Raw genomic sequence first — 72,089 nt, forward strand, 5'->3', positions numbered from 1 at the left:
CAACATGAGATTTTCACTTTTCTCCACATCAAGGTCCACTTCCCTTGTCTTTTGATTTTCCTCTTCTTGAACATAGGTGATTTTCTGTTCCCCATAAGAAGATGATTCCTTTTTTGGACATCTATAAGTAGGATGTCCCAACTTACCATAGTTGTAGAACTTCATGTTGTTAAAGTGTGATCCTCTACTGGTGTTACCAAATCTGCCTTTGCCACCATTGTTGGATCCTCTACCTCTGCTAGAACCTCCTCTCTGACTGGTCTAATTGGATTGCTCACTCCACTTAGAGTCTCTGTAGATTCTTTGTTCAATACTCTTACCACTAGAGCCTCCCCTTGAACCACCTTTGAAGTCATTGCCTCTACCTATGTTCTTAGAACTACAGTCCCCTTTCTTCCTTAGTTCTTCCTCCACCTTCCTAGCCATTTGAAAACAACTATAAAGAGTGGTGAGGCTAAACAAATTCAACTCATCTTATATGGACCATTTAAGGCCATTCAATTACATTGCAACCTTGATACTCTTTGCTTCTTATACTCTTGATCTTAGTGCCAACTTATGAAATTCCTCAGTATAGGTAGCCACATCAAGTTCTTTCTGCTTGAGATTCTACCTTTTCTTATGGATATGAAGCTCATAATCTTTTGGTAGGTATGTTTCTTTGATCTTTGCCACCATTTCCTTCCAATTAGCTATAGGCTTCATCCCCCCACTTTCTCTCTTCATCCCCCCACTTTCTCTTTCTTCCTACACAAACTTCCACCATGTTAGAGCTTGACCTTTCAATCTAGACTTTGCAAACCTCAGCTTTTGGGCCTCTATTGCCCTTTCTCATTCAAAGTAGTTCTCAATGCTTTTAAGCCACTCTAAGACTACCTCTACATCCATCTTACCATGAAATAAAGACACATTCTCTAGAGTCTTCCCTCCAAATTCTTTGAGAGCCTTTAGGAATGGTTCCTACTGACCAATTGGGGGATCTAGTTCAAGGATTTCATCCTCCAAACTCACCTTCTCTTGAAGTCTTTGTCTTCCTTAGCTTGGGTTGCATCCTCTATTTTTTTCAACTTGTCTTTGACCTCCCCTAGGGCCTCATCTAGAGCCCTAGTCTTTTCTTCTAAGAGCTTATTCTACTCATCCACTTCCTTGACCAACTTTGCATTGGTCACTATCTCGAAAGATCCACTTGATTTAGTGGAGTACAACATACCACCACAAGCCAAATCTTATGGCTCTGATACCACTTTGATGGGGGAGCTTCTTCAACTAAGAGATTTCTAGCTCTTCTCAAGCTACCCTTAGCCCACTGTAGGGTTTTCTCTCCCAACCTAACCTAGAGGATCCTTCTAATATCCCCCTTACTCAAGAAACTCTAACAACAATTCAACACTCAATGTCATTCTCCCAATTCTCCCCAAATGCCTTCTTTGGCTTAGAAATACAAAAACTTCCCAAGAATACCAAGACCCTCAAAAACAAGGTGGACCACTCCTAATGAGGTTTTGAAGGCATTCACCGTCATTATGCACCATTCTTTTAAGGTTCTTGCACCCAAATCACAAAATTGGCTAGTTAGGCCTTATAGCCCTAACAACCCCTTTTAGTCCTCCTAGAAACAAGGAAAGCACTATAGCTCACAAAATACCTTAAAAAGGCACCTTTTATATACTAGAATTTTTTTTCACATGACCAACGCTTGAAGATTTTGTAGGTCTTGGCCTCTAGTAATGTCTGTACAGTACGGATTCACAAAAGCCTACTTTTAAGGGTTTTAAGGGAAATGGTAGTGTTTCTTTCTCCATAGGTGTCAAACTCCTTTTCCAAACTCCTCCTTTGAGTTTTGAAACCTTCATATGCCACTCCTACATTTCCAAATCAAGACTGATCCATGTCAATCTGTTGTTATTCACAAATTTCTTTACAAGCTTCTCCTTTGCACCTTGCCAAGCTTGTCTGCTTGACTAGGGCTTGCTTGTAAAATAGAAAGAGGCCTTCCAAAAACTCCATCAGCCATATTTATAATATATACAAAGGATATTTCTTGGTCTCCAAGAGACATGGTGATTAGACCAAGGACACTCAAGCTATAGCCCTTCTCATGTCTACTACTCAAAACTAGACAATAAGTTCACAAGAAACAAACAATTTTCTAAACCTTACTTGAAACCAAAAAAGTTGTACACAGAATTAAATCAAGGAAACAATATCCTTATTCATTAGAAAATTTCTCTATTCAATCCAAAATCCAAACAAAAACTCCAAAACTATGCTCTGAATGCTTAAAAACTATCTTGTACTGATGTTGTTCGTACAACCAATTGTCCAACCCTTGAAACTGAGTTGGAAAAGTCTTAAATAGACTTCCTCTATCCTCCTATCCTACAATTCAATCCATAACTTCCCCAAGTCATTGTTTTCCAAAACTGCCTAAATAGTTGTCATGCAAATTTTCAAAATTGCAAAGTTGTCAATGCAACTTTTTGACAACTTTTGCAATTTTGCTCCTAGACTCTCCAAAATTGCAAAGGATGTTACCAATCCTCCTAAGATGACCTTATAACTTCTAAGGACTGCCTTTACATACTCCTTGCCTCCTTTTAAGGCATTTTACCTTATTTTGCCTCTTAGAGCAATTTTTGCAATTTCTAACTATTAGGATCTATTTGACCAAACTAGACTCCTAAACCAAAACCCACTAACTCAAACCTCCTAAGCACACCTTGGGACTTTATTTTTAGTCCTTATTAAGCCCATGGTTGGTTAGTCGATCCAAAACCAAAAACTAAAGTTAGGGTTTGACCTTACCCTAGGAGCTCATTCACCAATATCCTTCATAAACAAGGAAGCAAATGAATAGTATGATCCACAAAGTTCAAAAAAAATTGATGAATAGCTTGTACAATCCACTGCATATGTTAAACCTTTCATTTCCAAATGCCTATGCATGTTTGTCAACCTATTTTTTGGACACAATTACTCACATGCTTTGTTGGTGTCTTCTACTTGTATCTCTTCAATTTCTCAATGAATATAGGATCAAACATCTTCTATGAATAATAGACCTAGTGGTATCAAATATAAGGCACTTGTCGTGTCGATTTCACTTGCCTTAATTGGATGTAACTCAATTTTTTGTTGAAACTTCTCAATGACATCAATTTTAATAGGTGTATCAACTTTGTGATTTATTTTTCAGTTTGATTTCAACCTTATAGGCCTTTTACTATTTACAACAATATTTATGACTTCATTGGTTCACATCTCTACAACTGAATCTTTCTTGCACTTTTCAAATTTATACCAAATAGAGTAATAATCATGATATTCACAATAGATAGATTCTTAAGAGTGTTCCTACAGGCTAGTGTGAGAAATGAATTCCTTTGGCCTTTATTTATGCTTGAAAATAATCATTAGAACTCTTCTAATGGTTAGCAATACTTTCCATCAATTAAACTTGGTAGTTGTTACAACCTTTATTTTACACCAATTAAAGTGTCTACCTTTTATTGCTACTATTTCACAATTTCTCATTAAACTTTCATCATAACTTATCAATGCATAGTCATCACATCACATATTTATTTACAAATTTTGAATGACTATTCATACATTTCTTGTATTAGTTGATGCTATTATGTTAAGTATGCCCCTAAGTCAATAGTAGACTTAGTTTGATGAAGAGTCCACCACACCTAAGGTTGGTGGATCCTAAACTTATTTCATAACCCATTCCTTTCTATCTTCTTTCTTTTTCTACATTTTTTCATCTCAATTGTCATTGATTCCATATCAACAACTTTCTTCCCTTTGCTTTCCTCTGATTGATTTGATGACCAATTGTTCATTTATAGTCTTTTGCCAAATGACCAATCTTGTGACACACAAAACATGTCATACTAGTTGACCTCAAAGGTCCTACATTACCTTTCATTGTTATCATTCTATAATTGATTTTCATATATTCATAATGTCCACATGTTGAACATGTGACATCAAATTGTTTCTCTCTAGCTAGTGTGATCACTATTTTAACCAAGGATTAGGGAACCTTTGTTCTTAACTTGTAATCTTCATCTTTATGACCATATTTATTGTATAATCATTTTGACGTCCACTTGTCTTGATTCTTATGGTAGATCTAAATTCATTAGCTATATAACCATACTTCCTACAATTATAGAAATTACCATTAAAAACTTGTGGTTATCACTGATTTTCTTCTATAGACATTAGCAGTATGACTAACTTTTCCACAACTAAGACAAGTAAGTTTAGTGGGTCTCTTAATAATTATGGTAGATTTTACCTTTAGGTCATATGAAGTCTCCTTTGGCTATTCAACTTATCATCAAGATTCTTTGTACTTCCATTATACCTTTTCTGTCTTTCATTATTTTTCTTCTTAGTTTTAAGTTCATTCTTTAGCTTTTCAACTTCATTCCTCAACTTTTCATTCTCATTCACAACTTGTTGATTTTCATCAATATTGTCCTACTTTTTCCTTTGCACCAATGCTATCTATTGCTTGAGCCAGTTGAGTTCTTTTTCCTTCACCTTCAATGAAACTTTAGCTACTCTCTTTGCATCTCAACATGCTTTATTGCATCCTCTGAAACTCTCTTTTCTTTGAAATTTTCACATATACTAACAACTTGACGTTCAAGTTCTATTTTTAGGTTCTAAACTTTTTCCTTGAGCTTTCCATTTTCCCCATCAATTCTTCTATAACTTTCTTAAATTTTTCAAACATGGCACCTTTAGACAATTGTTTAGTTTTCTCAGTGTAGTCCCGACTTTGATTTAACCTTTCTGTCAACTCTCTTCTTATTGGTATTGATTTTCTCAACTTCCCTTATAGTTCATTAATCATGTCAACTTCTTCCTTAAGCTCTTTCTCATACCTTTGTCTATCCATCTTCAAGAATCTTTTCCTCCAATTGTTAGGCTATTTTTCCTCAAGGACATAGGAGTTGATACCAATTATTGGTATGAAATGGTACCGAGATGGGGGTGAATTAGTACAATAGATAAACTACTAATTCAAACCACTCATTAAACTATTCTACTAAGCATAAACCAAATAACTATTGTAATGAAATAAACTCAGTTCACTGATCATTCACAACACATAACACATAGCTCTAGTAGTTTGGTTATGCAGAAAACCCCTATTAGAAGGTTAAAAATCACAGTGGCGATGATATCCACAAGCCTTTCACTTCAGTTAAAAGGTTTCCCTATTAGGAGCTTACAAATACCCTTTATGTGGGTTCACCCTGTTAGGAGTGTTTTGTGTGATGTTAGGAGTACAAGAAGATTTTTTAGGATCTACCTCAATTAGAGGATTTAGAACCCCTTCTTAGAGTGTTAGAATTTTAGGTGACTCTACAACACCCCAAGATCAATTGAAAGACCAAGATAACTTCCACAAGAGATTGACAAGACAATTGCATTAAGATGCAAGAATGATATTATTGATTATGGACTTCATTAAACATCCAATAGACTACATGGACATTCGTGGACATGATTGAAATGTACGTAATAGGCCTCCTTATATATGAAAGGTGATAAGAGACAATGATAATCATAAGATAACCTATTACATACACGAGGGGGAATCACATGTCCATCAAAGATGTATCATCCTCCATTATGCAATGAAGTATGTGTAGTGATGAGGATGATGATGTGATATGTGCACTAAAGGTGGAATGAGATAACAACTATCACCACCTAGAGTGGAATTCTCCTACACCATGTACTTAATTGAGGTTCAAACTCTTAGATGTCTCAACAAAAAACAACTATGCAATGCATTGTCCTAAGTGAGATTAAGTGTAATTAGTGTATATTTAATTACACCAACACTCCCCCTTAATTATAACTTAGGTCAATATGCTTAAACTCATAATGAAAGATGGGTCTTGGCTAGTAGGCCATTTTAGGTACCCATGTACAATATGAAAAGCAATACATGAAACACAATCTATCATAAAGAGGAGAAATAAAGAAAACCTCATGGGAAAAACCCTCCTTGAAAAAGAGATATGAAAACACACAATGCATTGATGGATGAAGTAATCAAGACCCCCCAAGAACTACATACAACACGTATATACAAATAATGATCCCCCCTAGGAAGGATGATAGGAGACATGATATCCCCCCATAATGAAGAAGATATAATGTTAATGAACTGTCTTTTCAAACAAAAGGGGATCCAATGCATATAAGAAACATGTCTCCCATTGGTAAGAAATAAATACATCAACTAATGAAGAAGACAATCCATGTGATGGAAGAATGATGAAGGAAGTCTCTGTGTATGAACCTTTGAAGATTGAATAAGTGTCTCCAAACTGAAAGATTTCATCATGCCATAAAGTTGACCTATGAGATTTTTCAACCCAATTGAAGTTGAAGAGTTGGGAAATCTAATCTCTAAAGAAAGTGAAGAAGTATCTCCAACTAGGATGCTATCAATAAAGAGAAGAGAAACCCCCTCAAATATGCCTACCAAATCTGAAATGTGAGACTCCATAAATAATGAACCAATATCTGGCAAGTAGGAATCCCAATCAATAAGACAAATAGATATCTCTTGTAATGAATCTTTGGAATCACAAATAAGATAGGAATATGTGATCTTAACTGGAGAAGTAGAAGCTACAAGAAGATTTTTTGATTCATCCTTTCTCTCAATCTATGCAAATTCTTCAATCTCATCCAATGTATAATCATCTTAGGGAACATTGTCTACATCATCAAGAGGAATGAGGCAATTTCAAGTAGGATCATCTAGGAAAGGAGGAACACGTGAATCCCCAAAAATCTCCCAAATAATTATCCAAATTGTGTGTGCACACTTAATACCTCTCAATTTGGGGTAAATTTCCTTGAAGAGACACCAATCGATGTTGCTATTAATCAAATTTATAATACGAGCATCAAATGAAAGACCAAGATAACTTCCACAAGAGATTGGCAAGACAATTGCATTAAGGTCCAAGAATGATATTATTGATTATGGACTTGATTGAACATCCAATAGATTACATGGACATTCTTGGACATGATGGGAATGTACCTAATAGGCCCCCTTATATAGGAAAGGTGATAAGAGAAAATGATAAGGAGAAGATAACTTATTACCGGCACAAGGTGGAATCACATGTCCACCAAAGGTGGATCATCCTCCATTATGAAATGAAGTATGTGAAATGATGAGGATAATAATGTGATATGAGCACTAAAGGTAGAATGAGATAACAACTATCACCACCTAGAGTGAAATTCTCCTATACCATGTGCTTAATTGAGGTGCAAACTCCTAGGTGTCTCAATGACAAACTACTATGCAATGCATTATCCTAAGAAAGATTAAGTAATTGTAATTAGTGAATATTTAATTGCACCAATAGAGAGTCCACACTATTAAATGATTTATAATAATGGGACTAGTTAAGATCCACCCACTTAAGGGATTTCCCTCATTGAAAATGTTAGGCAACAACATGTTGAGTGGCATGTTTGTAGCACTTTTTGCCTTTCATATCCATTATTCTCTACTCAATATAATTTCTTCTCGATAACTCTATCTCTATATTTTCCTATGACTCTATATTCACCACTCATTTTCTCGTTGTCTTTTTGTTCTCATTGCTTTCCTCCTTTTCCTATTTCTCACTATTCCTTTCTTCTCTATAGTTTATGTGTGTTTTCTTCTTATCGCACTCTTTTCTCTATTTTCTCCCATCATTCTCTTTCTCTCCTTTTTTTCTTTTACATGTATTCATCCCTTTTGACACTTAATATCATCCCTTCATTCAAGTTACATACTTTTCACACTTGTATCTTGCTCTCTTATCATATATCTATGTCCTTGATTCAATATTTTCTTTGATCATTATTAGATCTTCTTGTGTAGTTCCAAAGATTAGTCAAAACATCTTTGATCTATTGAAATTCCTTCTTGAATCCTCTTTACCTACTATGCTTCCATCTTGTTAGGATTATGTTGCTATCACACCTTTCAGGAAAAATCATCATTATTTCTTTGTCTTTGACCTTAATGATTGTATTAGCCATTTATTCATTCGTCCTTTCATAAGTAACATATGAACTTGTCATCTTCCTTTTGACCTATCACTTTTCCTTACTTTACTATTTATAACTTAGTGTCACAGATCATGTCGATTGCTTCTATGACTAAGTTACCTCTATCACTTTGCTTCTATTACTAAGTGAGTTGCTATTAATGAAAACCTAATAAAAACATGTCACATATTTGGCTTTGATTGGTGAATCCAATCATTCTTCTCTTGTTTATGCCAAATGCCAACACTATACTTCCATAAATGACATCTTGAGATATACTCTTGTAGATGATACCTCATATCATAGTGGATATGATGCTTACTAATGATAAAATTACACATATAAACTAATGTCTTATGTGACATGTATTGTTTAACCTTGTAATGCAAGCATTGTAACTCACAAGACATCTACAAGAAAATATATAAACTAAAGAATTAGAAATTTGCAAGAGATGTTAAACTAAAAGAAGACAAATAGGGCAATATTTGTCTCCAATTATGGATTGTTACTAAAAAGGATAAAATAGACAGAGATTCATTCATTCCTTTATTTCTTCACTATTTTTTTGTATTAAATATAACTTTTGTATAATTTATAAGAGCAAAAAAAATTTAAAAATGAAGTTATTATTATTCACCAATTAAGATTCAATGGTTATGATGATTTGACTCCATGACACTCTACGATAGGCCTATGGATGAAATCACTTAGATTTGAGAAGTAATGTAAAAGAAAATTTTATGCCATGCTAGGAATTAGCCAAAATTAAAATGCACAACATGCTTCTACAAGTGAAACCAAATTAGTAAAAATGGCACTATTTATCATTTACAATGAGAGTGTAATTGATGCACATATAATTCATTGCATATGTAGGCATTTATAATGAGGTAGAAAGTAGAAGACAATGATTGAATATTTCTTGAGATATGAGATGCCTGTAAGTGTCTCACTAACTAAGGGCACATATCTCAATTAGGTGAGGTGAGATAAAAGTGTAAGAGTACTAAGTAGAGACTTATGTAATATGAATATGAATATCTCTAGATATGTTACTAGCTAGTTTCAAAAAGACACTATGTATACCAACAAAAATTACATACAATACAAAATAAAATTAACATTTGAGTGAAAAAATTAAAAAATATGTTTATCACACCTAATATCTCCCGAAATACTCTATTTGGACATGGTTTTCTTCCTAAATATGTTTCAACCTCACATGCAAAATGTTTCTTAAACTATACAACGATGTCATGTGCTTCATTTATACAATCTCCCTCATAATTCATTTGATGTTTTATTAGAGAATGTTTGATCCAAGATATTGCACCATCATGTTCACCCTTTTCATTCCTACTCTCAACGAAATTCCAAACATGTGGTATAATGTATTGAACTAAGGATATATAGTACATAAATAGGCTTCATGATTTGACTGTAAAGCACAACCACTAGACCGTACCACAATGGTTCTTGATTTTCACATACCTTCTTCTAGTTCTTCAAAAATATTCTTGTAGAAATGATCTACAACATGTGAGTCATAATATTTATTATTGCACTAATGCAAAATTTCTTGTATAGATCATTCTTCATATGTATAATCAATGTCATCCAAATCCAATTGTGTTTGTTGATAACACATGTGCACCATTGAAGACCTATATTTAATAGTAATATTGTGCTTGAATCTTCATTAATGGGCACAAGAGTAGTTTTCTACAAATATGACTATTTATAAAACCATTTCAAGCATCTCTTTACAATTAAAATTGTTTTTCTTTCCTCTTATAAAAGAAATTATTATTGTATCATTTTATGAAAAAAAAATCATAAATGTTCTAATAAACACCTCCTCTTATACATAATTTGACCTTTTGCATTATTGCTTAAATTTTGTTTCAAACTCTATGCACATGCAACTCTTTCATTTGATCATTTTTATCATGTTAGTTTATTTCTTAAAGGCATTTTAGTCAACTTTCCACATGTTTCATAAAATAATTTTTATGCATTTTACTAGATCATATGCATCATCATTAGGTTCATGAAATAAGATGGATTCTATGAAATGACTTACTCATTTTTGGGGAACATTTTAACAAATGTCACTTTCTTTCCTAATCTTTCAACACAACTTATAGTAAAGATCAAATTCAATACGATAACATAAAATAAGTTTTAGAAACATTATTTTCCTTCATACAATGTTTCATCAACATTTCAACATTTTTTATCTAATTTTTATATGCAAATTTGCATTAATGGACATCATATAAAACTCGTTCTATATTATGTCTAACCAATGTTTTGTATGTAGTTCATTATTGTTTGGTGCACCTTGTGTTTGAGACAATCTCCTATGTTAAATGAAGGATGAGTTTGATCATGGAAAAACTTAAGATCAACTTCCTAACACCTTATTTAACATCATCAAAGTGATGAGCCATAAACATCATTGTCCAATTATCTTCTACATTACTATTGTCTAAAACTTCTTACTTTTATCATATCTCATTGGTTTCTTTCTATTCAAAATATTTTCAATTTAAAGTCAAGATATTTTAAGATTTCCTAGAAAATTTGGGCATACAATATATGTAAATGTTACTCTTCACGAAATGCTTGTATTCACTAATTTTTTTTTTTCAATTGAAACCAAACGTTTTTTTAACATTTTCAACAATACTTTTTCTATGATATCTTTTTCAGGGTGTATTTTCTCTTTTGTTTTGTTAAGTTTGCACCAAACAACTGTAATGGCTCTTTTAGTTGATCAAAAATAAATATATATTTGATAACAATTGAGCCTTACCAAGTTGAAATAAGCCTCAAGTATTTACTTTGTATTTCTACTCAATGACCTTGTAGTAGCTTAACTGGGTTGTCAACATAAAATCTCAATTTCTCTATAAATTTTTTAAGTAATTTTTTTATATTATTGTAATAAATTTCTCTTTGTTGGTGTAATTAAATATTCATTAATTACACTTTACTTAATCTTACTTAGGATAATACATTACATAGTAGTTTGTCATTGAGACGCTTCAGAGTTTGTACCTAAAAAAACACATAGTGTTGGAGAATTCCACTCTAGGTGGTGCTAGTTGTTATCTCAATCCACCTTAGTGCAATATCACATTATTATCCTCATCATTGCACATACTTAATTGTATAATAGAGGACGATCCACCTTTGGTGGACGTGATTCCACATTGTGTAGGTGATAAGTTATATTCTCCTTATCACTATCTCTTATTGCCTTTCCTATATAAGGAGGCCTATTATTTACTCTTTAATTCATGTCCAATGTGATTGATTGGTGTTCATTATCCATAATATCATTCTTACATCTTAATGAATTTGTCTTGCCAATCTCTTCTAGAAGTTATATTGGTTTTTCATTTGATCATGGGGATATTGTAGAGTCACCTAGTACTCTAACATAGTATCAGAGCTCTCAAGATGTGAAGACCTCTTCTCAAGAATATCAATCTTGGCTTGATTTAGTTGTGGGTGCAGAATTTGATAATTTGGTCATTATCATTGCATAATTTGTTTAGAGAAAATTTAGGGTTTTGTATTTTGTAGCCTTCTATTGTAGGTCAAAATTAGAGTTTCTTGGGGCAAAGTAGAGGTTGACATCATACTAAGAAGGTATAAAACCTCTAGATTATTTTTTGTTTCATCTAAATTGAACATCTAAGGCCAAATCTAGAGCCATTTGAATTTTGAAAGTGTGGGTGCAGTGATTTAGAGAATAATAATTAAGAGACAATTTTTAACCAGTGATTTCTCACTCATCTAGACTCCTTTTTTGGAGCTATTTTTTTGTTTGTGGGTATAATTTCATAATCTACATAGTGGTGCGGGTGATTTTGGGTCTTTGTTCTTGATTTTTTCTAAGAATCATGAATCTCACTTTTTGCAACTTTCAAGGTCTTGATTGGGTTCAGATGAACTCCTTTTCAAGTGTAATGTTTTTGAAAGTGCAAAATTTTCCTTGTATTTTCCAAACCTAATATCTATTTTTACTGATTGTGACTATAAATTATTCTTTCAAAAATTGGCTTAGTTTTACAATTGTAATGCATAGGCTTTAGTTCGGTCCTTTCCATAGTGATTTAAGTCTACTATAGCTTGATTGTGGAGTATAATCATTTTGTGATGTGAGAAGTTTTGATTAAGTAAAAGCAAGTTTTAAAGGACCCGAAACCTATACAACAACAGAGTTCTGGAAACAAGCAAGTGAAAAGAAATATAGAGAAGAGAAACCAAGACCAAGCATGAAACAGACCTCAGACAACAAAAAAGAGGTCATAGAGGATAGTGCTGGAAAAAAAAACAAAAGTCCAGCAAAGGAATAACAACTAACCAGCTAAGAAGTGTTGATCAAATTCACCGCCTAGTCCATCAGAGAATGCATGGTTTTAGCAGTAGCTTTGACCTTGTCTTTCCTATTGGTTTCCTCAATCTTCTTTGAATGGGCCCGTGTACACATACTTGGTCCTTGAGAATCAGCCCCCAAGGGAGAGTCTTGGTCTTTACTTGCCACATTCTTCTTCAGGAAGATAGAAAAAAATTCCACCATTGTGATGTGAGAAGTTTATCATTGATGTAACTATGGGTTATGAAATACATCCAATGGTAATAATTTTGACTAGGGATAGATATGAGTCAAAAAGGAATAATAACACATTGTAGATGGCTTAACCTCTTGCCTCATCTTTATGGATTCATTCCCGAGCCAAATTCACAATGGAAGCAATATGTTTGGGGAGAAAATAATGCTCATATTATAAATTTGATTAGTAGCAGCATCAGTTGGAGGCTCTTCAATGACATCTACCCAAAATTGAGAGGTATCCAATGCTTGCACATAATTTGGAAACTTATTTGGGAGATTTTTGGTGATCCACATATTCTTCCTTTCCTAGATACTTCAAATTACCTCATTTCACTTGACGATTAAGATAATATTCCTTATGATGATTATACATTAGATTAAATTAAATAATTTTCATATATTGAGAGAAAGGATGATCAATTGAATCCTCTTGCAACTCCTACTTCTCTAGTTGATATTAAACATTCATCTCTTATTGGTGAGAGAAAAGATTCATTGAAAGAGATACCTATTTTTCTTCCTAGTTGGGATTCTTATTTGCTGGATATTGGTTCATTATTTGTAGAGTGTCACATTTTAGATTTGGGAGACATACTTGAGGGGGATTATCTTCTCTTTGATGATAGAATCATAGTTGGAGATGCTTCTTCACCTTCTTTGGAGATTGGAATTCCTAATTCTTCAACTTAATTGGTTTTATGACTTCACTAAGAATATGTGATGAAATCTTTATGCTTGGAGAAGCCTATTTGGTCTTCAAATTTGAATACTTGGAGACCTTCTTCCTCATTCTTCTATTTTCACGTGGATTGCCTTCTTTATTATTTGATGTATTTATTTCTTACTAAGGGGAACATGTTGCTTGTATGTATTGGATTCTCTTTTGTTTACAAGTATACTTTGTCGATATTGGAGCTTCTTCATTATGCGAGGCATAACATGTTTGCTATCATCTCTCTCTTTGGGGGAGGATTTTTCCCAAGATGTTTTCCTTCTTTATCCACTTTATGAGGGATTGTATTTTATATATTGCATATGCATATTGTACATGGGTACCTACACATGGCCTAGTAGACCCATCTTGCAATGTGAGTTTAAGTACATTCCTTTAAGTTGCATTTAAGAGGGGGTGTTGGTGTGATTAAATATTAACTAATTACACTTTACTTAATCTTACTTGGGATAACACATTATATAGTAGTTTATTACTGGTAAGAAGGTGAGTTATTCTTTTCTCAGAACCTTTGGTTGTGAAGCACTTGCACATATAGATTTTGAAAATAGAACCAAGATGAAGCTAAATCAAAGAAATGTAATTTTTTTGGATATGAAATTGATGAATTTGGTTATAGGCTTTGGGATTTTGAAAATTATAAAATTGTGAGAAGTGGGGATGTCATATTCGATGAGAAAGTGTTGTACAGAGATCTATTGCAACAACATGAGAAGAAAGAAAATGATTATGTAGTGCTAGATGATACTCAAAAGGATGATGTTCCAATAGTCCCTTATGCTCCGCAACAACCATAACAACAAATACCACACAACCTAGTGAATGTTGGATGGTCAACAAGGCTATGTAGACCTCCAGAAAGATTTTATCCCTCTTTTATTCTATTTTATTAACAGATGTCGGTGAACCTGAATGTTATGAAGAAGTTGTGTAGGTGGATACAAAGATTTAGTGGGAGTTTTCAATGACAGAAGAAATGGACTCTTTGCTGAAAAATCAGACTTGGGATTTATGCAAGTTACTTGCAGGTAAAAGGTCTTTACAGAATAAATGGGTTTATAGGTTGAAAGAAGAGGATGGAGGTAAGAAAAGATTTAAATCCAGGCTAGTTGTAAAAGGATTTGCACAAAAAAAGGGCATTGATTATGATTAGATATTTTCTCTTGTTGTTAAAATGACTTCTATACACACTATTTTAAGTATTGTGGCTACTGAAGATTTGTATTTGGAGCAACTTGATGTTAAAATAACTTTTTCTTCATGGTGATTTGGATGAATATATATATATATATATATATATATATATATATATATATATATATATATATATATATATATATATATAGTGCAAACTAAAAAAAAATCTATATGGCTTGAAGCAAGCACCTCAGAAATGGTATCTTAAATTTGACAGTTTATGCATGAGCATGGATACATTAGGTGTCATTTAGATCATTGTGTTTATTTTAAGAGGTTAGATGATGAAAACTAAATTATTTTATGTTTGTATGTTGATGATACACTTATATCTAGGTCAAGCATGGATCATATTAAGGGGTTAAAATAATAGTTAGCACATTCATTTGCTATGAAGGATTTGGTTGTAGCAAAACAAATCCTTGGTATGAAAATTTGCAGAGATAGGGAGAACAATAAATGACATTATCTAAGACTGATTATATTGAGAAGGTGTTGCAATGTTTCTCAAGGTACAAAGACACAAGAAGAGGAGGCTAACATTTCCAATGTACCATATGCTTTAGTTGTAGGGAGCTTGATGCATGCCATGGTATGTATTAGGCCAGATATTGCACATGCAGTGGGAGTTGTTAGCAGGTATATGAGTCATCCTGGGATTGAACATTGTAATGCAGTCAAATCAATTCTTAGATATTTGAGAGGAAAATTTCTTAAGTGTTTACATCTTAGGGGCTCTACTAATGATTTACAAGGCTATGTTGACTTAGATTTGGCAAGGGATCTTGATACTAGGCATAGTACTACAAGTTATGTAATTATTGTTGGTGGGACAACAGTGAATTGGATTTCTTGGTTGTAGAAGGTTAATGCTTTATCCACTATAGAGGTAAAGTATGTTGCTGCTAGAAAGGAAACCAACGATATGATATGGCTTTAATTCTTCATGGAAGAGTTAGGGCACCCTTAGATGGACAATTATTTATGTATAGAGAGCTAGAGTTTCATTCATCTTGCAGAGAATTTTGGTCTACATTGAAAGACAAAGCACAGACATTTGTGGTACCATTTCATTTCGTCAGTTTTGGATGAAGGAAAGTTAAAGCTGGAGAAGATACATACATATGATAATCCATAAGATACATTTACAAAGGCCACTACAAGAGAGAAGCTAAACTCCTCTTCAACTTCAATTGGTCTTCTAGACTAAACAAAATAAAAGAACAATAGAGTCAGAGGGGTTTTACATTCCTGTGGGAGATACAAGTTTAGTGGTGCTATGATCAATCTCCAAGTGGTAGGTTATTGCAGTGGAGTATGATTAGTCCCCAAGTGGGAGATTGTTGTAATGTGGGGCATAATCAGACTTGAAGGTTCATTTTTACCCACTTTATTTAGTACAGTTTCCCCCAATTTTTACTACGAGGGTTTGGGGCAGCTATTTTTCTGTTGGACAACTTATTCTAGCCCTAATTTTGTAAGCAACAAAAACCTCGTATAAAATGTCTTAGAGTCAGGGATTTCATAATATATGATGAGATTGTAGCTTCTTGCGACAGTATTGAGATGTAAGGGATTGTGGATTGTAATCAGGTTGTAATCACTGGATAATAAGAATATTGGACTCATTGTTTGGTGGACGTAGCCCAGAGATTGGGTGAACCATGTTAAATCTTTGTGTCTTGTATTCTCTTTTGTGTGATTTATCATTTTTCTGATATTGGTTATATTTGCATGTAATTATTATTTGTCTCGCTAATCCTAACAATGTATAATGTAATGCATTGATGTTCACTATTAATATTATCATTCTTGCATCTTAATGCAATTTTCATGCCAATCTCTTGTGGAAGTTATCTTGGTCTTTTATTTCATCATGAGGGTGTTGTAGAGTCACCTAAATCTCTAACACTATCTTAATCTCTCTAGTTAGATTCATATACATATAGATACAGAGAAGTGATTCATATCCCTCTACAACATTGAAGTGTGGATTGACATCCTCTCTGATATCAATTGTTTGTGCTTGGGTCTCCTCTCTAACATTAGTTATGTGTGCTTCAACCTTCTTTTCCCTGTAATTTAAATCTTGACTTCTACTCGTATTTTTATATGTGAAGCCCCTACACTTATCATATAAAGAGAGTATTTTATAATATATTTAAGGGATGTATATATGTAAAAGTTATCGTTTTCAAAAATTTATGTAGGTCAATGGGCCCTTGATCCATTGGTAAAGTTGAAAGGTCCTTAATGAGCTCACCAAGGATGAAGTCTCACTTAATGTAAGGCTCTAATGTTGAAATAAGGGATAAGGTTATGAACACACCCTAGGAAAATTTGGCAAAACAAATATCCCTCAGTCCTTGGCTCTTAGGAAAAGAGGTTCAAGTAAGGTTTGTGCTCTTGTATTAGGTAACTAAAATGCTCTTCGCATATGACCTCCATACACAAAAAAAAATAAAGAAGAAGAAGAATAAATTACGTAAATTTTTCATTTCATTTCAATTTATTTTCTATTATAAACAATAAACTAAATATAACTTTAGAAAAGAGCCTATGACACATCGATAAATTGTGAGCCTCTATGTGGGAGGTCTTGGGTTTGAATCTACTTAAGTTAAATAAATAAATAAAAACTTTTAATCAAAACACATAATAATTAATCTTGGCTACGAACTATATATATATATAACTTCAAATGTATAACATTGCTTCTCTATTTACTTACTCTCAAGTTACTATAAGATTTAACATGTAAAATTTTAATGCATCATTTCCTTGCATGTATGGATATATACTTGTATAATAAACGGTAGATAGTTAAGTGCACAAACAAAGTTTTAGGTGATTTGAATATCATTTAAAAGATATTTAGGCAACATATAATATTACGAGCTAGTCAATTCTATGTAAAATGAAATAGCTAAGACATGGTAAAAAAATCTTCATAGAATTCTCATATTCGTAATCTTATAATATGATATCCTAAGAATAGATCAAAGATGCATAAATGGTGTGTAACCAAGTACAATATCATATCTATCAAAAATATAAAGTATATGCATGATATTACTCAAACAAAAGACTCACATATATAGTAATGTTATTTTACATGTAGCTATGACAATGAAGATCTCCAATGCTAAGCTCATGAAGCTTCTAGGTGATGGAATAGTGATTTTAATTAGGAAAAGATGAGATACAGCCACACAAGATCATACAATACACAAACCAATCATATATTGCACAAATAATTGGAGTTTTAGAACCAATACAATGAAAAGGAAAAGGGAAAGGAGAAAGAAACAAACCAAGACAAGAAGCGACATGGTACCAAAAAAATTCCAATAGTGAAATAACTTTGATACATTGGAATTAAGTTCTAATGAGGAGTTGTCCACCATCTCCCATCTACTTGGACAATAGAGTTGGGAAGAGTTTAATGAAAGCAAGAATTATACAGTATGACAATTGGGGTTGTGCTTTTTGACTTTTGTTGTTTAAGTGATAAAATTTTAAAAAATAATTTAAATGTACATCTTTTTAATATGATATAACATGTATAGCAATCATATGGTACTTTGTGTCTTAGAATAGCTAATCTAGTCTTCGATCTAATGAATTCAGGGATATGAAGGGTTTTATCTATATTTAATATTAAAAAAATTGACAATTATCCAAAATGATCCATAATTTAAACTGTACTAGGGTAGGAGGTTGGGAGAAAAGATATATGTCATGCTATGTATAATCAATCCCTAATTTCAATACCTATAATAAACGAAAAAAAAAGGTGAAGGAAATTTTAAAATGAGTGATGAGGTTATAATTATACAATAATTGGAGTACTTTAAAATCAATGAAAGTATAAACCCTAAGTTCAAACCATTTGGGTAATAAGCATGGATGAATTCACAAAAATGTGCTTTGAGGATAATTAACTAGATATACGTATAAATCGACCAATATTGACTCAATAAAAAAGAAGGAAATTGATTATTGAATTTAATATTTATTAGATTAAATGTGTAGTATTAGGTGCTTGTCTATGGGGACTATGAGGAAGATGTAGTACAAAATTCACTTGAGTTAGTTAGAATTTTATTTTAAACAAATATGTGATATTCATCCAATTTTATATAGGATTGTACAAATTGTACGTAACAACATGGATTAAAGTAATTAATCTTATTGTACATAACGACATGGACTGAAATTTTTGATAAATGAGATATATACCTTATACAAAATACATACCTTATGTAATGCCATGAATTACACCTTATGTAATTCTATACCACATGATACCTCCACTCTATTTGAAAATCAATGTTCAAACTAAACCTCCATATCGACCCACTTACCTTGTCATCTCCCTTGTTTGGATACTCAACCACGTAACATTTTTGTTCAAGACCCATGCATCCCATGGAGACATCCACACTGTACATATTTGTCTTATGAATTTCCAAATTGAAGGGGGTCATTGGAACATTACACTAGCTATTTTTGGTAGTGTAATGTCTTCCTAAAGTCCAACAACATTGAATAATTCTTCGACCTTGTTTAAACTTCATTTCACCTCACTTTTTCCTTAATCCCTCTCTTGATTTTTCTTGGACACTCTAACTAGTTTGGATCACTTGATCTCAAACTCTTACTTTCTCTTGGCTACTCACAAAAACTCATGAGCTATTTTCACTATTGTTCAATAAGTTGTATGGCTTATTATTTTTGTTAAATTACTACTCTAATGCTCTCTAGTTCAATCCACTAAACCTCAACTTCTCAAGTTCAAAGGGGATTTATCTCACACACATTTATCTTTATTCAATTTTTCATATCATAGTTCCTAATCATTTCTATCTTTATTATCACATTATTGATTGTTGGTTACATATTATCTAATTTATCATATCTTGGTTATCCATGGATACAGAAACACCAAATAGGGGGCTTAACTTTTGTAAGTCTCTAAAACAAAGAATCCAACACTTTTTCATATTGGTGTTTGCGTAGAAATGGAGGAAATGGTTTAGTATCTTGGGATTCGTCTAACTCTAGGTTTTAGGATATTTATTTTCTTCATCCATGCTTTAAAATGGTTGTTTCACTTCATTGTATACATTTTGTCACTCGCATTTATAGTGCTTTAAATTTTGTTAAGTTTAGTGATTGGTTTTTTACCTTACTAGGTGTAATCTTTGAACCATATCTATATCACACACACACACACACACACACACACACATTTCACTAGACTCACACAATTGTGTTGTAGTCCTAGACTTACACTATAATCTAAGATAGTGAGTTAACATAACTTACTAGACAATCTTGATCATTGGCCTTCATATTTCCAGTAGCTAAAACATTTTTATTAGATACTATAAAATTGTTTCTATTTTTTTTGCTTTGTATTCAAAATAAAATTGAATCTTAGTTAAACAAATTGGTCTCCCTAGCTCACTAGAGCACTATTTAAGTGAGGTCACACAAGGGCTGATTCACTCCTTTGGGATTTTATCAATATCAAGGGTGAGAAATTCCCTTCTCCACACCTCTTCATCTTTTGTATTTTTGCATCCTTTGTTCATTTAGTTTGTGTTCCTTTTCTACTAAATATGACTGTATCATACTATTTTCCTTGTCATTTTATTTATCATCTTCTTCTTTGAAAAATATCACTGAAAAAATTCTTTACTAAAATTTTACTCATCCAGAGTCTTCCAAAATTGTAAATAGAACATTGCAATCCTTTTACAAATATTCCACTACAAAAAGTTAGAACAAAAATACAAAGTGGAATATTCTATTCATCTCTCCTCTACTCTCTAAAGTTGGAAGAGTGGTTAAACAAGACCAATGGAGAAGGCATAAATTTGGTAGGTTATGTGGTGAGGTTACTTTTATATGGTAATGACCTTATTTTTATTGCTAAATCTGCTTATGGTTTGAGATAACACTTGAAAATTTTGGAGCTCTTTTTTCATGAGGTAGATATGCAAGTCTACACCTCTAAGGCTAAAGTCATGGTCTTTTCTCTAAAAAAGGAAAAACAACAGCAATCATTTATTTTTTAGGGCAACTCTTTAGAGATGGTGAATGAGTAAAAAATATCTAGCAATTCATTTCTATTACAAACTAAGCTGGGAGACATGCATATCAAAAATAATACAGGGAGGATGGAAAAACCTTTTACCTTCTCTAGAATAGATGCAGGAAATATGAGTTGAAGGATTGGAAGACTAGGAAGAATCTCTTTTGTCTTTTGGTGGTCCCGATTATTATTTCTGGATGTAAGGTTGGTTGGTTAGGGTGGGGTGTTTGTTAATGTATTAAATCACAAATGGCAAAAAATAGAAAGAATCCAAAAACATATTATTACTAGTAACCCCAAGGTCAAGTCTATGGTCCCTTGCAAGATACTTTTGGTGGAGGCATGTATGTTTTCGGTTGAGGCCTTTGTGGTTATTTGCTTGCTAAGCTACTTTAAAAAGTGGAAAATATGGATAAGCATCACTAGCCTAAGATGGTGGTTGAAGAAGAGTTGAACTACAAAAGGAAAAAAATGTGGAAGAAACAAAATAACAAGTGGTGGAATAAATGGAACAAAAATATCTAGGAGTGCCCAAATACTAACATTGAGATAAAAAACTGGGTGTTAGAGAAATTTAGGACTGCCATGTGGACAAATCAAAGAGGCAGAAAAAAATATCTTATTATGTCAAAGAGTTTAACCCCACTTGGAATCACTATGATAAAGATGATTTAAGATCCATAATTAATGGAAATGCCAAAATCCTAATTGCGCAACTAAGGCCCAACTCACCATTTGAGACGTGAAACAACTTGATGGAAATTTCCCAAAGAGGGGTAGGAGGAAAGAATTGCAACAAAGGGGTAGTCAAAGTAGAGTGAAATTTTATCAAAGAGTGCAACTTATTGATGCAAGAGCATCCCAGGGTAGTCAATAGTTTTGTATGTAGGAGCATCAAGTCCAAATTTGTGAATCTATGGTTTACACAATTGGGGATGTGTTCGAGGCACATTGGGGAACTTTGTTCTAAGTGTGCATAAAGTTTGGAGTAACCATGTTGGAGTTAGAGCCATTTTGGTGGCTGCTAATAGCATGTTCCTAATTTCCTGGACAAACTTTGGAGATTGTTTTTGCGAGCTTTGATCCATGGGAGTTGGCTCATGCACTCTTGGATTTGGATCATTGGATGACACATAGACCTATGCCTAAGGGTGCATACTCTTATTTGGTCTTATGAATTAGTTATGCAATGTAAATGTAGGGCTTGTCCTAAGTATTTATTTAATTTAGTCTGTCAGACCGACTTATGGCTTGAGTGTGTATTAATGCGAGTGTTTATTTAATGTGACTTCCTAGGCTGACACATGACTTGGTTTAGTATAAGTAGAGGGTCTTGTGATGACTTGAGTCATTCAGTTCAACATGGAGTAGTTGAGAAAAGTGAAGTCTAGCAGAGCTAGTAGCTAAGTGTAGGCTTGGGAAACAAGAAGGTTGCTTGGTGGTTTGCAAGCACAAGTTTAGATTCTTTTTAGGGTTCTCTACCTGATTGTGGAGTTGGGCTAGCTAAAGGGTGGATCTTGCAAGGTCTTGCAAAACTGTTATTGTACTTGATTTGTATTTGGCCATAACCTGAAAGGCCTTACAACTAGGCATGTTGGATGTAAATCTTACGATTCTATTTATGAGAATTGGCATTGCTTTGGATCTAAATCTCTAAGTCATTATTTATCTTCCGTTGTGTGGTTATTTGCTAGGGGCTAGGTCATCTCCTTTGAGGATACACCTTCCTTGCACTACATCACTTATGAAGATATTCACATACAATATGATAACAACTTACATATGAACAACGTGAATGAACTTTTTGAAGAGGCAAGATTACATAATGCCAATCCACCATAAAAATATTAACTTCAAAAAATTGCAACATACTAATTAATTAGTTTTCTCCTCATTGTTAGTCTCATTGACATCATTAAATTCCTTCATTTAGTCAATTATTTATAGAACTAATACACCCCCAAAAAAACAAAGGGAAAAAAATCTTAATTTACCTTTCCCACCCATTGTACCCGTAAAAACCACTCCTAGTTTAAGGTTGAACTCGCCGAGAGTATTTTAAACAAGGTTATTTATTTCCCTTTACAAATCTATATAGCTTTCCTCCGGAACAGAAAAAAATTGCTGGCCTGCACGGTTGTTATTGGAAACGACCCGAGAAGCAAAAACATCCTTTCGATTCGAGCTCAAAGCTTGCAATATAAGCATCACCTGCTTTCCTTTTTGGGGATTTTCCTTGTTCTTTATCCCTCCAAATCCAACAATTCTTTTCTATTTCATTTATTGTTTATAACAGCAAGGAATCGAGATAAACACAGAGAAAAATAATGGAGATTGAGCAGAGGCAGGCAGAGTTTGTACAACAGTTTGTGAAGGAAGCGGAGAATGCCAGAGGGCTGGAAGCGGCCAGATTGATAACAAACGCTACATCGCACCCTTCCTTATTTGCTTTCTCAGAGATTTTGTCCGTACCCAATATCTTGGAGGTTAGTATTCTTTGTTTGCCGTGTTTTTTATGTTTTTCCGGTTTTGTGAGGGGAGTAAGATTTGAACTTGCGGCCTATTGTTATCATGACTTGAACTCGCAACCTCTTGTTGCCAATTAGAGGCTCTAAATACTGTACAATGTGTCTTGAATTTCCCCTTTTCAGATTGCAATTCATTCACTTCTATATTTAAGAGTGCTTTCTTTGCAGTGTATTAAATTGCAATCTTTTTCTGGGACCAATTAAGTAGCTAAAATAGGTTCTGGTGTATTTTCTCTTTACTGGACCTATCAACAGTGACGAAAACTAAATCATTTACTTTTTTCCTTTAACTTGTTACGAGCAGTGGAGTCGAATCTCCGGCACTCCTCATAGGATTATTATGTTCATCGGAACCTGAGCTGCTTGCCGATTTCTCAACTTACTTTCTAGGTTTAAGCTTTTGGCATTTTTTGTCACTTTCCGTAATTAGGCTGGTTTTCTTTTTGCTGAGATGTAGGCTGTAGCATATAAAACATCGTCTGGTTGAGTATGGTTATGTATGGTATATGTAGTTGTCAGAAAACAAATTTGCTACAAATTCTATGAAATATCTGGGTAAAATATAGTTTTCGTGTCAGGATGCAGTTTCCTTCATCTGACTTGTGACGCGTCTTGAACACAGTGTGAACGTTAATCTGGTGGATCTGGTTTCTTTTGAATAATTACTTATGAAGTTTGGGGGAAAAGACTTGACATATAATTTGTATGCAGTCAAAATTCTGAAAAATGATATCTAACAATGTCAATCTAGTGAAATTGCAGACCCATGAAAGGAAAGTTCTGGTTTTGTTTGGCTATAGTTCAGTGTTTGGCGTAGGGCCTCTTTTCCTCTTTTCCACTATTATTACAGTACAAATGCATCAAAAAGTGATGCAATGCAACTGCTAGTGATAAGTTGTAGAAACAAATGTTGCCCTAAGTTGAAGAGGCGAAACTTGTCTTTTGACATAATGACAGGGAAAATCTAATAGGATATACAAAATTTAATACGAGGACAGGGCTTATTGAAATTATTTCTGACATTGTCTGTTTTTATTGAGTGAGATTTGGTTAACAGTTTTCAAGTTTAATCCAATTTCACATTTTTCCTGATAAAATCAAAACCATGGTTTACAGATGTGTACTCCGAGAGTACTCGGCAAGCCCAAAATTTTCAACTCTGCAAACACTTGGGAGAAAATGCAATGAAAAGATGGCAACTTAGAAAGATCTAAAAAATTAAAATCCTTTAAAGAAACATATTTATTTTGTAAAATTCAATTACAAAATATATTTGATAAAAAATTGACATCTTCAAAGAAAAAATGCATAGTTTTATAGCAAAAGCAGCATGTGAAAAATACATTTTAATCAAATATTTTACCTTCGTCGACATTTTTAACTGTGTATTTTTGTCCATAAAAACACGAGAGTTAAACTTCTGAGGACTTGCTCAGCAAAAAAAATAGAGAGTACTCAGCAACTCAGGGAGTACTCGGAGAGTTTGCAAACTATGATGAAAACTATATCATTACCAGAAAGGCCAACCTCTGTTTTACCAATTTTCCAGACAGTGAATTCTCATCAGAAAATAAACCGAGACACCTCTGTGTTTGAGGTTGGTCACACGGGGCATAAGAAATGAGTAAGTATGGAAATGCCTGATACTGTAGCCGTACATCTGGAGTTGTTGCCCTGGAGATAAACTAAATTTAAGTATTCCATCTAAAATTAGTCTCATCTGGATGCTGGGATTAATTCTTTGCTCTTGCAATTTAAGTAATTTGCAGCAAATAATATTTATCATTATTTATAGTAAACATTATTTACTATATTTGTCCTTAATAGACTGCATAGGGGTTTAAACTTTAAAGTATAAATACTTGTCTCAGTTTTAAGCCAAGAAAAATTGGTATACCCCAGTCTTGAGAGACAAGGAAGAAATTAGAATATATAAATTTTACTGCAGATGGCATTCTCAATATGTATTTGTGCATGGAAGGGTTTTATTGGAAACTGTCAATTCAGATTATGTATTTCATGTCAAAGGAAGTCATCATAAGTTGAGATTTTGCATTAAAGTAGCTCTCACAGGAAGCTTTCTAAAACCATATAGAATACATATGTTTAATTTTAGAAATCTATTAAATAACAAGAAACAAATTATGTAGTAAAGTGCCCTGGATATCAATTTTAATGAGCTATGTTTAAGAAATTATTTAAAAGATTTTATGTATGCTTAAATTATATGTTACAGGAAATATACTCACTAAAAATACTATAAGCATAGAAAAAACACTTTATTAACAAATATTTAAAAGTCAGATAATTTAATATATATTATAAATCTGTTTAAAAAATATAAAATATTGTAACAGGATATTTCACAATCATTGGTTTACATTATCCTCAAACTTTCAACAGTTTGCTGCTACAACTGAAAGGAATTTACTTTTTTTTTGTAATTGTTGTTTTGAACAGCTCCCCACAGGCTATCAATGTTTGTCACCTAGGGGTTTGTTGTGTAAAGGCATAGTTTAAAAATCAAAAGAGTATTTCATGTTTCCCAGCACAAAGTGGTCCTCACCTTTCTGTCAAAGCAACAAAGAATTCAAAACAATGTATTTTAACTTTTTGGCAGGATTTTATAAAGTTGTAAATTTTTTATGATTGAATTTCACTAATGTCCACAAATACTTTTCTACAATTGTTCTCTTATTATATGTTGGCACTTTCTGAGTATGTGTATCACATCTTTATCATGCCTCTTCTAGTAAAATTCATTTTCTTGAACAATTTTGTGTGCGGTGAATCCTTCTGGCACTACCTTTTGTTTCTATATTCCTACTTGTTTTCTTTTTAACTGATATTCTAAACATAAAATGCTAAATTTACTTTACTTGATAGGTGTAGTTTTGAGTATAGCACGCTGGTTTTGTAACTTCTTTTTTCTTGAACTATGAGGAAATCTTATTCTTAATAAAAAATCTCATGAAGAAATATTTTATCAGTGCTTTTCAATCTGTCTTGGTTAGTGGGTGTCTGGATCCCTATAGAAGTGTTATTATAATTTTACAATTTGAAACTGAGCTTATTTCTTGTGGTACAGCTTCATGAAACAGAATTCTCTGAATTTCTGGATCTGCTTCGCTTGTTTGCACATGGAACATGGAATGATTACAAAAGTGAGTTATCTCCCTTAACACATGTTGCTATTTCTGTACTGCTCTGATGGAATCCTTTGTATCCTGTTTCCGCTATTTGTGCCTGATGTATTCTAATTGATAATATTCTTATAGCTACAATACATTAGGCTTGAAACATATCTTTTAAAATTGCTAGAGTTTTGAATTACTCACCTCAATTTCAGCTAGATGATGGTGTTTTTGGGGAATGTTAACCTCACATACGATGTCAAGATTTTACCACTAATCTTCCTTGGGGAGATTTTACAGATGTCTATGAATTTCCAGGCAGAGTCATGTGTTGTCTTGACAATTGGTGTAGCATCTAAAATTGGCAAGGGTTGTTTTGGGATGGTTTGAATTTTGTTTGCGTAACAGTGATGGGAAAAAATTAACAGCTATTTTTCAAATTTAAATATAATTTACAAATTATTTTGGAGTTGTCTATTGCATGCAGCTATTTAAATCAACGTTTTACACATTTCAGTATATATTTAATGGCTCTGGAGCTTGTTTTATTTTTTGCTTTACAATAACATCCTCTACTTTTGGATTTTGTCCAGAAATTTTGTCCAACTGGGTTTAAATTCTGTGTTCATCATGTTTTTCATTTGTGGCAAGAAGTTTTCTCTTTGGAAAGGCATTTACAACAGTTGCTTAATATTTGAGTGTTGGTTGTAGGTGTATATCACTCTTCAAATGTTACTTGATCTCTTGGTAGTTGTTTGATATCAACGTGACTTCCACTTTTTCCTAAATTTGGATCTTTTGTTTGCATTCCTAAGATTAAACATATGATTGTTTTTTGCCTTCTTGTTATGAAATTCTTGTAAAATATTTTCAAGACAAACTTTTATGTCTGAGCTCTAGAAAACCCTGGAGATGGGATATGCCTAGCTTGTGGAAAGATGTATAGAATTTGTAATGGGCCTAGTGTCGCAGACAATTCCTGTCTCGTATAAAATGTAGTTACTAATTTCTGTCAAGTTTCAGTTCACAATAAGACTTCCAATGCAAATTTTCCATTTCCCGTCAACTTGACTGCTAGAAGGTTTGAGTTCCCCATCATGCTTGTAGGCACTATTCATGACGACTGAGGGAAAACTAGTAGCTCAAAGATACAGAAGGATAGTCCTCTGGTAAAGACTATCACATATACAGAAATAATTCTGTGGAAATGTCTACTTTTTTCTATTATCAAACCAGATCCTTGCCTGTCTTAATGCTTTTGAGCAGCAAAATCACCCTCATCCTCACTGCTTTCTACAGAGAGATTTGTTATTAACTTGATGAGAAATTCAGAAATTCTTGTGTTTCTTCTCTATATCATTTTTTGTTGTTGGATTGGTTAGTGTGAGATTTTACTGGGGTTACCACTCTAAAATAAATAAAGTTGTTGAATAAATTAGTGTGGGCAGAAAAGCAGTTTTGTAGAAGTAAAGATATCCAAGTTAAAAAGCAGTTTTGATAGCCATTTAAATAGTCAGTAAAATGGTTTATTTATTTGGTTGATAAAGGATTGAAAACAAGTGATTTATATTAGTGAGAAAGATTTCAGCACACCAACCTTTGTTGATTTCTAGAAGTACCTATTACAGCACAAATACTAGTTTAAGCTCATATTTTCAAGTGTTGCCATGTGCCTAGGGTTTTGGAGTCAATTTTCATTTATCGTTGTCAGCAATAAACAGCTTTTCATATATTTCCAGGCTGATTAAGCAGATTGGCATCAACAGTGTAACTCATGGGGTTTTAACCTACAACTGTAATCATAGGTTAATAGGAAACCAACAATGCTGAGTTGACTAGCTAGAGCAGAGATGGGGAAATTTGCAAATCAACATATGCTTAATGAACTACTTGACTCTAACCAATACATTTAAACCCAGCACCAACAAAGGAATTTCACCTGAGGGATTTGTGAAAGCACTAGGGTGAGAACAACCATCATCCTTACTATGCACAAGGCAACTCTCAGTCACTGTCTAGATCTTTCTTCAACTTTCCCACTCTGTGAGTTAATGAAAGTTGCTTGGATGGCGGGAAAAGGAGAGCCTCACTGCCAAGTTTCTACTTGCAATCTCACCTGCACATAATTGGGGCATTCACAGCTCAACCAAAACCATCATTTGAAGCCTCCTCTGCCCTCAAGTCTCTAGCAACAAGTGCAGACAAACCCTAAAGTACTATAAACACTGCAATGACTTCCAAAGTAGAAGGTTTAGGGTCCATATTAGACATGTGTTACACACTATCAATAATAGTTAGGCCTTGTTCATCTACATTCTGTTCAGTCTCACCTGAGATATTGCCGTGCTTTGGGATGTTGTTATTAAATTGTTATCAACTCCGTACAATATGCTTATGAAGTAATGATTAATTTGTAGTATGTGATCTTGACCATGGAAGCAAACATCTTTCCCAGGAATTTCTTGAAAACCACAAGATAAAGATATTTTTTTATTTCTTGCAATAAGATGGGAGAAAATTCAGGTATCCACAAAACAAAGATTTTGATTTTTGAAGGAAGAGATATAAATTTATTTGCTTTATTTTTAAATATCTAAAGCCTTCCCAATTGCACAAAAGAGAGAGAAAGTAAAGGAAATTGTATATCATGAAATTTTTGCATTAATTTTGAGATTGCTAATTATAGTGCACATTGCATGAAGCATTTGAACCTTAAAGTCAAACTACAAAATAGAAATGTTAACCCATAAAGTACAATTTTAAATTGGGATTCGGAAGAAGTTGAATTTTGCTTTTGATATTAGCTGAGGTCCTTCATATGGAGCAATCTGGGATTAGTAATAGAAAAGATTCTTCATTGAGATTCACTCTAAGTTTATTAAAGATAAATAAACAATATGCTCTCTGATCGTTGCAACCAGGGCTCTCTTACACACTCATCGTTATTGCCAACTCTTATTTTGATTGGTTCAATTTCTTGTTCTTTATTATGCTATTTGCAACAGTTCTCAAGTTCTTTTTTTGGGCATGGTATATCTCATCTTTCAGAATTTCTGTCACACATTTTCCATCACTTTTCTGTCTTATATTAGGTAGATGAAACAAAGAGCTTTCAATCTTTAATCTTTGAACATTTTTCTTGAAAAGGTAATGCTACCCAGCTTCCTTCATTGGAGCCTGATCAAATGCGAAAATTAAAGCAGTTGACAGTATTGACGCTGGCAGAGACTGCGAAGGTATTTAGCACAATGCTTGCCTAAATCTGTATATTAAAGAATTAAAGGCTTCTGGGTTGCTCTCTATTGTAGGACAAAAATTTTCCAGGGCACAGGTTATGTGTTTTTTATTGTGGCCTGCAATGCAATAAGATGGAAGTTTAACTTTGAAACTGTATTAATTGCAATTGATACCATGTTGGTTTCTCAGGTTTTACCGTATGATCTCTTGATGCAACAACTAGACGTTTCAAATGTTCGTGAACTTGAAGACTTTCTTATCAATGAGTGCATGTACTCGGTATGTTTAAAGAAACATGTGCTAGTGATTTATTGGCTTTGTGTACGTTAGCTACAAGAAAAAAGTGTAGAATGGCTCATCAATTTTTTGTTTTCAACTTGAGAACAGAAAAATTTAAGGGAGAAGATCAAATTAGACTCCAATATTTTTAGAAAATAATGGCTTGTTCTAAAGATATTCATTTCTCACACAGTTAAATAATATAATAGATGGAAGGTCACATACTGATCATTTAAGCTAGATATTGGCTTGTGTTTTTTTGGAATTCTCATTCATTATTAAGTTGTTTAGATAAACATGAGCATGTTTCCATTTATTTATGGTAGGGCTGATGATCAGTTTTTGCTGTACAATTGGGAATGTCAAATGGACTAGTAACACTCAAAACTTTAGCAACTATTTACACAATTTCTTTAGTTTGCTATGATTTTACAGAGACCTACACATGCTCCTATTCCATTGGTCATATTTGAATTCCATCATTGTTGAAATTTTACAACCAAGATGGAGAAGACAAATGTTTGGATTGAGGATGACAACCTTGTTAATTGCATATGTTGAACAGATATTAAATCTCCCTTATTTAAACCGCTTTCCCATTTCTTTCATAGATCTACATCCTCTATAAAATTGTGAATCTGATGTGGTCAAAACTTCTAGACCTTTATACTGGTTCACTCAGAGAAACCTTTAGTCACAGTCTACTTTGTTTCCAGTCTGGGTTTGTGGTCCAGATCTTCATGCTTGCAGACAGGGTGTTGAACTTGGGCCCTTCATTTGTTTGAGTATGTCAGGCCCAAACCCCGGGCCTAGAGCCAGTCTCCTGTGAACTGCAGTCTGTTTTATTTTACGTTTTTGCTTTTCCATTGTGCTCTGATTTTTTTTTGTCATCACATTTCATGAAAAGAATAAATAAAGCAACTCTTCACCTTGCTGCCTCGTTTCTCCATTAATGGTGTGGGACTTCAACAAAAGTTTCCATTACAGTTAGGAAGGCATGAAAATTGTGTTATGAAAAAAATGATTCCCTGGCTTCTCATCCTTCTTTTTCTCCATTCAATGGTGCCAATTGCTGCATAAACATAATGTTATTTCTGTAGCGGTGTTACTATTGTTGCTCTTGCTGCCATTTTAAGTTCACATTCTGCTCATTCTGCTCTTGATTTGTACAGCTGTTTGGGATTTAAACTTTATGGCTTGTGTATTTACGATAAATCTCTAGTAATACCAATTGTATTTCTCTGAAAAAAGCAATAGTTACTGGTTTTATGTTGATAGAAAATTAAACATACGTTTTTCTTTTTAGTGCCTATAAGTGTCTACTGCATTGGGTCTTATTTTTTATGCTTTTGGGGTTTGGGTTACATTTTAATATTCTATTTATATATTATATGATACTTAACATTATTAATATATTATTTGTATGTTAAGTGCTATCTGAAGTTAAATCACTTTATTAGGATATATATATATATATATATATAGTCTAAAAAATATTCGGACTGTAATGATAGAACTGGCTTATTAAGCTAGGTATTATTCATTCAATCTAAAGAGACCCCTTGGTAGATAGCTTCCTCCAACTTTCATGGCATCCACTAGGTTCTGAACTTAGTTAGCTTATTTGCCCTTTATGATGGTAATTTCTGACATTGATACTCTGCTCTTGTTAACTGAAGGCTGATCCTCAACCAGAACTTTAATCTTCAGCTTTTAACTCACCGTGGCAGTAACTTATAATGGCAGTGGGGAGGTGGGGTTAACATTTGATGGCATGACCTTGAAAGTAGAACTGTTTAGAGTTGACATTTGTATATTTTGATTGGCAAGCTTTGGGGTTTTTATTGAACATACAGCATGAACATACATCATGTTAATGAATGGTACAAACCTGCTAGCATAGTAGCCTAGCAGGAGCACAAAGCTCGTGAGTACACTATATCAGTCAGGATCTGGAGCACAATCTAGAGCACCAGGTACCAAGGTACTTGGCGTAAACTCTAGGAGCAGTGATGCAAAGATTCAAACTTGCAAACATTTGTATCAATGAGAACACAAAGCCTGTAACCACAATAGCCTAGTTAAGATTTGAACCTTGGTGGCAGCAACAATGCCACACCTTAATTGTCACACTATGGGATGAACCCCATGAGCAGACATTCATTTTTTAAATATAAGATCATCAAAATTTCACAATAAAAATTAATCATACAGATGAAGCTATTTAAAAGTGAAATTTAACTCCCAAGCAATAAATAGTGGCATTTCTTGAGTGAAATTCAAAGTTACATACTGCTACCTGAAAATAGCACTTCAAATAAAAATAAAGTAAGCAAAGCAGATATAAACAAAAAAAATTAAAATTTTGTGTCTAATAGTATAAAGTATATAAAATAGTCTTAAAAAGTAAAATAAAATTGGAGTGCCCTGTTCAGATGAAATCTGATCATGCACCTCTTTTCGTTATGTTGAACTTTGCTTCAATTAGCCCACACAATAATCAATACCAGCACACAAAAGAAAACAGTTACCAAAGTCAAAATCTTCATAAATCAGGAAAATAGAGAGACATCTTCAGTGCTGCTCTTAAGCACCAATTTCATGATATAAATAATAGTGTGGCAAATAAAATGACCAATGAGGTGGGAAGTCATATTCATAGCAATGTGCTGTTCTTTATAAAGCCCTTGAGTGCTTGTAAAAGGTCTCTTTGGAGGGAGAGTGTTGCAAATGCATTTTTGGCAAATTTTTGGTATGATGAAGAACGTAAGGCAGCCAAGAGATCCCTAAAAGGGAGAGAATTGAGCAAAGAATATGAAAAATTGGTACAATCAACTAAAGAAGAATGTTTAAATGCTAGAAGAAAGGAGTTGATTTTTGGAAGGAACTACAACAAAGAAGACAACAAATTGAGAATGTCCAATGGCTAGAATATGCAAGACATGAGAAAGGCTCCCCTCCCATAGTGAATGAACACAAGGGTGGAAATCTTCACAGTGGATGATGTTAAACAAGGAATATAGAAATTTAAGGCAGGGGACATAAATGGGCTTCGGACTGAATTCTTTAAGTGCGGAGTTCCTTGCCTCTCACAGAAATAGAATCTTCAATAGGATCATTGAGGACGACTTTCCGAAGGGAATGAATATTGTAGTTTTTTCCTCTTTAAAATTGGAGATATCAATAATCCATCTAACTACTGTGCTATTATTGTTAAACACAAGGGTGGAAATGTTCATGGTGGATGATGTTAAACAAGGAATAACGAATTTTGAAAATGGTAAGGCAGCGCATAGATGATGGGCTTCAGGCTGAATTCTTAAAGTGGGGAGTTGAGATCCTTGCCTCTCACATAAAGGGAATCTTCAATGGGATCATTCAGGACGACTTTTCAAAGGGGGCAACTCTTGTGGTTTTTCCCGCTCTTTAAAATTGGAGATATCAATAATGCATCTAACTACTGTGCTATCCCCTTCTTGGCAAACCTTATAATAGAATGTAGAATCAGCAATATGGCCGAAGATGAAGGGAAAGAGGAAAAGGACAAGCAAATTTCAAGTCCAGGCATTCTATTATTGATCATTGTGTCACCTGTAGGCACTAATATAAAAATGTGGGACAAACAAGGGGAAGAAGCTTATTCCCATATTGTGGACTTCATGAAAGCCTTTGACATGGTGCCTTAAGACAAATTATAGAACAAAATGTAAGAATTGGGTATTTTGGATGGGTTTAGAGCAGCACTGCATAGATTATATGAGAAAGTGTGAGCTAAAATTAGTACAAGTGGAGGAATGACCTAATGTTTTGGTAGTGACATTGGCTTTTAGCAAGGATATCCTCTAGCCCCCACTTTCTTTGCTTTGTACATTGATAAGTTGGAAAACGAGTTAAACAAAACAGACAGAGGTATCTAGTGTATAACAACTTTATCCTATTATCAAAAACAACTCATGGATTATGAGGTCAAATAAGGTCCTTGTAATACTTTTGTGAGGAGGTTGGGATGCAAGTGAATATCACCTAAACCAAAATTATGATTTTTTCTTTAAAGAGGAAAGACAAACAAATTTCCTTTAGTTTTGAAGGCAGCCTGTTGGAAATAGTGAAAGCATACAAAAATCCTGGGATGGACTTCCACTATAAGCTCAGTGGGAAGACTTGTGGGAGAAAAATAATGCAGGGGGATGAAAAGAATTTTACCTACTCCAAATAAGGTGTAGACAAGCTAAACTTTGGGACTGGAAAAGCAAGAAAACTCTTTTTGGTTAGCTGGTCATGCCTGTGGTCCTCTATGAATGTGAAGTTTGGGTGGCAGCGTGTCAAACTGCAGTTGGAGAGAGTTAAAGAGAATTTTGATGCACCTAATTACAGGCAATCTCAAAGTCGAAACCTCAGTCTTGTCTGAAATTCTTTGAGCAGAAGTAGGGACTTTTCTATTGGAGGCGTCAGTGATAACTTGGCTAATAAGTTATTTAAAGAAGGTTGAAAACATGGATAACCAACATTGGCTCAAAATAGCCATGGAGGAAGGTCTTAATCATAGGAAAGAAACAATTGATTGAAGCAAAACAAAAAATGTTTGAGCTAGTGAGACATCAAGCCGCATGAATGTGCTAATAATAGGAAATAAAAAAGTTTTTGACAGGAAAACTTAGGACTGACATGCGGGCTAATCATATTGGGCGAAAAACACATATTATGTTAAAGAGTTCAATCCAATTTGTGAACATGGAGAAAAAGTATATTGAGGGACAGTTATTAAAGGAAAAGAAAGTTTTTTAGTTGTGCAATTGAGGTGGGATTGCATTATCTCAGATGTGACAAAGGCAGGTGGAAAAGGCCCAAGAAAACTTGGGTAGAGAGAACTTCTTGAATGTGCACTGTTTATGAGGATATCCGTACCCCATATGGACACTTCGTGAAGGTTGTCCCCATGCACCATTTATTTGATGATGATAAAATCAAATTTGACTGCTAGCTTTCAAGTAAAGGTTCATAGCAGAAGATCTAACATCAAAAGGAGTATGAAGATCGTTTAAGGATGCTATTCACAAGCCCCTTGACCCTTCAGTCTTGTGGAAGTCATTAAATCATCCATTCATTCGTTGTGTTAGAAAATGTTAATAATGTTATGTGCTATATTTCATTTAGGAAATGATCAGGTGTTTTTGTGCTTGAGTCTGATCATTTTTGAGTTATTTTTCTTATCCTTTTAATGTTTGCAAAAGCAACTTGCTCAAAAAAATGGGTTTCTTCTATTGTAAAGTTGTGAAATCAGAAGTTGATTAAACACAACATTTCACTTAATGAACAGTTATATTCATACCAAAGAACCAAAACTCAGAATTGTCTCAGAATCAGCAAGGCTGTCCTGACCTGTGAATCGGGTCGGAATCAGCAAAGTGAAAAAACCCTTGAAATTTAGAGATTTAATCAATTTAAAACTTATTTCATGCACCCTTTATTGAATGTAACTTAGAAACACTATAAGATCATCAAATGGAAGCTAACATACATAAACACTTGACATGAATGATAAATCCATCACATGCGTAAAATGTAAATTGTAATTTGTAGTTGAAATAAATAGAAAACATAGGATCATATGACATACATATATAGAATTATAAATTTTGTCAAATATAAATGTATGTAAGATGAAGATCCATGAGATGCATGTCTGTCTGTAAACAAAATGGGAAGACAAGTTTATCTGCTCTAGCTCTAGCTCAAGCTCAAGTCCATCTCTCACTTTTCCTCTATTTTTGTCATACTGAACAAATAGAAGGCCTTTTATGTTAAAGTGTAGCCTCAGTAGAAGTGAAGTACACATTATGTTAAGTATATGAATTTGTAATTCACTCATATATACACACACACACACACCTCTCTGTCTCTATATATATAAATACACATATGTATATAATCACTCATATATTTCTGATGTTATTCATATACTTAATCATACTTCTATATCTCTAGAGTTAATATATATATATATATATATATATATATATATATATAGTTCATAAAACATTCGAGCCTGTCTCCTATTTCTATTGGGCCTAATATATGATTCCTTGGCTGATGAGCAACACGGGGACGCGTCCCCCCACCTTTTTGCCCCACATCCCAGAGACTTCAATGCACTGGGGACTTGGGGACTCCGTCCCCCCATCTCCAACAGCGCCACCAAATTCCGCCACCTCCATTGAGGATAGGGGACATCCTGGTGTTGACTATTTGTAGATTCGACTATTTATGTTTAATGTTCGATGTTCCAATTTAATGCAATGTTCAAGTATTTACTCTTTTACAGCTTTATATCTTATATTGCAATACATATTTTCGTAACTAGCATTTTAAGTACCATATATATATATATATATATACCCCCTCTCCTGTCCCTCGCCGCCGTCCCCCTACCGTCCCCAAATTAAGGCCCCTCTGGACCCCCGTCTCAGAAACTTGTCCCCTTGTTCCCCCTAGGGCAGTGTAACTATGCATATTAGTTAAGGAAATATAATTATTATGGTCCACGTAGGGACATGACCCTATGTGGCCATTGGCCATGTAGAGTCTTGTCCCTACGGGGACATGATTTCAAACTAATAGAAATAGAAGATCACTACTTGGAGAAAGTCATCAATCAAAAGGCAATGCACTGTCTACCAGCAGCGATTTCTAATTATTAAATTCTGCAGTTATATTAATATTTATATATTTAGAACACATCTCAGGCAATTATCAAATCAAGTACAATCATATATATATTCAGTCTGTCAAATCAGAACTGAATTATATATAAGAATTTCAGATCAGAACTGTAAGTGAATAATTGGAAATTCATTACTTCTATTTCTATCAGAGATCCTTTTTTAATTTACATGGTATCAAAGCCCAACTGATAGAGTATCACGGTCAGCTTTATCCAGATTGAAATCTATTAAATTATCTTTTATCTGAAACGATGGTGAATCATGTAAGATTAGAAGACAGACTTGAAGAGGTCTCGAACTTTGCATCATGGAAGGTACGAGTAATGATTATACTTCGAGAAATGGAATTAGAAGGATACATAGAGGTAAATAAGTCTATGCCTGAAAGTGATCCGGACAAAACAATTGGAAAAGACATAACAATAAAGCTATGAAGATCATTATAGATTCTGTCAAAAATCGTATACTCCCATCAATATCAATCCTCAAAACAGCATATGAGATGTTCACCACTATTAAAGAAGACATTCAAAATTAATAATACTAGCAGATTGCTAACATTGAAGCAACAACTACTATACATCAAAATGAACAATGGAGAGTCTATTACATCATATTTTTTAAGAATTACAAAATTAAAAGATCAACTTGCTGTCATCTGAAATCAAATAGATAATAAATATCTATGTTTAATTGCTCTAAAAGGTTTACCTTATCTTGGGAAACCTTTATCTGTGGATTAAGCTCTCGACCTGAACTACCAAATTTTGAGCAACTGAAAAATGGATGTACTCAAGAGGAGTTGAGACTAATCTCAATAGGAATCAGTCCACATCAAGAGGGAGAAATTCAAGCTCTACAAACTATTGCAAACAATAAAGGAAAGAAGGGTCAATTCAAACAGAAAAAGCGGGAAGGGAATTCAACAAAACAACAAGGAATTCAACAAAACATACAAGAAAAGAGATTGGTTCAAAGTACACTGCTTCAAATGTGACAAATTTGGTCACACTCATAAAGTCTGTCTGGAGCGGAAGAAAATTCAAGCAGCCCTAGCAAAAGTTAAGGATGAAAAGGATGAAAATTTAGCATTCTAGTTAGCCCTCTCGAGTGAACTCAACTCCAACAAAAATAAATGGAAACAAGCTTTAAAGACAAATTTGAAACTTTTGAAGGATACTCCTGTGAAGAAGGTAACTATTGGGGATAATTCTACATATCCAGCAAAGGGATTGGATCATGTTCAATACAACTAAAAATAGGAATCTCTCTTCAACTAAAGAATGTATTGTTTGTACCTGGCATAAAAAGAAACTTGGTCTTAATCTCTGGCCTTGCAGAACTCCAACATTAAGAATGCAATAAGTTAATAACCATTGTTTTATAGATGGAAGTTTGTACAAACTCTGTAACCTTCAAAATCTAGCCCTAAATCATGAAATCTCAAATACTAATGAAATCTGACATAGAAGACTTGGACATCTTCATTTTCGTGCCTTACCATCCATAGAAAAAAATAGTAATTGGGTTACCTAGTTTAAAACTTGATCATTCTGGAACTTGGAAAGGATGTGCATTAGGTAAAAATACAAAAGGGTCCTTTCCCAAAATTGAACATAAATCCAAAGGTGTACTTGAACTTATTCACACTGACATGTGTGGTCCATTGTCAGTACCTTCTCTAAGTGAATGTTTGTACCATGTAATTTTTATAGATGACTTCTCTAGGAAAACTTGGATTTGCTTCCTTAAACTTAAGGAATCAAATAAAGTGTTATCCAAATTCAAAGAGTTTAAAGCTCTACTTGTAAACCAAACTGGAAAGAAAATCAAAACTCTAGGATTCGACAATGGGGGTGAATACATTTCGGAAAACTTTAAAGAGTTCTACATCTTTGTTAGAGGGAGTTTTCTGTACCATATAATCCTCAACAGAATGGAGTTGCAAAAAGAAAAAATAGATTGATTGTAGAATCTACTAGAGCTATGATGCATGATCAAAATCTCCACATCTCATGCTGGGCTGAAGTTTCTAACACTACAGTTTACATTCAAAATAGATGCCCTTATTCAATATTAGAAAATATAACCCCTGAAAAAGTATTCACCGGAAATAAGCTAGACTTAAGTCATGTAAGAATCTTTGGATCTTTGGATTTACGTCCTTGGACAAAGAACTATTGAAATCAACAAAGATGTAAAATTTGAAGAAGACATACCTTTTGATCTCTCAAAGAACATTGATGAATCATACACAGAACGAACTACCGAATTAGATGAGAATCCCACAGTGGAAAATTAGAGGGGGAGTGATTCTGGAAGTCTTGCACCTCCAAGTCATAATACAGTAAATATTGAAACCCTAACAATAAAAAGAGGCCACTTTGAGCAAGAAAAATGATAGAAGAAAATCAAATAGAACCTGATGAAGTATTCAGAGAAAACAAGAGAACAAGGAGTCATTCATGTTATGTTGCAAAAATATCCAAATTCATCAAAACAAAACCTACAAATATTGAAGAAGCATTATCATGTCAATCTTGGAAAGATGTGATGATTGAAGAATATTAATCCATACTAAAAAATGATGTATGGGATGTTGTACCTAGACCTAAAGATAAATCTGTTGTCTCTTCCAAATGGCTATTTAAGATCAAACATGTTGCAGATGGAAGTATTGAAAAATACAAAGCTAGATTCATAGCTCATGGATTTTCTTACAAGGCTGGAATCGATTATGAAGAGACTTTTGTTCTAGTTGCTTGCTACACCTCTGTTAGAACTATTATAGCCATTGCAACATCTAAAGGTTGGAAAGTACATCAAATGGATGTTAAAATTGCCTTTCTAAATGGTGTCATCGAAGAGGAAGTATACATAGAACAACCAAAAGGATTTGTCACTCATGACGAAAATTCCTATGTATGTAAATTGAAGAAGGCACTCTATGGTCCTAAACAAGCCCTAGGGCATGGTGAAGACCATCTTATAGCAAAGTGCAAATAGGATCTAGCAGCCGAGTTCGACATGAAAGATCTTGGACTTCTTCACTACTTCTTGGGTCTAGAAGTATGGCAAAAGGAAAATTACATTTTCTTAAATCAAGGAAAGTACATTGTTGACATCTTGACCAAATTTGAGATGATGGACTGCAAGCCCTTGTCTACACCAATGGAACAAACTTAAGAACGATGAGTTTAATTTAGAACCTGCTAATCCAACTTACTATAGACAAATAATTGGATCATTAATGTACTCGATGATCACTCGTCTTGACATCTATTATGCCACCAATACTTTAAGTTAATTCATGTGCCAACCTAAGAAGATTTATCTCATGGCAGTGAAACACATCTTACGATACTTGCGCAGTAAGATCAGATTTGGTCTTAAATATGAGCAAGTTGAGATCCAACTTCATGGGTACTCTGATTTTGATTGGGCCAGCAATTCCATTGATCGTAAGAGCACTACAAGATGTTGTTTGAGTCTTGGTTCAGCTATGATATCTTGGTTTAACAAAAAAAAAAAATATCGATTGCCTTGAGTTCCATTGAAGCAGAATACATAGTTGCCTCTATGGGAGCTAGAGAAGCATTATGGTTAAGGTAACTACTCGTTGGATTATTTGAGAAGCCTCTGAAGCCTACAGTCATTCATTGTGACAATCAAAGTTGCATCAAGAAAACATATTGAAATTCCCTACCATTATATCAAAGATATGGTGTATTGAGATGTTCTCAAGTTAGAGTACATTAGTACAATGAGCAAACAACCGACATATTCACTAAACCTCTATCCAAGCCCCAAATTGGAGTATTTTAGAGGTAAACTAGGGATGGTTCAAATATGATTGTAACTACTGAAATTAAATCTTAGGTTTTTTTTTGGTAATATATATGTATATTCTTATAAATTCTTGATGAAAAAGTTACTATCTTCTATTTGCATGTGATATTTCATGAAAGGTGACAATCTTTCATTGATATATATAAACAAAAGGTAACTATTGTAAGATGACGATCTTATCAATAGTAGACCTGCTATCATGAAAAGACTTCTCTAAATTGTTGTCTCGGAGACCATGATAACGGGCGTAATATGATCATGATACTTGTTATGATAGAGTTCATGACATTGAGAATCCTTGTTGTTTGATAGACTACATTAAGTTGCTGTCCCAGAGTGCCGGAAATCAGATAACCTATTCTCTTGATAGGTATCAATAAAGTTGATACCAGTGCACATGTCACTAGAATAAGAGAAACCTTGATGACTCACTTCTCCCTCACGAAGAGGGAGTGTTAAAATGTAGCTTCAGTAGTAGTGAAGTACACATTATGTTAAGTATATGAATTTGTAATTCACTCATACACACACACACATACACACACATGTATATATATGTATATATATACATATATACACGTGTGTATATAATCACTCATATTTCTGATGTTATTCATAATACATATACTTAATCATACTTGTATATCTCTGAAGTTTATATTATATTTATATATATATATATATACACACACACACATACACATGTATATATATGTATATATATACATATATACACATATTTATATAATCACTCATATATTTCTGATGTTATTCGTAATACATATACTTAATCATACTTGTATATCTCTGAAGTTTATATATATATAGTTCATAAAACATTCGAGACTCTCTCCTATTTTTATTGGGCTTAATATATGATTCCTTGGCCAATGACATATTAGTTAAGGAAATATAATTATAATGGTCAATGTAGGGACATGATCCTACGTGGATAATGTCCACGTAGCGTTATGTCCCTATGGGGACATGATTTCAAACTCATACAGATAGGAGATCGCTGCTTGGAGAAAGTCATCAATCAAAAGGCAATGCACTGTCTAACAGTAGCGATTTCTAATTATTAAATTCTGCAGTTAGATTAATATTTATATATTCAGAACACATCCCAGACAATAATAAAATCAAGTACAATCATATATATATTCAGTCTCTCAAATCAGAACTGAATTATATATAAGAATTTCAGATTAGAACTTTAAGTGAATAATAGGAAATTCATTACTTCTATTCTCTATCAGAGATCCTTTTTTTAATTTACATGTTAGGGTTACAAGAAAGAGAAGTGTGAAAAAAATCACTAAAAAAAGTTATATTGTTTTACTTTTTAAAGTTGCCTGATTGGGCTGCCCAATTTTTTGAGCTGATTCATGGCGGTATAACCAAGAAATCGATGATTCAATTCACCGATTTACAAAAAATTGCCTGGCTTGAATCGAACTGCTGAATTGCATGATTCTTGTTACTCTCTGATTCATAGAGAATTGCCAAAGAATTGTTGACCTGCATAAATACAAAATAGAGAAAGAGTTGTAGTTCATAGAAAAATAAAGTATTTTTGATTGCAACCACTCAGTTTGTAGCTGATGACTGTTGGTAACGTCCAAAAGTTTTCCTTGCATTTGCAATTAATCAGAAGTTGTTATATCCATCAGCTGATTTGAGCACATTTAAAAAAAAAACCATCCTGTTTGCAACTTGATAACCCAAACAATTTATTCTTGTCCAAGACAAAACAAATAAATATCAGCAAACAGTAAACATGAGCTCTCTTCAATAGCCATAAAGATCTGTTAAGGTGCTTCCTCTAGGACATCAATAAATGAGATTCACTCTCTTTGGTGTGTGTTATAAAACCAAAACTATGCTAAGCAATCAAAACTCTTTTGAAGAGAGTCTCTTTTGAGGAAGCAATGTCTCTGGATGAGTTGAAAATGAATATTTCAGGAGACAACTTCAAACTTCTCTGGAGACAAATGTTTTTCAGAAATAGAAGAATCTCCTGTATGGGCTAAATTCTTATTTTTCTTACAGTGACAATTTTTAATATACTTACCCACATGATCTGCAGAATCAACCCCCAAGTATTAATAGCTCTTTTCCTACGCTTCATGCAACTTAACTCAAACTTGGTAATGACTTTACAGTTTTGGAATTTTTGCAAAGTTCTGATAACAATAAAAATAGATGTAGAACCATTTAGTAATTTTAAATAACATGTGATCACTCTGACAGCATGATGCTGGTGCACTTTTGGCCCTTTGGGTAAAAAATCAAATTCTTGACACTACTCGGTGGGGCTAAGGAATATTTTCTTTCAAGGTTTGCAGATACTATGGGACCAAGTCTGGAGTGAACTTTTTTTCTGCTTCAGACATGGAGAAGTCTCCCACCATTCCTTCCTCTCTGTCGCTGCCTTCTTTTGTAGACTTGCTGAAAGAGCATCCCCCCCTGCTGGTGGTTCAGAATGCCATTTTACCATTTCAAACACTTGTTGACCAAGAAGTAGTGGGCAACGTCTATACAGCCACGAAAATGCACTTCCTTACGAAGGAGAGGACTTAGAATTTTTTTTGAAAAGTTAGAAAAAACAATGTAAAGGGAGTGCATTTTCGTGGCTGTATAGCCACGGGCTAAGTAGTGTAGGTCATGGAATCAGTGGATGTTGGAATGACTGAACCTTCTACTCTATATGTCGTCCCTCTTCTACTAAGTTGCTGGTTCGGGTTCAAAAAACTATTACAATAATAGATAGCTTCTGTTATATCTATTATTATTTAATGGTTATCTATTTGTAATCTCTATTGTAAATATTAGAATGTTTCTAATACTTAGTTGTTAGTTAACTGTTAGCTAGGATAGAATGTTTTTACGAGAAACATCGTTTATTCATTTGTATATATTGATCTATTGATCATTGTTAATAACAAACAAGTATTTACCAATTACTTTGTAATATGGTATCAGAGCAAATACTCTAATCTTGGCTCTAGCGTTCTATCTTTGGTTCCCACGCATGACCATAACTCCATTTTTTGTGGCCCTTTTGTCTGCAAAATGCCTGAAAAATGCATCTATATTGATGCTATTCCTGGGTGATGATGATCCGCAACTTTCCAGCGTGCATTTTTTCGGCGCCTGCCTAAACCAGTTCTTTCCAAAAAATGTGACTGTTTTCTGATTTTTGACCCTCTTCATGGTCATTTCTTGCTCTATTAAAGGCATCTAAGGTTTACAACCCTCAATCTTAGATCAGCACCCAACAACTGCATTTTTCTGCCAAATCCTTCATTATTTTGGAGGTTTTTTCAACTCAAGCCGTTTTATTTTGAAACCCTAATTTTCTGTATGGAGCCATTTTTTCAAGATTCTTGGTGGGTTTTTCAAGAACTTGGCAAGGTTTTCGTCCATTTTGTTTGGGTACCTCAATTTTCGTGCCTCAATCTTCAAGCTAGTGGATCCAAAATCTGGCAACATATTCCTTCTGGGTTTTTCGAGCTCTCTTTCTGGGTACATCTTTGACCAATATTCTTCTTGAGGGAAATTATAAATTCAAAGGTCGGAATTATGGCATGTAGAAGCAACGAATGTTAACAATCTTTGAATATCGAAATACTGATCAAATTGCTTTGGGTGTTACATATCGTCAGACTGCAACTGTTACGGATCATGATACATGGGATCAGAATAATTGGGATGCTTCTCAAATTATTAGTAGCTGATGATCAGCTCCCTCATACTCCATCCGGCAAGATAGTTGCCGAGATATGGGAGCATCTCAAGAAACTACATGAAACTTAAGACAAAAGCCGGGCCTCTTTCTCAAGAACTCTCTGTTTTCTATTGTCATGGATGGGCAAAAATTGCTCCAAGAACACCTAAATAAGATTCAGGATATGCATGATCAGTTGCTTTCCATTGGACGCAAGATGGAAGAAGAGGAAATTGTGGTAATAGCCCTCAAAAGTTTACCCATGTCCTAGGAGCATTTTATCCGGACTCTCAACATCACTTCTATAGATCTTTGCACACTTCTGCTTCGGCAAGATCAGTGGAAACAACTTGATAGCAGTTCCAGCTCCATCTCTACAAAGCAAGCCTTTGCTGCTAAATCCTTTTAGAAGGATAAAGGCAAGTCTCATCCGTAACAATCTTCTCAGTAAAAGTCCTCTGCTCCAGCATCAGAGGGCTCCATCAAAAAGAACATTCAATGCAACTATTACCACAAGTATAGTCAAATGAAGGTTGAATGCCATAAATGTTTAGTTGCCCAAGCTAAGCAACCTGGTTCACATCCTAAAGCGAACAACGCAAAGCACACAAAGCGGACAACATCCAACTTTTACACCTTCATGGCTAAAAGACTCGTAAATCATGTGAAGTTGTCGGCCTGGTACATTGATTCAGGTGCCTCGTCATTTCACCCACCGCAGAGATTGGTTTACTGACTAACAACCTTTCTCAGATTCAATTATTTTTGGTGGAGGGGAAGAGTACACTATTATCGACAAAGACAACATTCAGATTCAGTCCTAGGAGCATTTTATCTGAACTCGCAACATCACTTTTACAGATCTTTGCACACTTCTGCTTTAGCAAGGTCGGTGGAAACAACTTGGTAGCAGTTCCAGCTCCATCTCTACAGAGCAAGCTTTTATTGCTAAATCCTTTTAGAATGATAAAGGCAAGTCTCATCCACAACAGTCTTCTCAGTAGAAGTCCTTTGCTCTAGCATTAGAAGGCTCCATCAAAAAGAACATTCAATGCAACTACTGCCACAACAAGTATGGTCAAATTAAGGTTGAATATCAGAATCGTTTAGTTGCCCAAGCTAAGCAATTTGGTTTGCAGCCCAAAGTGAACAGTACAGAGCGCACTGAGCAGTCAATATCTGCCTTTTACACCTTCATGGCTAAAAGACCTGTAGATCATGTGATGTTGTCTGCTTGATACATTGATTCAAGTGCCTCTCATCATCTACCCACCGCAAAGATTGATTTACTGACTAACAACCTTTCTTAGATTCAGTTATTTTTGGTGGAGGGGAAGAGTACACTATTGTCGGCAAAAGACAACATTCAGATTCAATCTACTGGGAGGAATCTCATTTTCCTCGATGTGTACTATGATCCAGGGATGGAACTCAATCTACTCTCACTCAGTCAGATGTTGTCATACTCTCCGCTGTTGGATATCACTTTCAGCTCACACTAGTGCACCATTACTAATGGGGAACCTCAGTCTGTTGTTGTAGTTGACCTTGAGGATCATGGCCTTTTCAGACTTGTTGATTCTGGTGATTTTCAAAACCTAGCTATGGCTGCTTGAAGGTCTTCTGTCAGCTCACTTTGGCATCAGTGGTATGGCCACTTAAACGTGCATTATCTCTCTCAGCTTGCTGGGGAATAACTTGTCCTCGGTTTGCTAGAGATTCAGACTCAGCCTGGAGTTTGTGATGCATGTCAGATTGGGAAGCAACATTGCACATCTTTCCTATTGGCGATTCATGACACATTTCTCAGGTACTTCAACTTGTTCATGCCAATATCAATGGCCCTATGCCTACTCCTTTTGTTCTTGGGTCCAGGTATTTACTATTGTTTGTTAATTATTTCAATAGAAATATGTGGGTATATTTTCTTAAAAAGAAATCAGATGTGTTTTCTGTATTTTTGAAGTTCAAATCTCTAGTCAAAAAAGAGTCTAGAAAGATGTGGGTGTATTTTCTTAAAAAGAAATCAGATGTGTTTGTTGCATTTCTGAAGTTAAAATCTCTAGTCGAAAAAGAGTCTAGGAAATGTATTATTACTCTTAGGACAGATAATCGGGGGAAATTTTGTTCTACTAAATTCTCTAACTTTTGTGATATTCATGGCATCAAGTGACAGTGAACCACACCCCACACACCACAACAGAACAGTGCAGTTAACCACTCCCCACACACTACAGTAGAATAGTGTAGTTGAACGTGGAAACAAAACAATCATCGAGATGGCTTGATCCATTCTAGAACACAAACATGTTTCGAAGAAGTTAACATTGTAGTCTATCTTTTGAACTGGTCACCCATTGTGGTGGTCAAAGGTAAGACTCTGAAAGAGGTGTGGTCGTATTGCAAGCCCAAAATCAATCACTTGAAGGTTTTTGGCTCTCTTGACTATGTTTTGATTGTTGATGCGTTATTCACCAAGTTGGATGCCTAGAATCATAAACTCATGCTTGTTGGATACAATAGTCTTCACAAAGCCTACCTATTGATCGACACTGAGACATCTCATCTTCTGTACAGTCATGATGTAGTCTTTGATGAACAACGAGGACATTCATGCTTATTTCTCTTGTTCTTGATCCAATAGATCAACCTATGAAGGTTCATGATTTGGGAGTTTGGCTTCCATTAGGTCCACCTGATGGGAGGGCTCCCACAGCTCTAGTTCTACCAATGATTCTTGTACAGACACCTACACCTTCTCTTGAAAGATCTCCCAAATTTGTAGATGCTTTACTTGAGTTTGATCAAAATTCTTTTGATGAGGAACTTGATCATAGAGAATCTCCTAATGCTAATGTCGGTCCTTCTCTTCGGCCAAAGTAGAGGGCTAAGGCATTTGTTGATCTTCGAGATAATGAGCTCATCTATGGGAGAACTGCTTGAAAAAGAACAAACCTATAGAGTCAGTTAATTTTGTTCGTGGCCAACATTCATAATGTGTTTGAACCTCAAACATACTCTGAGGCTAAAGGAATTCTAGAGTGGGAACAAGCCATGATATTAGGACACCAAAACCTGTTGAAAAATCGCACCTAGGTCCTTTGTGATCTTCCCCCAGGGAAGAAATCCATTGGTTGCAAATGGGTTTACAAAATAAAATACAAAGCTTGTTTAGTTGGAAAGGGCTTTTCTCAGCGTCATGACATTGATTATGAGGAGACCTTTGCTCCTACAACAAAGATGAGCACTATCAGGTTAGTCCTAGCCATGGTAGCACAATTTGGCTGGAACGTCCATCAGATGGACGTCAAGATTGCTTTCCTGAATGGTGACCTACAAGAAGAGGTCTACATGACGTAGTCTTCTGTTTCAAGGTTGGTAAAGAACATTAGGTTCTCAGGTTAGTGGAAGCTCTCTATGGTTTGAAGCATGCCCCTAGGGCACGGTACATGAAAATTGATAAGTACCTCAATGATCAGGGCTTCTAGAGGAGTTCATTAGAATCAAATTTGTATGTCAAGACTACTAATAGTGACATCGTCCTTCTGGTCATTTAATTTGATGGTTTGATCATCATTGATAGTTTGACATTTTTGATTCAGGGAATCAAACAAAGTTTATGCCAGTCTTTTGATATGATTGATCTCAAGCTCATGCATTATTGCCTAAATGTTGAGGTTTGGTAGTAGTCTTTTGGTATATTTATTTCTTAGTCCAAATATGTTAGGGTTTTGTTATACAGATTCTATATGTAGGATTCCAAGCCGGCATGTACACCAATGGAGAAAGGTCTAAAGTTATCAGCCAAGTTTGATTCTCCTCCCATTGATGATACTACATACTGGCAAGTAGTAGGCAGCCTCATCGACCTCTTTGCTACTAGATCTTATATCAGCTTCACAATCAGCTACATCTCACGCTTTTGGAAAACTCCTAAGGCTGATTGTTGGATGGCAGCAAAGCGTGTGCTTCATTTTGTAAAGGGCATTGCATATTATGGACTTCTTTACTCTCGGAGTTCTAATCATAGATTTAGTGGGTTAACAGATTCATATTGGGCAGGTTCTGTTGACGATAAAAAGTCAACTTCTGGATATGTGTTTAGTTTGGGATCCGATGCCATCATATCGACCAGTAAGAAGCAATAGGTCGGTTCTTTCTCCTCTATCAAGGCTGAATACAGAGGGACAGTTAAGGCAGGTTGTGAAGTTGTTTGGCTTTGTCGAATACTCGGGGATATGTATGTCACCAGCAAGATTGACCACTTTGTTTGTTGACAACGAAGGTGTTATCAAGTCAGCACGAAATCCAGACTTCGATGAATGAACCAAGCATGTGGATGTACACTGTCATTACATATGGCAGCTGGTTGAAGACGAGATAATAGACTTGCAGCATGTTCCTACAACGAATCAAATTGTAACCATTCTCACCAAGCCTCTTGGTCTTCATAAGTTTTTCAAATTTAGAGGACAGTTTGGTGTCGTAGATAGATTAACCATTAAGGGAGGGTATTACGATAATAATAGCTTCTATTATTATCTAATGGTTATCTATTTGTAATCCATTGTAAATATTAGAATGTTTCTAATATTAAGAATATAATGCTTCTATTCTTTACAATCGTTTCCTAAGGAAACATCGTTTATTCATTTGTATATATCTATCTACTGATCACTAATAATAACAAGCAAGCATTTACCAACTACTTTGTAATAAGAACTAGTTCGCTGGTACAACAAAATTTTGAAATGGGATTTGGGTTCGTTAGTACAAAAACATGTGAAAATTATATACACACACATTCAGATATATGCAGTCTAGAAGCATGAATTAAGATTAGAATGCCATAGTGTGCCATAAAACAACAAAAACACTAAATTTGTAATCATAGCATCGTATCAACATTGAAATATCAAAATAATTATATTGAGTTCAAGTATCATGGTTTTGACTTTCAAAAATTTGAACTTTGTTCTAAGTTTCTATCATCAATGGGTCATCTAGATCTTCATCATCTTCTTCATCAAAGGCATTATTTGGTCCACAAACGATGCCAATGCCAATGGGACCAGCTGCACCAATAACATTTTCGCTTTTCAATTCCTCAAATCGTAATTAGCATCCCACTTGAAAAATGTTATAAAAATAGCCTGCAATGCCCTTCACCTATTGAAGATATTGTTTAATTTTTAAGATATGATTTATCACTATTGAGAGCTTCAAATTAATCGGACAGAGGTCAGTATCAGTAATTGGATATAAAAATATCACTGGAAGAAATCTTGAGGGCTAGTTTAATTTGATGTAATAAATATTTGATGTTCAGCAAATTTTGTTTTGTAATGTGAAAGATCTTATTCAAATTATGTAATAATTGTCTTCTGCACTGAAGTATAGAATGTTTCTCAGTGGAACTGTACCTGGTTCACACTTGGTTTGCCCTGGTTCGATCTTGGTCTTACCTAGGTTAAGCCTGGACAAACCAACCTGCCTGGGTGCGAACCCTGGTCAAACCCACAGGCGAGCCAGATCAAGATCATGGACAGTTTCAAACTTTGCCTAGTTCGGAGGGCTAGGGGGGGCGAACCATATAACTTAGCTCTTCTTGCTTCCTCTAATCTAGAGCTGATACTCGTGTATGACCCAGACTTAGTCTCAGTCAACTGGTATCTGGATTTTGTACAGCTTGGGTATGCTAGAGGGAATCGGACAGAAAACAGCATTGAAAGAACACTAGCTCTCAAGGAGTGGGTAGAAAATTTGCGAGGAATTGATCACTTACCAAGGAGAGCTATTGGTTACTGAAGGAACAATGAGGCCTCTCAATTCTTACTGGTTTAAAGGTAATCAATGATTATCATTATACAATTTTCTAATAATAGGGGATTAAACAGAAGCTACCATCAAGCTCATATGATACTCATGTGTACGACCCAGACTTAGTCTCAGTCAACTGGTATCTGGATTTTGTACAGCTTGGGTATGCTAGAGGGAATCGGACAGGAAAAAGCATTGAAAGAACACTAGCTCTCAAGGAGTGGGTAGAAAATTTGCAAGGAATTGATCGCTTACCAAGGAGAGCTATTGGTTGCTGAAGGAACAATGAGGTCTCTCAATTCTTACTGGTTTCAAGGTAATCAATGATTATCATTATACAATTTTCTAATAATAGGGGATTAAACAGAAGCTACCATCAAGCTGCTGTTTGTAGATTGTTAGAAAAAGGTAAAACTAATTCTCATTTTTCTCCAGGAGACAAAAATATCTCTGGATCTCATCTGTAACACTGTTAATAAAATCTGGAAGGCAGCATATGGTTGCGGCTATTTGTCAAACTTCTGACTTCTGGAGGCAAAATTACTCCTTGGAACTCCCTTGAATGGTCGACTATAGATAACATTATGTCCTCACCCCGCTTTACCAATAATGTGATTGTTGACCGGATTCCAGTTACAAACTTCTACAGTGCTCAAAAGTTGGATGGCTTGAAAGATAGTGGATTTCTGTCCATGGAGTGAGAGACTCAAGAGAAGAGCTTAATTGGATTGTTGCAAGTGGCTTAAATGCTACATTATATAGAAACCAAGGAGGAGGCCTCCCAACTTTAGGCCCAGGTGATCGCTTTAAAGATTGCTTAAGTTCAGGAGCTATATCTGTTGGATATTCAATGTTCAAATTCCAAATTTTGTTGGACCAGCAAGAGAGGTGCATCACACACCAAGAAAGTAAGGTGGACAGGTTTTTTATTTTCTTCTGAGGCCTATGTAGAAATGGACCCTTGTCCTTTAGATTTGAGAGGGACCTATCTCTGATTATTCTCCCTTTCATCCTGAAAATGGAAACCAAACTAGTACCTATCACTGTTATTTCAAATTTGAAGAACTCCAAAAAACATTTGTTGGAAAGAGGGTTGCTCACTATGTGAGACAACAATCAAGGACCAATGGAAAGGCTAGAATGTGGTGAGATCCTTGGTTGCTCAATGTGGCGAGATCCAAAGTCAATGTAGGAGTGCTCCTATTAGCGACCGGCTAAAAGTCGGGGATGATATCTTTTGTAGAGTTGAAAATTTGATAATCAGGAGACTTACTAGAAAGAGCATGCAAGAACTTCCTGGCTTCTCTCTGGTGACAAGAACACTAAATTTTTTTCATAGGCTTGCCTGTCATAGAAGATCAATGAATAATCTAGTAGCCCTTCAAGATGAACACCCTTTTATGAAGCTACTTGGCCAATATTTTCATGCAGAGCAATGTACATGATGAAGTATCCCAGCAGGAAGTTTTTACTGTCATTCCCTCTCTGGTCTCTGATGCTAATAATCCCGACCTTCTGAAACCCATAGATATGGAGGAAGTGGAGAAAGTTGTCTTTAGCTTGAGTATGAGAAAATCTTCTGGACCCAATGGCTTTTGAATTGACTTTTTCAGATCTTATGGGAAGCTTTGCTGGTTAGTGTAATGGCTCGCATAAACGAGTCTGTAGGAAGGAAAATAATGCTTAAATCTTGAGTCGTTCTCTTATTTCCCTAATTTTGAAAGCAGAGGGAGCTTTCATTTCTAACTACTGGCCTGTTACTTTATGTAATGTGATTAACATATAATCATACCAGTGATTGCGCAGAGGTTCAAACCCCTCTTCCCTAGAATTATCTCCCTTGAACGAGGTAGCTTTGTTGGAGGGAGACATTTCTGACAGAGTTATTCTTGGCCACTAGTTAATTCCCTCAACGCATAACTCTAGCAATAGAGGGATATTTATCAAACTAGATATTTTGAAGCTTATGGTAGAGTTGAGTGGTGTTTTTTGGTGCGAATGTTGGTTGCCTTTGGTTTCTTCCAAGATTGGATTGCCTAGATCATGAACTGTGTTTGTTCTCCCAGTTACTGTCTCTTAATTAATGGTATATCTGCCCATCCTTTCAGTGCCTGACATGGTCTTCGTCAAGGAGATCCATGTTCCTCATACTTGTTTCATTTTCTCCTTCTCATCAAAAGCTTGTAGACACTTTTTACAGAGAAGACAACTAGTACTGCTAATTGGTATCAAGGTTGGTATGGAGTTTTATCCCACCTCCAATTTGTTGATTATACAAGTGAGTTGCCATTTGCACAGAAGCAAGAATGATATAAGATACCCTTAATAACTATCACAATGCAAAAAATCAAGTCATCCATGCTTGTACATCCAAACTGGTGCTTTTTAAGCTTGAAGAGACTTCAAAATAGAATTCTGGGCATTTTGTGCTTCATGCAGTCCTCTTTCCTTTAGAGTATTGAGGAGAATCTTTGCACTTCATAAAAATGACAATGCCTGTTAGGAAGAGCCTCATGGAGCGGATCTGAAAAACTCAACCGTTGACCCCACAAATAGATAAGCTATGGAGGAAGACTTACCTTCTTGCAACCTGTGGCTCAGGCCATGACATATAAATTCTCTTTTCTTGCTGCTCCTCACACCATTTGGAAGGGGTCAGATAAGATGGAAAATTTCGATGGAGTGAAGCAAAGGACTGGAGAAAGTGGACCCTCGCTGGGTGGGAGAATGTCACTTAGCCCTAGATGAAGGGTGTTTTTGATGTGTTCTTTGCTACATCAAGGAAGAAATATCATACCCATCTCATTTTGAATGATCCTTCACTCAGGATCATAGAAAAATGATTTTCTATGCTTTCAAATTAAAAAAAGAAAGATGAGTTGAATTGAAGCAACATTTTGGAAAAATGGAAGAGGAGAGTCTGCTAAGTTTCCAAATTGTTAGACTATAGCGTTGTTTTCTGGTATGGGTCTTGTCCAAATTGGGTATGAGTTTGGCCTGTGAATCAGATAGGATTTGGGTTTTTCCTGGTGACGATTTTGTTTTGAATCCATTTCAGTTTTGATGATTTATTACGTGTATTTTCTAAGTTTTGTTCAATTGAAACATTAAAACCCCTGGTTTATAGAGCCTATCAGAAAGAACGAAGAAATAGTTTGGTTCTTCAGCATTCAGTCAAAATTAAAAGATCACAAGATAGAAATATTCGTTCCATGGACTAAATCCAATTTGGTAAGATTGCTAAATCAAATATTTTCTTGTCGAGAAAGTGTTCTTAAGCTTTTTGATTTTCGGATTCTTAGTACATTACTTATGAGGTATACACATTTATAATTTTATTTTAAAAGGTCAAGCAATAAAATCTGTAATGGTAATAGTATTACCATTACTTTTCTATTTTTAAAAATATTCTAGCCATAATTGAAGAAACAAATCATTATATAATTTGATAAAGATATTTCCATCTGTACAACATCTTGGGCTAGAGCTTGGAAGGAAGATTTATTTTAAAGACACCGCAATGTTGATGGTCCAAACACCACTGTGGGAAGAACTTGCACTTTCCAAGGATGGAAGTTACGGCATCAGGGTGTGCATCTAATCCTGTGTATTTGCCACGCCTCTAATTTAATTAGGTAATTTTTAGCTTTCATGATTCTTTTCAGCTCACCATGCCTTGACAAATGTGTGGAAAGTGAAGATACAAATCAAGTAATGTATTGGGTATAATAAATATATATCACCATGCTTTCAGGAATTCTTATAATGGATTCACTAAAGGATAAAAAAAATTCAGTAATATTTCCTTAATATATAATGTAATCATTCTATTCATTTTTTTAATTTTTGGAGTATCTAATATTTCTAATTTTAATTTATGATAAACATATTTAATTTTTTTAATATTTTTATGGCGAAACATTATATTTATATTAATAATAACTGGTTCAAAATAGCTCCCAGAGAAAAGAACTAGAAAAAAAAAACTCCGGTCATCACCTAATACTAAGAGGATGCAAAAGAAGAAATACTGCAGCAAGAGAGAGTATCTATCAACACTAATGAATCTTGTCCTTGAGATTCCCAAATCGAGAATATTGTGATTACAAAGAGCTCCAAACTCATATGAATACAATTCATTGTTTGGTGTCGGAGACAAAACCAAGAGCCAAGCCAGAACATATTTAAATTTGTTATATAATTAATTTATTTAATATTTAATATGTATAAATTGATTATTAATTTGTATTTATGATTTTTTATATCTTTTTTGTAAGCTTCCAACCCATAATTTTTTTTTGCCTATATCCATGTACTGTACCCACAATTCTGATTCTGAGTCAGCAATGTAGAAAGACTCAAATCCAAAGCTCTTCATACTGGTTGGCAGCTTGGTTTAAATATCATCTGGTGGCAAGTCTGTCTAGAAAAGAATGTCAGGCTGCAGAATATTCCAAGAAACCACTTCTTGGTGCGTTCTTTGCTACACCAAGGAAGGAACTTCAGACAATCACATTTTGAATGCTCTTTTACTCAAGATCTGGGAAAGGATGGATCTCTGCTTTTAAATTAAAATGTAAAGATGAGTTGAATTTTGGAAAATGGAAAAGAAGACACTAATAGTAATCACTAATCATCGTTTCCTCCTGGCTGGCAGTTTGGTTAAAACTTCATCCGGTGGCAAGTCTGGCTAGAAAGGAATGACAGGATATTCTGAGAAACTTCTTCTGTCAATGCTGTTTAGGTCACAAATTTTGACTAGTGTGAAACTTATCACCCAGTTCAAACACCTAGATGAATGCTAAAGATATCTCACAAAGGTGATGGAGCAAATAGAGATGAGAAATGCCTCCACAAGGTTGTATAAATATCAACACTGATGGAACTGCCAAAGACAATCACGGTAGACCTGTTACTGGCATTGATTGCAGAAACTACAGAGGGACTACTCTCTTTTGGGAACTGAATGGCCTTGGCAAGACTACAAACAATGAAGCTGAGGTTTTAGCACTAAGATCTGCTTCCATTTGTGCTTTCAGTCAAGGTCACAAGAAAGTACTTTTAGACTCTTTATCTCAAATCTTACTAGGAGATTTCGACTGCTTGAGAAATTTATCCTTGGACTCTTGGAGCCTGAATCGAGCAACTATGGAAAGACTTGGTGTTATCCCACTCTATGTTGGCCGAGCCAAGAACAAATTGGTGGACATTCTAGCTAAATTGGGTGTCTCAGTTGGACCTCAGTGGTCGCTGGCACAATGGGATGGCACATGACGATGTGAGAGTTTAGCACATTGCCGGCCAGCTTCAGGCCTTAGTTTGTCTTTTGTCTCTCTTGGGAATCTTGCTGTTCTGTGCAGCCTCCCATATGACCGTTGCTGAGCTTTATTGTTGCCATGATTGCTGGCCAATTCTTGTTCCTTGTTTGGTTTTGAGTAAATAATTCAAATCTTTCCCGAATTTTAAACAACACACAAAGTTCTGCAACTTACCTTTTTTTAAAGCCATCAAATATTTTTAAATAACCTGTTATATCCTACTAGTAAAACTGTAATACAATTTTAAATAATATGCATAATGCCGTTAAAAAGGACAAGGAATGAATTTAGAGAATGCACAAATAGGCAATCTGTTGACAATTTGTGAAGGCTCGCAGCAAGGATTTTTTTTGTTGTTGTTAGCTGGCTAGTTTTTGGACTTGGTGAGTGGTGAGTTAACTTGCCTAGCAGATTTGGCTCTTAGAGTACTTCCAAGTTGGTTTAGTCTTTTTTTACCGGGATTGTTTAGCTTTCGTTGCACATTAAGGGCAGCAATTTAGGATCCCAAGTTTCATCTGGTAATTCCACTAGTTTGGGAACTACTCTAGTATATATTTCTAAAAAGCTCTTAAAAGAACAGCTTAATCTCTGCACTATTTCCTGATCTTGTAATTATGACTTGTAGGCACTGATGTTGGTTCTACAGGTTCTACAGTCCTCATATGGTTAAACCTTACCTGAGTAGCTTTTGGCCTGCACATCATGACAACATTGTAAACAGCATTGTCCATTAATATGATATTGCTATCAGGATTTAACTGTGTAGTTTTTGAGTCAAACTCATTGAACCATGTATCACGAGTAGTGATTCAACACGAATCCATCTCTCATGAGAATAAATGGAACACTTAGCACTCATTGGATCTAGGTGATTATCTCCTACTTAGCATTGTCCATTTTATGGATCATATGAAACATTGAGTTCAGATTCAAATGTACCTTGGTTGTTACCGTCTTCGCTACCTGTGCATGCGAGTTCGTCCTCTTTTTCTAGATCCTGTAGTTTGTAGCATATTGCAAAAAATAAAATTGTGTTCCTCACATTGCTGGCTTATTGGAGTTTAATCTCTTAGTATCATTATTGCCTAGATTTGTGACATTGATTTCTCATTAAAGATGAAAACTCTATGCCTTCATCTTCTTTATCTTGATAGTGATTTCTTCTATGTGATACTTTGATCCGCTGGTAGAGGTTGCTGTCTACATTCCTTGCTCAGGCATAAGAGATTCTCATACATATGATTTGATCTTCTGGTGGGCATCCAGTAGCATTCATCTTACACAACGAAGCATCTTACTTCACCTCTATTTCTTTTTCTATTCTTTCCATGGCGCCTTTTTTGATTCTAGCCAAGGATTCCACTTCAATATATGTTGTTTTTGCCAACAGGGTACTGTGCATGTTAGAGAATTTCTTACTGTGTAATCGCTTGTAAGATTACCATTATTGTGGAGGGTATTGTGAGGAAATGTTTGCTTCTATATTGTATCAAAAAGAAATTCTGCAACTATTCAAATTTTAAATGTATATAATGATTGTGATTGATTGTTTTGGTCCCCTTATAATTTGAGAATTAAGATTGACATTCTCAGTCCTTATAATTTGAGTGTGTATCTCTCTATATTTTAGAAACTATTTGTTTATCCTTGATTTGCAGGGTATTGTAAAAGGAAAATTGGACCAACGAAGAAGATGTTTTGAGGTTCTGTTCTGCTCAACAATAGAGCTTTATTTGCTTTTTCACATGTTTATTTGCACATGAAATCTTCCATCTGTTGTCTGTATTCTCAAATATGATAGTAGTTTTTGTTGTTGTGGAACAGGTGCAATTTGCAGCAGGAAGGGATTTGAGACCTGGTCAACTTGATAATATGATGAATACATTATCAAATTGGTTGGTTGATTTTTTATTCTTAAGCTTTGCCCTGGAACAATTTTATATTTTCTACAAATCCTTTTTGTCAGCTTTTATGTATTATTGGTTTGATTTAGATTGTCATATATTTATTGTATTGTGACCTAAACTCAATCTTCCTGGATGATCAGACTAATGACATGTACCGATATTATATAGCCTTAAACATCTATTTGATTATTTGAATATGGATATTTGAATTAGGAATAGAATGATACCATACAGCAGCCAGCTTTTTTTTCTAGTAAAATAATTTTTCTACCCTCTGCATAACCTTACGAAATATCAAACAGGCTCACTACCTCGGATAATCTTCTTCTAACAATTCAAGAAAAGATCAAATGGGCAGACACCATGAGTGAGATCGACAGAAAACATGCTAAGGAAATTGAAGATAAGACAGAAGAAATGAAATCTTCCATAAAGGTCAGCTTTTCTTATTCCTTACCAAGTAAATATAAGAAATGACAGATTGTAAGGAACTTATAGGCCTTTTATATTCCGATGTAGAATGTGGTTGGAAGATGTTTGTTTCTTACTCGTTGGCAGAAGTTTAAAACTGTAAGCAGGCAGCCTTGCGTGGGCATGAAGAATTTACCTACTCTGAATCTGGAGGTGTGATGGATTATGAGGAAGATAGAAGTCGACCGAAAAGGTCTCGTGCAATATAATTGTTTAACATTTTAAATAAAAAAAGTATTGTTGAAGCCGTAGATCAATATTCTGTGATTCCATGAGCTGATTTATAATTTATTCCTGGAAGTGCAGGCGGAGGTAACACAGTTATTTGTTAAAAGTTTAATTTCTGGTCTTTGAGACAGTTCATATTTTTTCGTATTTGCCTCAGTTCAGAGAATGGTAATTATACAGCATTAGTCATTGCTTTTGGAGAATAGTGCAGTCAGACTATAAGAATGTCTCGTAATTAAGAGTTTATTTTTTGCCTTTGCAATTTGATGCACTATTTAGTTTTTTCTATGTAAAGATTAAAATATTGCCTTTCCTCTGCAAATCTTTACATGCTACTGGATCTGCATCGCTTAGATATTGTATCAAGCTATTTGCTAATTTTGTTGAGCAAAGCCCTCTTGATCACAATCTATGCAAAGGAACTGTTAAATTTTTGTCATATTGGAAAAATAGATAACCAATTAGTATTTACGATTCTGGTTATTCGAGTTTTTGTTTGTATAAATGAATTGAACTGAATATCAAATCATGTTACTGAGTTACCAGTGTCTATCTTGGTTAGAGTCAATGATTCGATTGGGGATGTTGCTCATGTTATTGTAATGCATTCTTGATTCATTGGAAATGAATCAGAGCAATATGTTTCATGGTCTTTGTCATTTATCAATCCATATATTGGTATGGACAGTGATGCGGACATTGCACAAGTTTTTGAGTTTCTTGATTCATTGGACGTTCTTGTCATTTGCCATTTTGTATGTTGGTTTGGACAATGATGGGGCGTTGCATGTTTTTGAGATGCATTCTTGATTTATTGGAAATGAACTGAGCAATATCTTCCTTGGTCTTGTCAATTACCAATGTGTATGTTGGCTTGGACAAGATGTGACATTATTATGGAACAGGCAAATGTAATCTGTCTACTTGAAACTGGCCAGTTTTTTAGTGCAGGCAATGCCATGCAGTCTCAGTTCTTTTGCAATGAAACCGTATGATGTCCTCTTTGGCCTTATATTTACAATTTTTTAACTGGTTTGAAACCATGAACAATAAGCTGGTTGATGTCTTCTTTGGCCTTATATTTACAATATTTTTTTGTGTTAGGTTGAAACTTCGAACAATACTGTGCTATTCAGTTTTAGTTACGACCAAATGTTGGTCTGAAATTTATTATATGAACAGGATGATAAATATAAACTTGATCATTGAATTAATATTTTTTTTGAAATATTGCTGGACTATTAATTAGTTTGGCAATCTAATGGACAAGTTATTGACGTGCCAAGAGAATTTGATCAGGCAAATCATTAATCTTCTCAAATATGAAACTAATTATTGAATGTGCTGGATTTTAAAATCTTTCCATATCATCCTCAATACCTACCTGCTAATTGTAAAGTAATGCAGGCAAACAGGACACTTGGTTGAGCTTTGACATCCTTTAGTTGAGCGGTGGCATTCAGTTTGCTTTTGGGATCTAGTTAGCAGTCAAACCTAGATGCTAATCGATTGACTTCTTTCGCATGTTATTTGATTAAAAAATTGTATTAAGTAATATTTGTTATATCATCGAGTCTGAGTTTGCCAGCAGCTTTAAAATTCTAGCAGATTATGTATATATATAAAATGCCAGCCTCTTTTCATAGGCTAAAGTCACTGCACCTGGCAAATGTTATGTATTCTTAATATAGTTCTACTAAGAAAGCTAGCTTCATGATGATAACAATTTTGTTGTTGTTGAGGTTCAATCATCTGGCATTTGAATGGCGTCTTCACTTGAATCGCAGTACTAAAGATGTTTAACATGGGTAGGGTCTGGAGCAAAGGCAAATTACACAACTAGTTGCTTTTCATACGCTTGTGTATATACTATATAGAACCAGTGGCCACTTGTGTACATATTTTGTTCAGTAGATTATTGCATAATTTATTGTAAAGCCAAAATCTTTTATATATGGTTTGCTCTCAAACTTATAATGTATTTCGGAATGTAGATAAAAGATGCCACTTTTGTTTTTGTTTTAGCTTTTTCTATTGTGGAAACAAATTGAAAAATATATAAAAATAGGTACACCAGAACAATGTAGTAGACAGAAGCAATTAAAATAGCCTTTTCGTATCTACATTGGCCTCGATTGTTTGGAGGAATAGGAGATGAGAGATATGCTTTAACTATGCTTATTGACCAACTCTCATAACTATATGAAAAGCAGTGAAACTAGACATCACCTTTTCATATTTATATAGGGCTTAATTACCTCGACGAGTAAAGGAGCAGAGATCTGCTAAGAACATGTTCATTAACACAAACATCGATATGGAAAACAGTTAAAATAGTGTTTTCACTGTTCCAAGGCTCGGTGTTGAAAGGCATTTTGATTTCTCCATCTTCGTTGTCCAGATATTCTCTAGATAAATAACTTATTATTTCTGTCAATGAAATTCGAAGATCATTCACATGATTGTAAGAATAGTTAAAACAGACATCACAACCGATATTGGTTTACAGTTACTAGCTTAATTTTTTAATTTTTTTTGACGTAACTTCAAATAATGCGAATAATCTGGTTTTTAGTTTTGCCAAACGAAGTGGAATAGTTACACAATCAGAAGATATTTTAATTTTTTTTTATAGGATGTCTATTATTTCTCATATTTAATCAATATTGGTGGTCTCCTTATTTAAAAAAACTTAATCAGAAGATTGTATTGAATTTATGTCAATTAAATTGGAAGATCATTCGTATGATTGAAAAAATAGTTTAAATATATAATATCTTGAATGAAGGCCAAGTTCACATTTATAAATTTAATTTTATTATTATTATATTACAAATAATATAAATAACTTTGATTTATAGTTATCCTAATTAAAGTGGGATACTAGTTATACTATACATGTTTAAAACTTCTATATTTTCATTATAAATAATTTGAATAATTCTATTCAATTTTAGAAAATAAGTTGTACAAGCAAAATGTATTTTCTAATATATTTGTAATTTCTCATCGTATTGAATTTATGCGAATTAAATTGGAAGATTATTCTCATTATTGAAAAAAGGGTTAAAATAGAAAAAAAAGTGAATAATGATGTAGTTTACATTGATATGATTACCAACTTTCACACTATATAGTACAACTAATGCAAATAATTCAGTTATTAATTATATCAACTAAAGTGGAATTGTGATATTGCTATTAAGATTTAACTGTGTAATTTTTTTGAGTCAAACTCATTGACCCATGTATCATGAGTAGTGATTACAGGAATCCATCTCTCATGAGAATAAATAGAACACTCAACACTCATTGGATCTAGGTGATGCTCATTGAGGTGAAGTAGTTGGACTTCTCGGGAGGTCACCAATCGCAGTACTACATCCTGAGTGCACTTAACTACAAAGTGTGCCTTATGAACCATTCATTAGAAAGCCCCTTAAGCTCATCAGAAGATAAGTAGGAGATAATTTTCACAATAAGTCAAATTGTGATATTGCTATCGGGATTTAACTATGAAGTTTTTTAATCAAACTCCTTGGTATTCCACAACCTTATGAAATTATCTCCTACTTATCTTCTAAAGTGGAATTCTTTTTAAAAATCATAGTTTTTTTTTTTTTTGGTCTTGAGTAACAAATATTGTTGTATTTTCATTATTGATTATTTACCAAAAGAGTCTAAAACTTTTTGGATAAGCATCTTCTATTGAAGATTAATATTTTTTTTTGAATGACTCTTCAAAACAAGATTCTTTTTGGGGACAACTTTCATAGAAGAGGTATGATCATAACTAATAGATGGTACTTATTTAAGGTGGACGAAGAGATGATATTTCATCTTCTGGTCTTGTGCACCTATGCTTGGGAGGTTTGGTCACTTTTTTAGTATTTTCCCTAGTTCTTTGCAAGATTTTTTTGTCCAATGGTAGATGACGAATGTTAACATAGGCAAAACTCTTTGGAGTTTGGTTGCCCCTCATGTTGTTTGGAATACATGTAAATAAATAAATATAGTCTTCAGAGATGTTTCCTTGTCTCCCTTGATTATTTTTGAAAAAGTAAAAAAGATGTATTAAAGAAAACTACCTAACTAATGTTAGTTCAGTGTTGATTTTGAGGTTGGAAGTGGTATTGGTAACTTCATGCTAGATACTTCTAACAATAAAAACAAGTGGGATAATGCACTTTGGATGGCTCCTACCCTTGGTTGGATCAGATTTAATTTTGACAAGGTTGTGAAAGGAAACCTGTTCATTGCTAGATGTGGTGGAATTGTTCAGGATGATAAAGGAAATGGTATCATGGTTGTGGCTTGTCCTCTTGGGACTTGGACTAACTATGTTGTAGGAGTGATGGGTTTGCTACATAGCTTTAGGTTGGTTAAGAACTCCCCTTGTAAAAATATTTGGATTAGGGGGGTTTCTAGTAATATTCTCAATTGCATGAAAAATATTTCTAAACCTTCATGGACCATGAAACCTATGTTTTTGGAGGCCAAAAACATTGCTAATAGTTTTGACAAGGTGTATATCTAACATGTGTATTGTGAGGTGAACAAGGTTGCTAAAGTTTTTACCAACTTAGTTGTCAAATTGGATGCCATTATTATTTGGCAAGGGGAAAGTAATATCAATAAAGATCTTAGAGTTGTTTTGAATTATGTAAGACACGTGTGTCAATTTTGCAAATGTTTTGGTTAATGCTAACAACTATTAGCAATATCACTTTTTTTTTTATTATGCATGGATGGTTTCATCTTTTTCAAGGGCATCATTGAAAGAATTGCTTCAAATACTTTCTTTCTTATTCTATGTATCGTCATTTTCATTTGAAGTGTTCTAGACAATTGGTTTGAGAATCTTCTTTAGAGCTTTGTGAGCTACAACATGGGTGGGGAATAAAAAAGGAGAGAACCTTTGAGCTGTAAGAAATGGAAGGAGGCCGAGGTTTAGGAAAAGCTGAGTGGTGGTGATCTTACACCCTCCATGGAAAAGCTCCATGGATTTGAGTTAAGGTTACTAAGAAATTTGTAAGGTTGGAAGGAGGGCTCAATTACTATATATGACAAGAGGTTCGGGTTATTGTTGAGCTCATTGCAGAGGTGTCTAGTCTCAAATTGAAAGGTATGAATTTCTTCCACAATAGGAAAATATTGTTAAAGATTATGGGGGGTTTTATAATGTTGGGTCAATTAAGTTAATTTGGAGAAGGGTTATGGTGGCTATAATGGAGTACATCACTATAGATGGTAGATATAAGAAGGCTCACTATTATCATTTTGTTTTGTTAAATCATTTAAGACATAAGGAAAGGGTTTCTTTCCCCTTCTATTTATTTAATTCTTTTTGTCGAAGTATTTTTGCCCATAAGGAGAAACCTTGGAATCTTGTGTTGCACGAGGACCTAATCTTGTTGATTGTAGCATTAGGGACAAGGTCCATGTGTAGACACTTGAAATCGTCATAAATGCTATATTAATTCATTTAATATTTCCTTTGACATTATAATTAATTATTTAGTAATTAATTATTTAGTTATATTCTTCTAATTATTTAATTAAATAGGTTCATTTCCCTAATGTATTTATATTTTATTTTAATACATCCCCTCTAATGTATTAAATTTATTTAATACATAATGCTCCATAAATCACCTTTTAAATAAATTCTAATTTATTTAATTCCCTCCACTTTATTAAATTTTTTAATCTTACGATTAAGTGAAATTGTATTTAATTTAATCTTAATCTCATCCTAAAACGTAGTCTACACCCATCACTCTCATCCTTCTAAGTCTACCCACTACTTAATCCCACTTCATTATCCTAAACTTCTTTTAATCACCTCTTTAGCAACTAAGAAGTTGCTCACACGTGTGCACACACCTTGAACCTCTCAACCTTAAAGGCTCGTTTTGACTTTTGCATGGCTTTTTCCTTTAGCCCATGTGTCTCCTTTGTGGCACCTATGTGGATGCCACATGGATGCCAACTCCCCAAGGCCTTTCTTAATAAAGTGGAGGGAATTAAATAAATTAAAATTTATTTAAAAGGTGATTTATGGAGCACTATGTATTAAATAAATTTAACACATTAGAGGGGATGTATTCAAATTAAATTTAAATATATTAGAGAAATGAACCTATTTAATTAAATAAGTAGAAGAACATGACAATTAAAATTAATTACTAAATAATTAATTATAATGTCAAAGAAAATATTAAATGAATTAATATAGCATTTGGGACAATTTTAAGTGTCTACATTTTGCCCCTCTTTGATGTGGCGTCGAAACGACATTATATCAAAGAATAGAAAATATAGGTTGCCTAGAGAGGATAGGAGTCTTAGGAGTTGTGTCGTGACGACGACAGAGGAGGAGGGTGCCCCCTCGTGAAAAGAGAGCAAAAAATAAATTTTGCGCAATTTTTCGTGAAAAAGACTAGAAGAAAAGAAATGATAAGAAAAAGGCCTAGATGAACATTTTGCATGATTTGAGAACAAATAGGAGTCAACATGGTTAAAGAAAGGGTACAAGCTCAAAAGGGGACCTTGGAGGGCCTATATAAGCCTCCCAGGGGTACATGGAAGAGTCATTTGTACACCTAGAGAGCACAGAATCAAAGGAAGGATGGATTCGATTAAAAGACTACAACTTGGAGAGTGCGTACGGGAGCACAAGAGGTCGGTCGACATGGGTCCACCGATTATCCCTACTCATCAATTTTTTTATTATGCATGTAATTGTAGCATTTATTGCGCATTAAATGGCTAGAAAATGGGGTCAAGGCGGAGACAACAATTCTTCGCTCTGTCGTCTGTGTGGACGACAAAATCGAGATACAAGTGTTGTAGAGACAACAGGATTCTTCCTGTCGTCTTTGTAGACGATAAGGCTCATCCTATCGTCTGCGTAAATGCCAAGAGGGTGAAAATAATGGGTGAGGACGAGTCGGAGATGATGATCTCTATGTTGTCTCTGCAGACAACATTTAGCAACCGTCGACGAGAAATCGACATCTTCACATTCGTCGGAGATGCCAGATCAATGTCTTCACAATTTGTTGTGTACGTCGATCCATGTATATGTGGACTAGCATCTTTGCTGGTTTGGATGAATCAGCGGAATCAAGTAACGGAATGACCGGGGGAGGGGGGGGGGGGGGGGGGGGGGGGGTGGACAAGGTAGGACGCACCATGCTTAGGGAAGCAAAAGGAAAGGGAAAAAATAATAGATATACTGACCATTGCATGTCTATGCTACAGATGACGAATGTGACATTTTGGTCACGGGAGCACGACCCAACGACGATGCGGAGATAGAGTGGGATCATGTGAGATGTGGTTTGGAGCATGTCCACGAGTGGCTTGATCTAAGAGCGCACTCAACGCAACTTTCAACACTTATAGAGCGGTGGCATACACCAACTTTGAGCTTCCATCTACCTTCTGGAGAGGCGACAGTCACTCTTCTCGATGTGTGGCAGATTCTCCAAGTGCCGATCCATGGTAGATATCTAGAGTATGTACTAAAGGGCGCAAATCCCTATCTATGAGAGTGCTTTGGGTGTCGACAACAGAGGCTACTGATTTAGAGATCGTGGTTAATATGCAGGCAGGCATTAGAGTAGAGGTTGCCATGAATTGCTCTCTATTTAGCCTCACTAATATGGAGGATGGTGCCAGACCATGCTGGGCATGGGTTTCCAATCGGCTGGACACGAATGCTGAGCACTCTTTTACATGATGATGACGTGATTTTCTGTTGGGGCCAGACTATCTTGGCCGAGCTATATCATGATCTGCACATTTGCGCCTATAGGACTTAGCGGACCATAGGTCCAAGTCTGACATTGTTGATGGTGTGGTCATGGGAACACATAGGTGTGGTGCACCCTATTACGAGGTGTGAGACTCAACAGCTGGGTGAGCCTTATGCATGTCGATATAGGCCATCGATCTAGTACACTTCGACCAAGTCAGTCAGATTTTAGAGATGTTTGGATGAAATTATTATGTTTGACTAGACACCATACGATGGCAGTGAGCGTTTGGGGCTACATTAGTAGCAAGAGGAGAGGATGCCAGCGAGGATCAACTCTACCTTCCTTACATGCAGACAAACTATTGGTTGATTGGTCAGACCATTCATATTGTGACGAGATATATGCCCTCTAGGTGTAGCGACAATTTGAGCGGGTGCAGGATGTTGTGCCCAATAGAGTTCTATGTCCAGTAGTATCCCAAGAGTATGGGAGATTATAGGGTTATGGGACCACGCTGAGATTGGCCAGGATGTCATGGCGTGGTATGCAGCCAGTGCCTTGGGTTCACAGACAGGATCAGGGAGATGTAGGGATGACACCTGCATACACAAAATGGTGGATGACTCATTAGCCAATGCGACTCACAGTACTAGGAGTGCCACCAGCAGCAAAGCAGGCACAAGGCAAGGGAGATGAGGCAGGAGATGGGGGACATGCAGCAATGGTACCATCACCAAGGCAGGGAGCATAGCAGGGTTCTCGAGGGCATAAAGTTCATCAAAGGAGAGGACCTGTATTAGCAGGGGCACTATTAGGGCAGGGGCCACAGTCGTGGCTACAGGTATAGGGACCACAAGTAAAAGCACCACAAGGGCCACCTCCATAGGTAGATGCAGATACAGTCAGGGCTGAATGAGATAGCCTCCAAACAGAGGTTGCCCAGCTACAAGCTGAGGTACAAGCAGAGCGAGCGAGGGAAAATAATGCCCAAGAGGCCTTGGTAGTACTGCAGGCTAGGATAGATGTAGGAGAGTTCAATGACTTTACCATGTAGGTCGAGATGGATGAGCTAACTGAGATAAACACTTTGTGGCAGGAGGTGGCCACCCTACAAGTAGAGAGGGAGACTCACTAGAGGCAGCTGGACAAGTATCGCGGCCAGCGCGATATCTCCCAACAAATGGTATAAGCTAAGGAGATGATGACAGTGATGCAGGAAGCCATGATTACATGCCAACATGAGGCACGAGTCGTGCAAGAGGCGGCCTACTATAGATCTTTGTATCATTATGTTGTGCTGACAGATTAGCGTCAGCTAGATTTTTGGGAGGCGTCTAGCTCATGGACCATAGGGGGCCGCCAGAGATCAGAGCTATTAGTTGGACAGAGCAGGCCTCCACAAGGAGGGGGTACAGGAGGAGTTGGGCCCTCATAGCTAGCTCCATCATTTTTACAATGAGCAGTTTTGACATAGTGATGTAGATGCAGCGAGTTTTTGATGATGCATTATGCACGATGTACATACATGATTCTTTTGTATACAGACTGTACATGGACATTTTTTTTGATATATATGACATGATTGAGCTTATATTTATATGGATAATTGTCTCTTATGCATTTGATGTTTATGATGTTGTTACTGACATTGTGATGCAGGATGTGTGTGATGTTATGTTTCTGATGATGCATATATGATGACTAATGTGTGGATGATGCAAGTCCTATGGTGATATATGAGATGCATGCATTTTGTAATTTTACATGTATGGATTTACTACATGCTTTGTGAGATATAGCATAATGTATATGTTACTAAATGTAATGATTATAATGTATATACCTAATGGATTAATGTAATGAATAATGTGATCTAATAATGAATGAAATGTCTAATGCCATGAATATATTAATATGACAATGAATGTATCCGAAATGAACATGTCAATAATAGAAAAAGGCACTAATCATGAATGCAAAGTGAAATGATGCAAACTTTAAGTGTAAATATGAATTATGGAAATGTAATATGAATGAACCTAATGAATGAGCATGGTCAAACTTTTCACTCATAGGAATCAAGTAGCTTAGCATAGGAGGGGGAATAAACAAAACCTTTGTCTCAAGCAGGGCGTAATGAAATCCTATACTACATGAATCCTAACTACATCATACTGAGGGATTCAGTTGTGTTTATATGGGAGAGCACACCCTAATTTGATTTTGCAAAAGGAGTTATGCACCATATGCTATAGAAGCATAGATGATAAGGTTCCTTTGCGTGGACTAGACTCTCAACACAATAGATACTTTAAGATGATAGATGTAGTTTGCACAGTCATGATAGAACAAATGTCATATATGCCTTGGAGAGGTCTAAGCACACCCAAAGTCCTTTAGGGATCTTTGGTGGAAAGTGTGCTAACTCGTTGCCTATAGTGAGCAATGCATAATCATAGCTCGAAACTAACATACATGTACTAAAGCATCAAAAACATATCATACCACAAACGACACATGTAGTCAGTTAGAGCCATTCAGGTGATACCAAAATATGAAAGATCAAGGCATGCCGTAAAAGGCTACTACTAACACACAAAATGAAATCAACCAAAAAAGAGACCACATGACCAAGTAGTCATTCAGTCCACAGTTCCTGCCAAGAATGTTAAGTCCCAAAGGTGAAGATGGTAATGTCATGTCTAGGAAGGATTCATCCTATGAAAGTGTATTTGTTTAATGCTGTTTTCACAAATGTTTGTTGGCAAGGGTTATGAAAAGAATTTTTTTTTTGAATCGTTAAGTATCAAATGGTAATTTTGTTTAGGTTTTGTTGCAATCACTGTTGTGGGAAAAAAAAAGCTCTATGTAATGGGATTAGAACAAACACTTGATAGGAAAATGTCTTGTGGAGTAGAGGTCTTTTGAAAGATGGAATTGAATCGATGCCTTGCAAAGAAGAGGTTTTTTTATTGGATGCATGAAAAGTGCAAGTCAGATAAGACTTTTGCACAAAGATGAGATGAAATAGGGGAATAAATGTGGTGAAGGGAGATGAGCCTTATAGATAATGAACCAACAAACTTTTTTCAGGAACTTTTTCCTCTTTTTAGTCTTTTCTTCAGGAACATTTTACAAATGTTTTTGGAGTTTTTTTATTTTTTGATTTTTTTGGCTTTTTGTGGAACTATAACAACACTATACAGGAAGTGCAGGACTCAAGCATAGAACCGCTTGAGATGTTGAATATTTATAGGCTCAAGGAGCAAATCTCCCTCTGAAATGGCAATCTAATATGCCCTAGAACCATATTTGGTTGTAATGATAAATGGACCAAGCCAATTATTAAGTCACCCACCTTAAATTCTCGAGGTCTAATTTTTTTGTGAAACTGGAGCTGAAGGCAATTTTGATACACACGGAGGTGGTTTAGGGTGGTTTAGGGCATTGAGGTGTCTCTCATCGAAGAGTTGTAGCTCTTGCAAACGAGCAACTCGGTATTCTTCTTCAGACATTAGATTCTTGAGAGAGATTCTGAGGGAAGGGAGCTCAATTTCAATGGGCAAAACAACCTCAGAACCATAAACAAGGGGAAATGGAGTGGCTCCTTTGGGGGTATGGATAGAGGTGTGATAGCCCCAAAGGGCGGGAGCAATTTGGAGGTGTCAGTCATGGCCAGTTGCATCAACGATTTTCTTTAGGATTTTCAAAATGGTTTTTTTGGTGGCTTCAGCTTGGCCATTGCCTTGGGGAAAGTATTTGGTTGAAAAATGTTGGGTGATTATGAATTTCCTAAACAATGTGACAACTTTCTGATTTTTGAAGGAGTTCCATTATCAGCCATGATGTCTTGAGGGATACCAAGACGACAAATAATGTAGTTCAAAATGAACTTCGAAATCTATTTTCCGGTGGTATAGGTTAAAGGGATAGCCTCGACCCACTTTGTGAAGTACTCAGTGGAGGAAATAATATACTTGTGGCCATTTGCAAAATTGGGATATATTTGACCAACAAGATCGAATCCCTAACGGGAAAAGGGCCATGGTGTGATGGTGGGCTAAAGCTCTTGGGTGGGAGTGTGTGTCAAATCTCCATATTGTTGACAAGGAACACATCTTTTCACAAAATGATAGGCATTCACTTCCATAGTAGGCCAATAGTAACCCGTTCTGAGGAGCTTTTTTGCTAACATAAGGCCACTGGAATGGGCACCACAAATTCCTTAGTGAACCTCTTCTAACATAATTCTAGCTTCATTAGAACTGAGACATCGAAGGAGGGTTCCATCGAAGTGTTTTCAAAAAAGTGTATCACCTAGGATAGTATATCAGGTAGTGTGATGGATGAAGGTTTTGATTTGGTTCGTGGAAAGGGCTATGGGGATCATTTTGTGATGAAGGTAGGCAAAAATGTCAGAGTACCATGGAGACTCAAGACTGAAAATCTCACACACTAGCTCTAATTTAGGTTGCTCATAAACAGGAAGAAAAAGATTCTCAACAAGAAACTCACGTAGGGTTGTACTCAGGCACGACAATCATGGAGGAAATGGTGGCCATAACATTTGTTGCTTTGTTATTAGTCCTTGCTATCTATTGAAAGACTATCTCAGTGAAGTGTTGTTTAAGATCTTCAACTATCCGACGATATGACAACAACTTTTCATCCTTTGTTTGGTATTCATATATTACTTGTTTAATGACCAATTGAGAGTCTCCAAAGACAAGAAGGCTCTTAATATTCCATCTGATAGGTTGATGGAGCCCTGTTACTAATCCTTCATACTCAGCTATGTTGTTTGTGCAAGGGAATGAAATTTTATAAGACTTAGGAATAAGGTCTCCTTGCGGTGTAACAAACAAAATTCCTACCCTTAATCCCTTTTGTTGGTGTGAAGGAACCATCAAAATATAGTTTCCATCATTTACTAGGGGTAACTGTCATAATTGTGTCATCTGGAAAATCTGCTATAATAGGATGATCTCCTTGAAGAGGAGCTTTAGCAAGCTGATCTAAAATTACTTGTCCCTTAATGGCCTTGCGATCTTTATAGACAATGTCGAATTCACTTAAAATCAAGACCCATTTTGTAGCTCGACTAGTGAGGGAAGCCTTTGATAGAAAATACTTGAGTGGATCTATCTTGGCAATGAGATGTGTAGTATGATTAAGCATATAATGGCATAGTTTTTGCATGCAAAAGACTACCACCAAACCAGCTTGCTCAATAGTAGTGTACTTCAACTTATAGCCAACTAATGTTTGACTAAGATAGTATATGGCTTGCTCATTACCTTTGTCATCTAGTTGTGCCAAAATAGCACCTAAGGAAACTAAAGTGGAAAAAATGTATAGAATCAATGGTCATCCTGCAATCGAAGGGATTAGAACTGATGGATTAGCCAAGTATACTTTAACTTGCTCAAATGCTTTCTGACATAGGCAATCCCATTGAAACTTAATGTCTTTTTGAAGCAAATGTTGGAGCGGATGAACCTTATCTGCTAACTGGGACACAAACTGTCTGATGGATTGTAACCTTCCTTGAAAATTGTGAAGTTGTTTCAATGTAGTAGGTGGAGGCATTTCCATGACGACTTTCACTTTAGTTGGATCTACCTCAATGCCTCTTCTTGACACTATATAACCTAACAACTTGCTTGATTTGACTCCAAAAACACACTTCTTTGGATTAAGGCGCACTTTATATTTCTCCAACCTTTCAAAAATGGTGGTGAGCACATTAATTTGGGAATCACATGTCTTAGACTTTCCTAGATTGTCATCAAAATAGGCTTCCATTATGACATGTAGAAGATCATGGAAGCTTGTAGTCATTGTGTGTTGATAGGTGGCACCGGCATTCTTCAAGCCAAAAGGCATGACTTGGTAACAAAAGGTTCCCCATGGGGTAGTAAATGTCATTTTATGTTGATCTTCTTCTGCAATTTTGATCTAACTGTAATTGGAGAAACCATCCATTAAAGACAACATTTCATGTCTGACAGTCAAATCCACTATGATGTCTATGTTAGGAAGTGGAAAATCATCCTTAGGACATGCAAGATTTAAATCTAAAAAATCTAAACAGATGCAGATGCCCCCAGATGCTTTTCCTACATGAACAATGTTGGAAACCCACTCAGGATAATCAATAGGTCAGATGAATTTTGCCTCTAGCATTTTTTGTAGTTCTGCTTTGACCAAAAGTGCTACCTTAGGATGCATCTTGCGCAACTTTTGTTTCACAGGTTTAATCTTTGGATCTACTACTAAGTGACGCACAACCAAATCTGTATCTAAACCAAACATATCTTGTATGTCCATG

General features: G+C 35.0%; 1 protein-coding gene across 10 annotated transcripts; it reads left to right on the forward strand.

Annotated features, from left to right (window-relative positions):
• The first annotated feature begins 22,892 nt into the window (after positions 1 to 22,892).
• FUS5 (Proteasome component (PCI) domain protein) lies at positions 22,893 to 59,556 on the forward strand. Of its 10 annotated transcripts, none has more exons than XM_089786498.1 (9): positions 22,893 to 23,255; positions 26,386 to 26,461; positions 29,579 to 29,667; positions 29,858 to 29,947; positions 57,045 to 57,089; positions 57,211 to 57,281; positions 57,596 to 57,728; positions 57,813 to 57,957; positions 59,400 to 59,556. In XM_089786498.1, the coding sequence occupies exons 1-8, from the start codon at positions 23,097 to 23,099 to the stop codon at positions 57,921 to 57,923; spliced, it is 774 nt and encodes a 257-aa protein (XP_089642624.1). In that variant the 5' UTR covers positions 22,893 to 23,096; the 3' UTR covers positions 57,924 to 57,957; positions 59,400 to 59,556. The 10 variants fall into 10 exon arrangements, with proteins under 10 accessions (XP_089642624.1, XP_089642621.1, XP_089642623.1 ...); XM_089786495.1 differs by having other exon boundaries at positions 57,872 to 57,957; XM_089786497.1 differs by lacking the exon at positions 59,400 to 59,556 and adding an exon at positions 58,071 to 58,534.
• The last annotated feature ends 12,533 nt before the right edge of the window (positions 59,557 to 72,089 follow it).

Source organism: Cupressus sempervirens, chromosome 6, assembly GCF_028749045.1.
Source record: "Cupressus sempervirens isolate cs-2001-9-10 chromosome 6, ASM2874904v1, whole genome shotgun sequence".
Taxonomy (NCBI): Eukaryota; Viridiplantae; Streptophyta; class Pinopsida; order Cupressales; family Cupressaceae; genus Cupressus; species Cupressus sempervirens.

What these genes read in the sequence shown, in the direction of transcription:
- FUS5 (XM_089786495.1), top strand. Translation starts at nt 23,097, where the DNA reads ATGGAGATTGAGCAGAGGCAGGCAGAGTTTGTACAACAGTTTGTGAAG. An exon ending in CGCTGGCAGAGACTGCGAAG is followed by an intron (nt 29,668 to 29,857) that starts GTATTTAGCACA and finishes TTGGTTTCTCAG; the next exon opens with GTTTTACCGTATGATCTCTT. An exon ending in ATGAATACATTATCAAATTG is followed by an intron (nt 57,282 to 57,595) that starts GTTGGTTGATTT and finishes AATATCAAACAG; the next exon opens with GCTCACTACCTCGGATAATC.